The 71,882-nt window shown below is 40.0% G+C and overlaps 3 protein-coding genes across 8 annotated transcripts in view; 2 read left to right on the forward strand and 1 right to left on the reverse strand.

Moving 5' to 3' along the window:
• The first annotated feature begins 2,223 nt into the window (after positions 1–2,223).
• Positions 2,224–29,877, forward strand: ssb (small RNA binding exonuclease protection factor La). 4 transcript variants are annotated; one of them, XM_062069866.1, is made up of 12 exons: positions 2,224–2,317; positions 14,023–14,086; positions 15,482–15,585; positions 24,696–24,870; positions 26,254–26,361; positions 26,444–26,547; positions 28,479–28,550; positions 28,633–28,675; positions 28,739–28,879; positions 28,964–29,150; positions 29,215–29,337; positions 29,400–29,877. In XM_062069866.1, exons 2-12 carry the CDS (start codon positions 14,030–14,032, stop codon positions 29,489–29,491), a joined length of 1,206 nt encoding a protein of 401 aa, XP_061925850.1. In that variant the 5' UTR covers positions 2,224–2,317; positions 14,023–14,029; the 3' UTR covers positions 29,492–29,877. The 4 variants fall into 4 exon arrangements, with proteins under 4 accessions (XP_061925850.1, XP_061925849.1, XP_061925851.1 ...); XM_062069865.1 differs by having other exon boundaries at positions 2,230–2,320; XM_062069867.1 differs by having other exon boundaries at positions 2,230–2,320; positions 29,406–29,877.
• Positions 29,507–39,815, reverse strand: mettl5 (methyltransferase 5, N6-adenosine). 2 transcript variants are annotated; one of them, XM_062069870.1, is made up of 7 exons: positions 39,736–39,815; positions 37,314–37,428; positions 37,068–37,252; positions 31,854–31,936; positions 30,020–30,071; positions 29,908–29,957; positions 29,507–29,616 (listed from the first exon to the last, which is right to left on the reverse strand). In XM_062069870.1, exons 2-7 carry the CDS (start codon positions 37,421–37,423, stop codon positions 29,575–29,577), a joined length of 522 nt encoding a protein of 173 aa, XP_061925854.1. In that variant the 5' UTR covers positions 37,424–37,428; positions 39,736–39,815; the 3' UTR covers positions 29,507–29,574. The 2 variants fall into 2 exon arrangements, with proteins under 2 accessions (XP_061925854.1, XP_061925853.1); XM_062069869.1 differs by having other exon boundaries at positions 39,574–39,802.
• Positions 39,816–44,268: 4,453 nt separating this feature from the next.
• Positions 44,269–71,882, forward strand: part of ubr3 (ubiquitin protein ligase E3 component n-recognin 3) — a 94,558-nt gene continuing 66,944 nt past the window's right edge. The window contains exons 1-23 of one of the 2 annotated variants that reach the window (XM_062069871.1): positions 44,269–44,769; positions 47,940–48,079; positions 48,281–48,433; positions 48,529–48,678; positions 52,159–52,199; positions 53,298–53,364; positions 53,429–53,559; positions 53,642–53,870; positions 53,964–54,143; positions 56,743–56,876; positions 56,964–57,050; positions 57,124–57,189; positions 57,265–57,354; positions 57,438–57,566; positions 57,646–57,698; positions 57,777–57,910; positions 62,014–62,099; positions 62,179–62,320; positions 64,364–64,460; positions 65,430–65,571; positions 65,864–65,968; positions 71,392–71,562; positions 71,696–71,728. In XM_062069871.1, the coding sequence (XP_061925855.1) occupies positions 44,339–44,769; positions 47,940–48,079; positions 48,281–48,433; positions 48,529–48,678; positions 52,159–52,199; positions 53,298–53,364; positions 53,429–53,559; positions 53,642–53,870; positions 53,964–54,143; positions 56,743–56,876; positions 56,964–57,050; positions 57,124–57,189; positions 57,265–57,354; positions 57,438–57,566; positions 57,646–57,698; positions 57,777–57,910; positions 62,014–62,099; positions 62,179–62,320; positions 64,364–64,460; positions 65,430–65,571; positions 65,864–65,968; positions 71,392–71,562; positions 71,696–71,728 (2,991 nt within the window). In that variant the 5' untranslated portion in view covers positions 44,269–44,338. The remainder of the gene's footprint in view (positions 44,770–47,939; positions 48,080–48,280; positions 48,434–48,528; positions 48,679–52,158; positions 52,200–53,297; positions 53,365–53,428; positions 53,560–53,641; positions 53,871–53,963; positions 54,144–56,742; positions 56,877–56,963; positions 57,051–57,123; positions 57,190–57,264; positions 57,355–57,437; positions 57,567–57,645; positions 57,699–57,776; positions 57,911–62,013; positions 62,100–62,178; positions 62,321–64,363; positions 64,461–65,429; positions 65,572–65,863; positions 65,969–71,391; positions 71,563–71,695; positions 71,729–71,882) is intronic. The other variant, XM_062069872.1, reaches the window with a different exon arrangement.

Below are 71,882 nucleotides of genomic sequence, written 5' to 3' on the forward strand. Positions count from 1 at the left end.
TGTCCTTGAGCAAGACGCTTCACCCTTGCTCCTGATGGGTCCTGGTTAGCACCTTGCATGGCAGCCCCCGCCATCAATGTGTGTGTGTATGGGTGAATGTGGAAATATTGTCAAAGTGCTTTGAGTTCCTTAAAAAAAGGTAGAAAAGCGCTACACAAGTACAACCCATTTACCATTTTATTTTTTATTTTTTGGGGGGAATTTTATAAACCGTCATTTATAAACTGCAACATTTACAAACAATCGAAAAATAATAATCAAAATAAGTACAAAAACAGTACAAATCAGCCCCAAGGGGTTGTAAACTCAATAAAGTAACTACTAAAATAGAATGCTATATATATATATATATATATATATATATATATATATATATATATATATATATATATATATATATATATATATATATATATATATATATATATATAACAAAGCCATAGGCTCACACAAGTTCAGTAAATAATTTAAATTAAGCATCATCGTTTTCACAGCTTTTTAGTTGTTAGAGGTAGAGAGTGAAGTGAATTGAATTAAATTTATATAGCGCTTTTCTCTAGTGACTCAAAGTGCTTTACATAGTGAAACCCAATATCTAAGTTACATTTAAACCAGTGTGGGTGGCCCTGGGAGCAGGTGGGTAAAGTTTCTTGCCCAAGGACACAACGGCAGTGACTAGGATGGCAGAAGCGGGGATCGAACCTGGAACCCTCAAGTTGCTGGCACGGCCACTCTACCAACCGAGCTATGCCACCCCGAGTGTTTTAGCGTAGAGTTCTAATTCTTTTTTAAAGGCACAAAAAACAGGTTGGGTATTGAGAAACTTAAATGTATTCATTGTTGATTCATTCTTTTTTAAAAAAATTTTTTTTTTATAAACCTTTATTTATAAATTGCCACATTTACAAACAATTGAGAAATAAAAATAATCAAATCAAGTACAAAAACAGTACAAAACAGCGCCAGGGGGTTGTAAACTGGATAAAGTAACTAAAATATGAGGCAATATATATATATACTGTATATATATATATATATATATTTTTTTTTTTAATATATATATATATATATATATATACTACCGTTCAAAAGTTTGGGGTCACCCAAACAATTTTATGTAATAGCCTTCATTTCTAAGAACAACAATAGACTGTCGAGTTTCAGATGAAAGTTCTTTTTTTCGGGCCATTTTGAGCGTTTAATTGACCCCACAAATGTGATGCTCCAGAAACTCAATCTGCTCAAAGGAAGGTGTGTATATATATATATATATATATATATATATATATATATATATATATATATATATATATATATATATATATATATATATATATATATATATTAGGGGTGTGGGAAAAAATCTATTCGAATTTGAATCGCGACTCTCACGTTGTGCGATTCAGAATCGATTCTCATTTTAAAAAAATCAATTTTTATTTTTTTTATAATTTCAAATTTGTATTTTATTTTATTTTATTTTTAAAAATAAATCAATCCAACAAAACAATACACAGCAATACTATAACAATGCAATCCAATTCCAAAACCAAACCCGACCCAGCAACACTCAGAACTGCAATAAACAGAGCAATTGAGAGGAGACACAAACACGACACAGAACAAACCAAAAGTAGTGAAACAAAAATGAATATTATCAACAACAGTATCAATATTAGTTACAATTTCAACATAGCAGTGATTAAAAATCCCTCATTGAAATTATCATTAGACATTTATAAAAAATTTAAAAAAAGAACAATAGTGTCACAGTGGCTTACACTTGCATCGCATCTCATAAGCTTGACAACACACTGTGTCCAATATTTTCACAAAGATAAAATAAGTCATATTTTTGGTTCATTTAGTAGTTAAAACAAATTTACATTATTGCAATCAGTTGATAAAACATTGTCCTTTACAAATATAAAAGCTTTTTTACAAAAATCTACTACTCTGCTTGCATGTCAGCAGACTGGGGTAGATCCTGCTGAAATCCAATGTATTGAGAGTGTAGAGAGTGTTTTAACGTAGAATTCTAATCATTTTTTAAAGGCACAAAAAAACAGGTCGGGTAGTGAGTTGCTGATTCATTCTCTCAGCTACTTACTGTATGTGGTGTGTGATGACGCCGTACAACACGGCGGCAGCGACATCTAACGGCTTTTTGAAGTAACTACACGTGTTTAAAATTGCTGCGAAGTTATGTGTTTTGACCCTCGGGGTTTCCCGTAGCACGCCCTCCCACATGGTCAGTCTGGCGTCGAAGTGAAGTATTTCGGTTCGAACGCTTAAAGTTGCTGCCGGCGCGTCTTCGGTTGTGAGTACAATGTAACCCTTTGACTTCAAACAACATATCAATGTCATAGAATTATTCTCTCCTGGAGGTATTTATTGACGGATAAAACCATGCAACGTTGCCGTTGTGCCTATTTAGGGAGCATGCTGTCCTCGCTCTGTCACCGGCTTACGAATTAGTATTGTGACGAAAAGTAATAAATCTGCTTAAATACTTCACGTAATGTTGTTAATAAAGATATAATGAATCAAATTAAAGGCAGCTAATTGTGTTTGCGTGAGCACGCCCGGTGTGCAACTGCGACATGTTAGCATACTAGCTAACATGTTAACACTACAGTAAACGTCAGACTACCAGTCCGGTTAAACGACCTGCTTATAGATGGACTTAACATGTTATATTTGCTACCTGTGGTTTTTGAATGTTTACACGCATTTGTATCTTTTCATGCTTTTGTTTCGTAATAATACAACTATTTGATTCCTGTACAGGAGGGTTGCATGTGACGTCACTTCCGTTTCTTCTTCTTCGCGGCTTAATTCACACGGTGGTCAAGCAGCGAGAGCCTAGCATTAAAACCCGTGGTCCCCAAACTACGGCCCACGGGCCGGATCCGGACCCCAGCATCAAAAATCCGGCCCACAGGAAGTCCCAAGTTAAAAAAAAAAAAAAAAAGTTTTTTTTTTAATTTATTTTATTTTTTAATCTTTCCTTTCTAATCCATTTCTACAGCTTGTTACTCTTGGTGTCTCCTAGTCGCTCAGGCAAATCATATTGTCTAAAAATGAATTTTCCCATCGATAACGTGACAATGTTAAATGTTGATGAACATCAATGTTAATTGATGTTAAATGACAAAACGGATTATAAAGACAATGTATATATGTATATATATATATATATATATGTATATATATATATATGTATATACACACAGCCTGGCCTCCGGCCAAATTTTTTTAACCCAATGCGGCCCCCGAGTCAAAAAGTTTGGGGACCCCTGATTAAAACCATAGACCTGTTATAAGTGGACGCAGCATTGACTGCTGTGACGCGAGAAATTGGGCCGCCATCTTGAAGTGGTGATGAGGAGCCGGCGAGCAGCCTACACTGACAGTTGACAGGTAGAAAACAAAGATGGTGTTCAGCGTTTTCCTGTTGAAAATAGGAATTACCTGTGGTTGTCTCTTTAATTGACTGCATGGCTGCCAGCTACTCCGTGATTTGAAAGTCTGCAGTTATCCCACGTAAGAAGAAGAGCAGCTTGGCGGTGTCACGTACATCACAGCTCTCATCCAAAGTTAGCGAAAAACATATCAGCGCAACAGAGTCCAATAAGCACTCCTTAATAAACTCTGTCAGAAAACGCCTTACTTTTTCTGGCGCTTTTGTGAGAAATGACTAAACTTGTCCTGACGGCTGCATCTCTGGGGGTGTGAAATATGGCAAAAAGTCTTTTGTTGGGTTTGCAGTTTTACCATCAACGCATCAGCCTCCCTTGCGCGCGCTTCATCAGACACATTCCGGTATTTTCCCTCGTGTTTCTTCGTGTAGTGGCGATTAAAATGATATTCTTTAAACACAGCAAGCTGTGTACCAGAAATTAAGCACACAGCTTTACCATTAATTTATGTAAAGAAATACTTGGCAGTCCATGTCTTGTTTAAAACACGCCATTCGTCATCAACTTTTCTTTTTTTAGCGTCTCATCACTTGTCTCTATGCACCTTCACTCACAGGTTCCCCCCCGGACATACAGCATAAATAACACATTTCAAAATAAAAGCAGCACAGTTGTATTGTGCGCACGACATAGATGTTTTTTAAACTTTATTTTGTAATTTGTGATTGCGCCGTTCATTTCACTCACAATCGCACACGCGCATACGTCCACACGGAAGTAATACAAATAACGCTTTTCAAAAGAAAAGCAGCACCGTTGTATTGCACACTCGACATAGATACTTTTTGAAATTTATTTTGTAATTTATGATTGGCCTCACGCGTGCCGGACAGGGATGCGCAAAGGGCCGGATGCGGCCCGCGGGCCGTACAATGCCCAGGTCTGGTCTACATTAAAACATTCTTCTTCATACTGCATTAATATATGCTACTTTGAAACTTTCATGCAGAGAAGGAAATCACAACTAAAAAAATCACTATTTTTTTTATTGGTGTTGATCTGGAAATGTTTGCCTCTGCATTTTGATGGTGTGGGCTAAGGCTGAAACGACGCGTCGACGTAGTCGACGTCATCGGTTACGTAAATACGTCGACGCCGTTTTTGTGCGTCGACGCGTCGCATATTTACGTAACGCTACCGTCATGGCGAAGCGCAAAGCAGACGATCAAAGCAGACAATGCGAGCGAGGGGGAAAAATCACGCCAAAAGTGTGAAAGTATTTCAATAAACGGCCTAATAATGTTGTTGTATGCACACTGTGTCGAGCGTAAATAGCCTATAATAGCAGCACAACGGCTATGAACGAACATTTGAAAAGAAAACCATCAACTAGTCAATCGTCCGCGTGAGCATACGTTGTCATCATTACACAAAAACATGAATGTGTCATTTGTATCTGCTAGGGGTGTAACGGTACGTGTTTTGTATTGAACCGTTTCGGTACGGGGCTTTCGGTTCGGTACGGGGGTGTACCGAACGAGTTTCTAAGCTAAAGCTAACTTTAGCTGCTAAAGTCTTAACAAGCTGCTTTGCTCATTCTGCCTCTGTCTCAGCACGCAGCATTGTCCCACCCACACAACCATCTGATTGGTACACACAAAACATTATCAGCCAATCAGCAGTGCGTATTCAGAGCGTTACCAGCCAATCAGCAGTGCGCGTTCAGAGCGCAGGTAGTCAGCGCTTCAGCGTCGAGCAGATATGTGTTTAGCAGGTGAGCATCAGGCAGCGGACTCTCCCCAAATGATAATAAACACCTCCCAGTCAACTACTAGTAACATCACTATGAGCCCGTTGACCTTCTAGAAACTTCAACTGCAGCTCAGCTCGCTCGCAGTCCTGGCTTGAGGTGAAGGCTAATTACCTCTCAGTTTCAGCCACATCGACCCCTTCTGAGCGCCTATTTTCAGCTGCTGGGAATATTGTAAACATGAAAAGAAGCAGAGCATGTAGACATGCTAACCTTTCTTCATTACAACTGTTAGTCACTCACTGGAATGAGTAGAATTGGTTATTGTGTACTGTGTTGGACTGGATGTTTATTTTGCACATTTTAAAAGCAATACTTAATGTTTACAGTGCTCCAGAATATTTAGATTGGCACTTTTTTGTATTGGATGTTTATCTTTAATTTTGCACATTTTAGCAAATAAGCAATACTTTCACTTTTGTTGGAATGTTTACACTGTTGTTACAGAATATTTCGTTTTACACTTTTTTGTATTGGATGCTTATCTTTATTTTTGCACATTTTAAAGCAAAATAAGCAATACTTTTACTTTTGAAATGCTTATGCTATTGCAGAATATTCGGCGTGGCGAAGTTGGTAGAGTGGCTGTGCCAGCAATCGGAGTGTTGCTGGTTACTGGGGTTCAATTCCCACCTTCTACCTTCCTAGTCACGTCCGTTGTGTCCTTGGGCAAGACACTTCACCCTTTGCCTCTGATGGCTGCTGGTTAGCGCCTTGCATGGCAGCTCCCGCCATCAGTGTGTGAATGTGTGTGTGAATGGGTAAATGTGGAAATACTGTCAAAGCGCTTTGAGTACCTTGAAGGTAGAAAAGCGCTATACAAGTATAACCCATTTATCATTAATTTATCATTTATCATTTGCACTGGATGTTGACTTTTATATTTGCACATTAAAAAGCAAATAAGCTACTTTTAATTTTGTTAAAGGTTAAAAGTTTTAAATGTTTACATTGTTACAGAATATTTAGTCATGTTGTTGTCAATGTTGACTGAGTGGCCATACTTCTTTTTTTTTGTAAATAAAAGCCATGCCTTTTGAAAAAACTGGCCTACATTTATTATTTCATCTTCATTTTGAATAAAAAAAATAATCGGTAAAAGGAAAAAAAATCTATAGATTAATCGGGGGAAAAAAATCTATAGATTAACCGATTAATCGAAAAAAATAATCTATAGATTAATCGATAGAAAAATAATCGTTAGCTGCAGGTGTGGCATCGAACGGAGATGTTGAACCTGACATGCGGAGTAAGCACTGTTCATTCTCTAGCTAGTGTGTGTGTGACAATCATTGGTACTTTAACAGGTGACTTTTCAAATGATGCTACATATTAGCAGTAATGCTACTTTTTATAGCAACGCTTTCACCCCACACTTGACAAATTATGGTTGTCTGTTCGACATATTCCCACTTGAAGCCAAACCACCGCCAGACGATGGACCCCCTGCTGTTTTTGGGGGAATTAATTATTCCTTCATTTGTTACCAGATTCACAACTTCTTTCTCTCGTATTACCGCTAGCATCACAGCTAACGTTAGCCATGCTGCTACCTCTCTGCTCAAGGAGGGCGTATACGTATGTGACAGTACGTGACGTGTGTAGAAGCTGCGCTTGTCTGTCTGTGAGAAGGAGGGACAGGAAAGAGCGAGGAGAACCTGTAGTGTAATGTCCGCAGCTAAAAGCAACTGCGTGAGAACGCATACTCGAATATCACGATATAGTCATTTTCTATATTGCACAGAGACAAACCCGCGATATATCGCACATATCGATATATCGCCCAGCCCTAATTGGTTGTATTTTGTGAAAAGAATATTACCACAGAGTTGAGAAGGAGCAAAGATTTTCAATAGTACTGAAATCCTAGCTGCTAGCTAACAAGAGTATGACCATAATATAATTGCTTGTCAATTAAATTAATTGCATTTAAAGGCCTACTGAAATGACATTTTCTTATTTAAACGGGGATAGCAGATCCATTCTATGTGTCATACTTGATCATTTCGCGATATTGCCATATTTTTGCTGAAAGGATTTAGTAGAGAACATCAACGATAAAGTTCGCAACTTTTGGTCGCTGATAAAAAAGCCTTGCCTGTACCGGAAGTAGCGTGACGTCACAGATTTGTGGAGCTCCTCACATCTGCACATTGTTTACAATCATGGCCACAAGCAGCAAGAGCGATTCGGACCGAGAAAGCGACGATTACCCCATTAATTTGAGCGAGGATGAAAGATTTGTGGATGAGGAAAGTGAGAGTGAAGGACTAGAGGGCAGTGGAAGCGATTCCGATAGGGAAGATGCTGTGAGAGGCGGGTGGGACCTGATATTCAGCTGGGAATGACTAAAACTGTAAATAAACACAAGACATATATATACTCTATTAGCCACAACACAACCAGGCTTATATTTAATATGCCACAAATTAATCCGCATAACAAACCTCCACCCTCCCGTCCATATAACCCACCAATACAACTCAAACACCCGCACAACACACTCAATCCCACAGCCCAAAGTACCGTTCACCTCCGTAAAGTTCATACAGCACATATATTTCCCCAAAGTTACGTACGTTCGGGCAAGCGATCAAATGTTTGGAAGCCGCAGCTCATGCGTACTCACGGTAGCGCGTCTGCTATCCTACTCAAAGTCCTCCTGGAAAGAGTCTCTGTTGTCCCATCTCCACAAGCATGCGTATCCAACTCAAAGTCCTCCTGGTAACAGTCTATGTTGTCCCAGTTCCCCACAGGCCAATGGTAAAGCTTGACTGTCATCGTTCGAGAATGTAAACAATGAAACACCGGCTACAACGTAGCCGCTACGTGTTTGTGTTGCTGCAGCAGGCTACAATACACCGCTTCCCACCTACAGCTTTCTTCTTTGCTGTCTTCATTGTTCATTAAACAAATTGCAAAATATTCACCAACACAGATGTCCAGAATACTGTGGAATTTTGCGATGAAAACAGACGACTTAATAGCTGGCCACAATGGTGTCCCAATATGTCCGCACAATCCGTGGCGTCACGCGCAAACGTCATCATACCGAGACGTTTTCAGCAGAATATTTCGCGGGAAATTTAAAATTGCACTTTACTAATCTAACCCGGCCGTATTGGCATGTGCTGCAATGTTAAAATTTCATCATTGATATATAAACTATCAGACTGCGTGGTCGGTAGTAGTGGGTTTCAGTAGGCCTTTAAAAATGTCATACTTGAATAACAAAGTTTAAATAAATGATGAAGATAGAGATTGTAAAAGCCAGATTGGTGGTTTTAGCTGATAAAAAGACTTTCAGGTGTTTATATATGTTTAAGTATTTGTCAGACTCTTTTATCCAAAGCGACATACATAAAAAATACATATAAAACAATCACTGTAAAGATAGATAGATAGATAGATAGTACTTTATTGATTCCTTCAGGAGAGTTCCCTCTGGGAAATTAAAATTCCAGCAGCAGTGTACAGAATTGAGATTGAATTTAAAAAGTAAATAATGGGGGAATAAATGGAAACAAAATAGAAAAAATATTACAATAAGAATAAAAATAAAAATCAACAATGAGAATAAAAATATAACAGTAAAATAAGAATATAACAAGAGAAACTAGGCAGTAGTGACCATGTTATGAAAAAGTATTGCACTGTTATTGTTTTACATCCCCTGTCATCCTAGTACCCCCCTCCCCCCCCCCAGAGAGGAGTTGTACAGTCTAATGTCGTGTGGGACAAAGGAGTTTTTTAGTCTATTAGCCCCACACTTGGGAACAGGCTCCTCTGGCTACTGATAACGGTATGCAGAGGGTGATTGGCATCATCCATGATGCTCACTAGTTTTTCCACAGTCCTCTTCTCTGCCACCGTCACCAGTGAGTCCAGTTTTATTCCGATCGTAGAACCGGCCCGCCTGATCAGTTTCTCCAGTCTGGAGCTGTTCTTCTTAGATCATTTAAGGGAAGAATGTAATCAATACAAAGTGTCAAGACAGAATAAACTCTTTGCTGCTGCATCTGGGATGGCGTGGCGAAGTTGGTAGAGTGGCCGTGCCAGCAATCGGAGGGTTGCTGGTTACTGGGGTTCAATCCCCACCTTCTACCATCCTATTCATGTCCGTTGTGTCCTTGGGCAAGACACTTCACCCTTGCTCCTGATGGCTGCTGGTTAGCGCCTTGCATGGCAGCTCCCGCCATCAGTGTGTGAATGTGTGTATGAATGGGTGAATGTGGAAATACTGTCAAAGCGCTTTGAGTACCTTGAAGGTAGAAAAGCGCTATACAAGCATAACCCATTTATCATTTATTTATTATCTATCTATATATCTATAAGATATATAGATATCTAATGTATTCATACATTGTTTATGTAGGATATACGCATGTATATATAACATAATCATATTGTTTCTTCAATTTAAAAATAGCTGACCGTTTTTTTCCCCCTTCTCTGGGATTATATTCCCAGTTTTGATCTCGGACGTCTGGTCACTTTTACCATATAAGAATATTCTATTACTGTTAAGCAAACTATGAATAATAAAACATGTGTCCTTTATCATAGCTACACGTATGACAAAAAAGCGCGTGAAAATCAGTGGTATTCACTAGTAAGATGAATTAAATGCGGTGACAGTTCATTGCTCCTGCCAAATGAATTGCACTGAGTGAAGCGGATCACCACTCCAAGATGGCGGCCCCGCATCTCGTCAGCGCCAGTAGGCAGTAGCGCTCGATGCTGAGTACTCTTAGAAGATGTCTATGATTAAAACAAGTGAGTGTAAAGTTTGAGCGGAAAATGCTGTGTTGCTGTTCTGTTCTTGGGTGTTAGTCGTTTAAATAGTGAGATAGGAAATAGCTCTCATAGAGCCCCTAAAGAAGTGGCTCGTAAAAGTAATAAAGTCAGGAAAAATTAAAGTCCTTCAAAGGAAATGGCTCTTTAAAAATATCACTTTCATCCTCCTGTGGAATACAATCGGACCGCTTGTGTCTGCAGTGATCACTTTGTAAAATGTTTGAACATTTGATTTGTTTGAGAAACTTTCTGTGATGCAATCGACTTAAATTAGTAGTGTTTGATAGCAGAACTAAACACAAATAAACGACAATAGATCACATTAGTTTTTTGTAGTTGCTATATGCCTAAATATAACTACAAAGACCTAGTTGTGCAAATTAACTAACGTCATGTTATTGTAACCGGTGTTCTTTTCCACTGCGTTGTGTGTAGTGTTTAATAAACTACCGACACCAGGGGTTGCTGCTCAGCTGCAATTTACTCCTTGCAATGCACCTGACGATACAGGAAATACAAATGTAGTCAATATTTTTCTGCCAATTGTTGAGCCCTTCTCACGTTATCGTGGACAAAAGGGAAGTTACGTACGATAACACAGTTAAATAAAAACATACCTGACGATACAGGAAATACAAATATAGTCAATATTTTTCTGCCAATTGTCGAGCCCCTACACAAATACAATAATACAGAACAACAAATAGTGAACTTCAGTTCTTAATGAGACATTAAATACACTTTTCTGTCGTCGCGTGAACGCCTACCTCTCACGTTGATATCGTGGACAAAAGGGAAGTAGAAAGGCGTGTCCAACACATATAAAGAGGTATGTGTCACAACAATTATTGCAGTAGGAGGGACACAACGAGACAATGGTTCCACATATTGACAAAATATCAAACAACCTTAAGGTATTTTCATGTAACTTACACATTTTGTGTAATTATAACAATAATACAACATTATGAAATACATTATATTTATTTGACATTGTTGACCCTGTTACATTAAGTCATAGTTATAAATAGTGGGATTGTTCCAATCAACCGTATTTTTCGATTTTCATAGGAGAAACTAAAACATTCCTTGTTGTGCAGGAAAGCCAAGTGCTTTATTCAACACGGATGGCCACATTATAGCGTCTTTGGTGATATTTGTTAGCATCAAGAAAATATCCTTCATACTATTAATAAACTAGATGAATGAAACTCATATGCTCAACAGTTAATACTAGGGGTGTAACGGTACACAAAAATTTCGGTTCGGTACGTACCTCGGTTTAGAGGTCACGGTTCGGTTCATTTTCGGTACAGTAAGAAAACAACAAAATATAAATTTTTTGGTTATTTATTTACCAAATTTGTAAACAATGGCTTTATCCTTTTAACATTGGGAACACTATAATAATTCTGCCCACGTTAATCAACGTTAAACTGCCTCAAGTTGTTGCTCAGATTAAATAAAATGACAAAACTTTTCTCCTACATATAAAAAGTGCAACATTGAACAGTTTCAAGTCAACTCATCATGCTTAATTTATTACAGCATTTGGGAAGCCTGTAGTTGATTTTTATTATGTAAATGTTATATTCTTATCAACATGTGATAGCAGGGACCCTGCCATTCAAAACTAGGCTGCTTCATTACTAATGATTAATTTAACTATAGCTGAAAAAATAGTACAATAGCAATAGGAGAGACTATTCACCCTTGAACACCATGGAGTTCATGTAGTCTTAATGATGCAGTTACATTATTATATCAACTATCAGAGACAGAAACTCTTCATTTAACATAATATCCTTTTTTGCTGCTTCAACACAGCTCAATTAACACAGAAAAAGGTAAAGTGAAATAACAGACAGACAGGGCTTTGCTGTCCGTAACACACACACCGCAAAATGAGCTAACGTTACGCTAAAAGCGAATTAGCCTTTACTTCAAGCCAGGACTGCGAGCGAGCTGAGCTGCCTTTTATATTTCTAGAAGGTCAACGGGGTCATAGTGATGTTACTAGTAGATGACTGGGAGGTGTTTATTATAATTTGGGGAGAGTCCGCTGCCTGATGCTTACCTGTTAAACGCTAAGCACTGACTACATGCGCTCTGAATACGCACTGCTGATTGGCTGTTACCGCTCGGAATACACACTGCTGATTGGCTGTTCAGTTACCGCTCTGGTGCAACCAATCAGATGGTTGTGTGGGTGGGACAATGCTGGGTGCTGTGTAGAGTACTGACAGAGAAAAGACAGAAAGCGGAGCAGCTTGTTAAGACTTTAGCTTTGGCGGCTACTTCATATGTTTGTGTGGAAACTTGTTCGGTACACCTCCGAACCGAAACCCTCTTACCGAAAAGGTTCAATACAAATACACGTACCGTTACACCCCTAGTTAATACTGAATCTTGATATCGCTAGCAAACATCGCTGAACAACAGGGACGTTTATAGCTAAATCCTGAGACAAAATATGAACTTCACATCATAATCTCAGGGCGTTCAATCGATCGCACCTGGACTGTTTGGTTTGTCTTGGAAGACGTTTCGCCGCTCATCCGAGAAGGCTTCATCAGTCTGTGCTCATAGACTTAGATTGGTCACATCTAGTCCAGCGGTTGGTGCCAAAACCCAAACTATTTATACTCCAAAAAACTAGGAAGGTGTGCCTGGGCAAGGATGGTTTTGCCCTATCGTAGTGAGAAAAACAACTGTTGTAATGCAAACAACCAATCATAACTGGCTTTGACAGTTGGTTTTTCTGCAAATGACCAGTTACGATCGATTGAACGCACAGAGATGACAGTGACCTGGATGAATGAGAACCTTCATAGACATGCTTCACACCATTAAAATAACTGCAGACATTAGTTCAGTGGTTCTTAACATGTGTTCGATCGAACCCTAGGGGTTCGGTGAGTCGGCCTCAGGGGTTCGGCAGAGCCTCCGCTGCAGCCGTCAAGACTTAATTAAACAAGTTCAAAAAATTATTCGGGTGTTACCATTTAATGGTCAATTGTACGGAATGTGTACTGTACTGTGTAATCTACTAAGAAAAGTTTCAATCAATCAATCGTGTAAATAAAAACTTCTCCCTATCGGCGTATCTGTACTGTAAAGTTAAAATTTGAATGACAATAAAAAAATAAGTAAGTATTATGGATACCCCCAAACAATGTTCCCTCTAATTTTCCATCTGATTTGCAAGTGTGTAATTTGTGAGTTCATGCACTGTGTTGGTTTTGTTCTTTGAACAAGGTGATGTTCATGCACGGTTCATGTTGTGCACTAGTAAAAAAAAACAACATATAACTTTGTCTTGAATTTGAGAAAAAATAAACATTTTAGGTTAAGAACCACTGCATTAGTTGTAGATGAGACTATTTGTAGCAGAGAATCAACTGCAAACAAACTTATCCTTTTTCTCATTTGCGTCACAATCACAGCAGCACGGCACTCGTTATGTCAATCAAATACGTTACTTACCGATGCACGCATAAGTCCAACTTTGTCTTTCACGGATTAATGCTTAATTTGTAGACCCCCAGATGCAAAGACATGATGTGCTTCAAATGTTTTCTTTCCTAAATACTGTGAGTGTCAAATGAAGTGAGGTAGCAGTAACCGCTTGGTAATGATAAATTGTTTATATCATTTGTGAAAGTATTTTTCTTAAGAGTGTAAAAATCCAACCCATCCAATTTTAAATATTTTTTCAGGATCGCTTTTATATTTGCCTATAAACTTTTCAAAATAACCCTAAATCTGCACATATTCAGGTTAATATACAGTAGCCTAATGGGGCTTAGACTGAAACCCGGATGTGCCTCTAAGTCACGTGATTGCAACCCACCTATATAGTACATAGTTATCCAAATGTCTCAGCATACCGCCCTTTGGAAATGAATACACTTACTCATATGTTTTGTAAGCCTTGCCCTCCAATTATATATGACATTTACAGTATATTTACTATGTTTTTTTTGTCCACAGAACAGTCATGTCTGAAAGTCAAGAGATGTCCCCAGTTGAGATGAAAGTGGCACGTCAAGTGGAGGTTTGTATTCAACTGGCATCAATTTGTGTTCTTATTAAAGTGCCAGTAGAGTGAAAAAACGAGTTGCCTCTACATTGGAGCTATTATCATATATATCTAATTTGACACCAAAATACTTCCAAAGTTTGCGGCTAAATAGATATGATCAAAATAGTATAAATCTCACAAAGATTCTCAAGCCCTTTTGAGTGATAATGAGGAAGCCAGTTGCGTGATCACATGACATCGGGCTAGGAACCACAGATCCCTTCCCCATCAACATCAATGCTAATCAAGCAGACTTTGTGAGAGCCAACAAGAATTACTTTTGGAAAAATTATGATCCAGGACCTTTTATTTTTGGGCCCAAACACAAAGAGGATGAGCAATAAGTTGTGGATGCAGTTTCATCGTGACACTATAGCATCCGCAGCATTGCTAGTTGATAAACATACAAACTAACAATAAACAAAAATAAAACAAACACTTGGTGTAACATTTCCACTCTCGCTGGGATGCCGACCGACGCTCACATAATTCCATTTAGATGAAGAATCGATCACAATCCCCACGAAGGGTTAAAAAACCAGTTTCTGCAGGAAGCACCGTTTGAGGTCTATTTCGCCATCTCGGTGGAGAGAAAAGTCGACCAGCCTGTCAATCCATGGCCATATTTGTCTACTACCAAGTGAGAGATGCATGAATTATAATCTAGAATCGAATGCATCTGAGATAAGCTCCAGCAACCGCCGCCACCCCGAAAGGGACAAGCGGTAGAAAATGGATGGATGGATGGAATTGACTTTTAGTAAGTTTGAGACAAAGCAGAAGCAGCTGTCGGCGTAGTGTGTCAACAATAGCATTCACTCACTGCTATCAATTTGCTGCTAAAATAGTTTGTCTCTCTATATTACCAAAATCACTCATGTTTGCTTCATTCAAAGTGTAAGTATTGTTAGCGCTTTCTGGATGTTTTTAGAATAAACGCAACGGAGGGCCCTCCATCTGTTGACTCAGTTGTTAGCTATTTATTTACGATTGCGGATGCATAAAAAGCCAAGCATGTGTTCTTGTCTTATATAAAGATTGTGAATTATAAACAGCACATCTCTTTCCAATGTTTGCGTATTTCCAGTATGACGGCTCTGATAACATTTTCAGAGTGCAGAAGCGTCAATACTGGGATGTCAATATCCTAAAATAGCCTAAGGTATTTGAGTGTAATATTCAAAATGGCTAACTGAATATGTGGCATTTTTGGGATGTTTAGATGGTATTTTCACATAATTTGTGGATGGTAAATACAATTGGATTTTATTTAATTGATACAATGAAACACAAATAAGCAAGTCAACTTGTTTTTCCACTCTACATAGTCTGTCATCAATAACAACTTTCTTCTTTACTTTTCTCTAGTACTACTTTGGGGACCACAATCTTCTACGAGATCGCTTCCTCAAAGAACAATTGCAGCTTGATGATGGTTGGGTCACTTTAGAGACCATGCTCAAATTCAACAGGTTTGTTGCTCTTCAGAACAAAAAGCCAACTTAAGACCATTTTGAGGCAAATAATATAAAGAACAAACTAGAAGTTCTGATTCATGACAAAAACAATATCCAATAATAATTTTAGTTAAACAAAGGCTCATTTTATTGCAGCGCTGACCTTCTGATATTACAAAACTCTCTAACAGAGGCGGTCAAGAGTATTGATAGTCCTGTCTGAAGATTTGCATGTTCTTAGGGTCTTACGTTTTGATGCTACTGGCGTAAAGGGGAACTGCACTTTTTTTTGGAATTTTGCCTATCGTTCACAATCATTATGGAAGACATGAGGATGGATTGTATTTTTTTTAATGTATTATAAATATTTAATATATGCGATCAAAAGTCAGCTTCCAATGGAGCCGTTCAATTCTGCCTATAAAGCCCTTAAAAAAACATACAAACACCTCCATTAGGGTTTTATATACGTACTTACATCATGCATATATGTAAAGTAGTAACAGACACATTTATAATAACATTTAATATTCATGTATTTTGATCAATTTAAGCATACGCGACGCGTTAATTTAAAAAAAGCATCACACGTTTTCTTTTTTCCCTTCATCACTGATTATTACTCACTGCAGACTTTATGAGAGCAAACAAACATAATAAAACATCACTTACTGTACAAGGTCTGCTGTCATTACAATGGAGACTGCTAGGATGTTAATATATTGCCATTTAGATGAAGAATGTCTCATAATCATCGCGGAGAAATGGGGTGGTGGGGTGTTTGAACCAAGCATCTTTTCATGTCATTCTCGCCAGTTCCAGATCTTAAATGCCTGTCAATGTGTACCAACTTGTCAGATTATATCCCCAGCTGTCTACTTTCCAGGTGAGAGGCATGATTTATGAGCTACAATAAACTTCCAAGGAGCAGGGAAGCGAGGAAACAGCAGACCACTGGATGATGTAGACGTAGGGACACACGGTAGTGATCACGGTGCCGCTATAAATAGTTTGCGTGCGTTAGCGCTTATAATAACAATATTACTAATACTTGGTTTTAATATTCAAGTCACAACATGTAAATGGAGTATTGTTGGTGCTTTTTGAATGGTTTTTGGATTTTATGGGCTTAATAGAGGACCTCTCATTGGCTCCGCTGTAAGCAGATATTTGTTTACGTTTATTTAATATTTACAATGCATTTAAAAAAATCCATCTGTCATGTCTCTAATAATGATTGTGAACAATAGGCAAAATTCCCCAAAAAGTGCAGTTCCCCTTTAAAGGGAGTTGGACTAAATAGGCACTTCTGCAGTCGTGTGTACCGTAATTTCTGGGCTATAGAGCGCATCTAATATAGGCCGCACCAACCTCAATCTTATAGTATAGCCCCTCTGATTCGATCCAAAATGCTCAAACTATCACTTAAATCAGGGGTGGGCAATTAATTTTTACCGGGGGCCGCATGAGCAACCCGAGCCCTGCTGGAGGGCCACATCGACAATATTTCAATTAAATTTTGCTCAATATTATTTTTGATATATACTGTAAGATAAATAATAATAATAATAATAATACTTTCATTTAACTTTATACCAAAAGCACTGCTTTGGAAATCATTTGTACCCCTTTCAGAGATCCCATTTAGTTCCCCTTAAACATCCACATGTTGCACAATGAAATGTAAGCATAGGATGAAGTGTGCATTCCTGTAACTTTCTCTGGTAACAGCATTCCATGATTAATATCAATAAATTAACATTAATAATAAATGACAGTAAAATAAGCACACGTATGACTGAGGAGTCATAGTGTAACTTTGTTTGGTGTTTGAGTTGTCCGACTTTTTGTGTGGCCATAAACGCACCAGTGGTTTAGTGGTATGCGTGTTGGTGACAGATGACAAGTTGGTTTTGGCCTGGTTTGTACGGCAGAAAATGACTAGTTTTTCGAGATAGAAGTGTTTTACTCATGTTTTTGGTGTGGTTATGGCAGAATATAAACAGTTTTGCTCAATAAAGTGATCAATTTAATTCCTGGCCTCGAAGCATCTCGATAGACGTTACAATAATTGAACGGTGTTCAATTGAACGGTGTTGACGAACACCGTTAGGGCCACTTGTTGTCACTGTCACTCAAAGTTGCATTGCAAAATTACACAGAATAAATGTGTTTATTTTGTTTAAAATTCAGATGGGATTTGATTTGGTGCACGGCATATATTTGCTGTGCGCAGAGGACGCTTGAGCAGTGCGCAATTGCGCAGGCGCGCACCTTAGCGGGAACGTTGTTTGGCAGTCCATGTCTTGTTGAAAACACGCCATTCACTTTTCAAAATAAAAGCAGCACAGTTGTATTGCGCGCACGACATAGATGTTTTTTCAACTTTATTTTGTAATTTGTGATTGCAGCTGTTCACATTCACTCACAATCACGCACGAGCATACGTCCACATGGAAGTAATACAAATAACGCTTTTCAAAACAAAAGCAGCACCGTTGTATTGCACACTCGACATAGATACTTTTTCAAATGTATTTTGTAATTTATGATTGGCCTCACGCGGGCCGGACAGGGACGTACAAAGGGCCGGATGTGGCCCGCGGGCCGCAGAATGCCCAGGTCTGACTTAAATGCTCAATTTAAGGTTGCAGGACATAGAGTAAACAGATGGAGCGGATGCAACACATTGTCGCAGAGTAGCAAGCTAACACATTTGCTAGGGCAGTGTTAAAAATATCTGTGTCTCAGCTGTGGACCATGTGGGTCGCAGCGGTACTCAGTCGTAATACACTTTTTCACACCCTGTGGCAGTAATCACAATATCAAACAACAAACAGAAGTCTGGGGCTAAAGTTATAAAGAATCAAAAGCACAAAATGATGATTAAAGTGGTGAAGCTGTATTTATTTTTTAATTTTAGCACCGCATAATTGTAATTTAGTTTTCATCAGTCCCTTCTTGTAGTTTGATGGTTTCATACCATTTGGCCGGGTGTATCCTGTTAAACATAACTTGTGATTATGATAAGTGTTCATAGTTAATATTTGAGTTGGCACCAGGCCCCTCCGTAGTTGGGCCTTTGTGTTAGGGCGTACGTAAATGTAAAAACAGCTTACTACAATTTGTGGGGCGGGGCAGCCACATAGGATATTTCAACGTCACATATTTGATAAAACATTTACAAAAGCATCAAGTAAGTACGCGCTCCTACTCCGACAGTTTTTACTAGGGATGGGAAGGTTAACCGGGTTACTTTGAACGGCGGGCACGCAAGATACGAATGCATCGGTAGAGCAGCTTTAAATCGCTGCAGTTTAGGGAGAAAATTCCAGGTGTAAATTTGATTTTGATGTCTTTTAAAAAAAACAACAAAAAACCCCAAAGCAAATAATCACTCAAATTGTGAAGTGAAGTGAATTATATTTATATAGTGCTTTTCTCTAGTGACTCAAAGCGCTTTTTACATAGTGAAACCCAATATCTAAGTTCCATTTAAACCAGTGTGGGTGGCACTGGGAGCAGGTGGGGTTAAGTGTCTTGCCCAAGGACACAACAGCAGTGACTAGGATGGCGGAAGCGGGGATCGAACCTGGAACCCTCAAGTTGCCGCCACGGCCTCTCTACCAACCAAGCTATACCGGTATATAAATTGTGTTCTTCTTCCCTATAGTCAACAAGATGAGCATTGTGGGTCGGCCCGCATGTGGAACAACAAAGCAAGCATGATTTAGCCAATACATATTCACCTCCACACTTAAAATCTAAGGTTCAGCAACACTTTGCATTTTGTTAAAACAGCCATACTGCTTTCAAATACACTGGAAGCACAACTATTCTTACAACTAATTTGAAACGTCAACTTTGAATCAGCGTCTACTAGACATTTGTATCGTGATCAGGATGTCAATTATATCTATTCTCCAACCCTTTATCTATTGAATAAAAACTACTGAAATTCCACGACATTGATTTTGGCTACAATTATAGTTATTTTTCACACGACTTCATCTTACTCTTGTTAGCTAGCTAGCAAGGCAACTGTACTTACTGTCCGCGTCCTCCCTCCAAATGTGCGACATCATGTCTCCGCTTTAAATGCTGGCGTATCACAGATGTACTGCCATAAAAACAAGGTCTGCTTTGCAAAATGAGCAAAAATATTCCTGTTTTGGACAAGAATAAGAGGAAATATCCTCACACTTCACATGTTATCACTGGCAATGTTTGCGAGTGACCCACTCCCGGGCAGAAAAACACGAGTGATGACATCACGACCGTTGTCCATCCATCTACCCATTTTCTACCGCTTATCCCTTTCGGGTCGCGGGGGATGCTGGAGCCTATCTCAGCTGCATTCGGGCGGAAGGCGGGGTACACCCTGGACAAGTCACCATCTCATCGCAGGGCCAACACAGACAGACAACATTGTCGACAAATTTTATTGTCAACAATGTCGACTAATTGTTGCAGCCCTTTCTTTGATGCATCGGATCGTTGCTTGTGAATCGAGAGGTATACAGTGCTCAAATTTAACGGCGGCATTTGCCGCGACCGCCCTCGTCATTTGCTGTAATGCCCGAAAAATTGACCAACATTCGCGGCAAGAACATGCCGTGACCGCTCTTGACTTTTTACTAGTTAATGAACGAGGGATGTAACAGTATAATGATAATTTGCGATAATTCCCGACGGTTAGTAATACTGTTAAATGTTTTAATTACCGAAAAACCGTCATTTATTAATAGGTGTAAGACTCGTACTGTATTTATCATTTTATATCGTTTTACCTTATTTTATTTTTTTATCTTTGAAGGGTTAAGGGTCTGTTGACTAAAACATTGCAATTAAAGGCTGTACTTTTTTAGATTTACCGGTAAATAAAAAGCAACCGCAGTATTGCATACCTTGAGTCATGTTGTAATTTAATTCCTTTCTTCAGTGTAGAAGAATAGTTGTAGCACAGTTTAAACATGCCGCTTTTTTAGGGGTGAAGTACATGCATACAAATGTAATACTACAACAAGAAAGGTGAAACGGTTCATTAGATTGGGGGCGGTGTAGGTCAGTTGGTAGAGCGGCCATGCCAGCAACTTGAGGGTTCCAGGTTCAATCCCCGCTTATAATAATGATAAATGGGTTATACTTGTATAGCGCTTTTCTACCTTCAAGGTACTCAAAGCGCTTTGACAGTATTTCCACATTCACCCATTCATACACACATTCACACACTGATGGCGGGAGCTGCCATGCAAGGCGCTAACCAGCAGCCATCAGGAGCAAGGGTGAAGTGTCTTGCCCAAGGACACAACAGACGTGACTAAGATGGTAGAAGGTGGGGATTGAACCCCAGTAACCAGCAACCCTCCGATTGCTGGCACGGCCACTCTACCAACTTCGCCACGTCGTCCCCATTATGCCATCCTAGTCACTGCTGTTGTGCCCTTGATCAAGACATTTTACCCACCTGCTCCCAGTTTAAATGTTGCTTGAAGATGTAGATAATGGGTTTCACTATCTAAAGCAGTGGTTCTTAACCTGGGTTCGATCGAACCCTATGGGTTCGGTGAGTCGGCCTCAGTGGTTCGGCGGAAGTCAAAACACACATGACTCATCGTGTAAATACAAACTTCTCCTTATCGGCATATTACGGATACGGCAACAGCTGACTGATTTGCAGGTGTGTAATTTGTTGTGAGTTTATGCACTGTGTTGGTTTTGTTGTTTGAACAAGGTGATGTTCATGCACGGTTCATTTTATGCACCAGTAAAAAAAACATGGTAACACTTTAGTATGGGGAACATATTCACCATTAATTAGTTGCTTATTAACATGCAAATTAGCAGAGGTGGGACCAAGTCATTGCTTTGCAAGTCACAAGTAAGTCTCAAGTCTTTGCCCTCAAGTCTCGAGTCAAGTCCCGAGTCAAGACAGGCAAGTCCAGAGTCAAGTCCAAAGTCAAGACTGGAAAGTCTCAAGTCAAGTCCCAAGTCCTGCATTTTGAATTTCAAGTCCTTTTAACCACAGACTAATATATTTACACAGATTGTGTATGCTTTTAAAACGCTGTATTTATTTATTAAAACAAGTGCATTTGAAATTGCAGGGAAAAAAATAGTGCTGACATTGCACTTCATAATAGCACTATTATCCAGTCATTTTAAACATTTAACTCATTCCTTTACAGAATAAACACATTTGAAAAAACAAGTGCAACTGTACTTATTTGCACAAAAGTGTTAACATTGTATTTCCATGGCATATTGCATTGTAACTAGTTCCACAGCAGTTTCTATCCTGTTGTTACCTGATCTCATTGATCTCATCTCATACTGTATGTGTGTTTATGTGTGCGTACATATGAAAAACATAACAAAAACATGAACAAAACAATGAACAGAGTTGAACTTTTTAGATGTCAGGGCCCTATGCAATATGTATGTACACATATTCTTAATATAGTATACATTTTAACTGACCTTTATTTGACTATGTTTGTGTTTTTGTAGGTGGTTAAAATACGCGGTGCTGCTGATCGCCGTCTAACGTTACGTTACTGAGTGTGATACATTGACTAACGTAACGTTATGTGTAGGTACCTCATGCAGCCCTGCTTAAAAAAAATCACTTGACAAAAAGTATGAATAAGGTTAGCGAACTGCAGTGGACGCAACAGATTGCCGTGTTTGCAATGACGTTATAACCATAGACATCTTATAAGTAGACGCAGCATTGGCTGCTGTGACACGAGCAATTTGGCCGCCATCTTGAAGTGGTGATGAGGAGCCGGCGAGCAGCCTAAACTGACAGTTGACAGGTAGAAAACAAAGATGCCGGGTTGGTGTTCAGCGTTTTCCTGCTCAAATGAGCGGACTGTTGAAAATAGGAATCGGGTGATTACTTTTCACAAGTAAGATTTAACATTAATGTACTATTGGTTGTATTTTATGAAAATAATATTACCACAGAGTTGAGAAGGAGCAAAGATCTTTAATATTTGTATGTAAAAATCACAAATAAATCTTCTGGGGGAGGATGACCCCCCTACAGAGGTTTGGTTTACAAACTTTCAGCCCCACCTAAAACAAAATTCACCAGCCGCCACTGATTATGATGCATTCTCATTTTAGGCAAAATATAAGACAATACTTTCTTAACAGTATAATTGTAACCAGGAATAAGTCTTCAAGTAACAATATTCAAATACTAACATTGTTGGGTAAGACAGAATTTGGTTTTATTCTGAATCCAGTGAAACAGATTGGTGGTTTTAGCTGATATAAAGACTTACAGGTGTTTATATATGTTTATGTTGAAGAATTTGGCAGACGCTTTTATCCAAAGCGACATACATAAAAAATACATATAAAACAATGACTGTAAACATGATCATTTAAGGGAAGAATGTAATACAAAATATCAATACAAAGTGTCAAGACAGAATAAACTCTCTGCTGCTGCAGCAACAGAGATACAGTCTATAAGATATATAGATATCTGATGTATTCATACATTGTTTATGTAGGATATACGCATGTATATATAACCTAATCATATTGTTTCTTCAATTTAAAAATAGCTGACCGTTTTTTTCCCCTTTCTCTGGGATTATATTCCCAGTTTTGATCTCGGACGTCTGGTCACTTATAGCGTATAAGAATATTATATTACTGTTAAGCAAACTATGAATAATAAAACACGCCAAAACATGTGTCCTTTATCATAGCTACACGTATGACAAAAAAGCGCGTGAAAATCAGTGGTATTCAGTGAGGTAAGATGAATTAAATGCGCTGACAGTTCATTGCTCCTGCCAAATGAATTGCACTAGTGGAGCGGATCACCACTCCAAGATGGCGGCCCCGCGTCTCGTCTGCGCCTGTAGGCAGTAGCGCTCCATGCTGCGTACCCTTATAAGATGTCTATGGTTATAACGTTAGCAGTGAGTTTACAGCCTCACTGATTTAACTACACAGCAAATAAAAGTCATGTTACTTAGCCAATAAACGTTAGCTTACATTCAAAACTTACCCTTCTTTGTGCATCTTCAAATGTCGAACGAAGTTGGAAGTTGTTACGTCTCCCTCTATAATATTTGAACTGCATGATTTGCATAGGGCTATTCGTTTTTTGTTGAACGAGTCGTAGTTTTAATACCCGAACGAAATTAACTTTGGCATAATTGTTTCTCACTGCCGCATTGTTTGACAATTCTTCTTCATTGGTTGTCCTGCAATTTGATTGGATGAGAGCTGTGGGATGAAAATAGCGTAGATCTAATTTGATTGGCTGTTGTACTGAGAGCACACCAGCTGACAGAAACAACACGCTGATAGACACAGACAAAGAAAAGGAAAAAATACGGAGCGGCGCGCTCCCAAATAACTTTTTAATCTTTGGGTTTTGGGGAAAGTAGCAAGTCATGTCAAGTCAAAAGGCTCAAGTCCAAGTGAAGTCACAAGTCATTGATGTTAAAGTCTAAGTCGAGTTGCAAGTCTCTTTACATTTTGTCAAGTCGAGTCCAAAGTCATCAAATTCATGACTCGAGTCTGACTCGAGTCCAAGTCATGTGACTCGAGTCCACACCTCTGCAAATTAGTAACATATAGGCTCTTAACTAGTCATTATTAAGTACTTATTAATGCCTTATTCAGCATGGCCTTATTGTAACCCTAACCCTCTAACCCTAACCAAATAACTCTAAATTAAGTCTTTATTACTTTGAATATGTTCCCCTAGTGTCCTAATAACTCTAAATTAAGTCTTTGTTACTTAGAATATGTTCCCCATACTAAAGTGTTACCAAAAACATATAACTTTGTCTTGAATTTGAAAAAAAAAACTAACTTTATTTTTCACTAAAGAAGGGTTCGGTGAATGCGCATATGAAACTGGTGGGTTTCGGTACCTCCAACAAGGTTAAGAACCACTGATCTAAAGCGCTTTGAGTCTAGAGAAAAGCGCTATATATACACATATAATTCACTTCACTTCAGATTGGCATATGCAACGTGGCTAAATCGGACATTAAAAAGTAGTAATGGGCCATCTGTAATTGATAATAGTTTTATATGAATGTTAAAACCCAAATGGACTCATCAAATTCTTCATAATCCCTCCCCAGGCTTAAATCTATTACCTCGGATGCCGATGTCATCATTTCCGCTCTCAAGAAATCTACCACTGGCCTCTTGGAAATCAGCGAGGACAAGACCAAAATAAGGAGGACCCAAGAAAAACCTTTACCTGAGCTGACCGACGAGTACAAAGATACTGTCAAACACAAATCAGTGTACATTGTAAGTTCATGAATTGTTAAATTGTCTGTTTTTTGTGAAAGTAATATGAAAGTCATTTCCCTCCAACTTATGCTGGAAATAGGTACTTTGTTTTTGTTGCTCCCACATTCCCATAACATGAATTGTCAACAGGTGTAAATGTTTGCTTTATATACTCAGAGTTTCTCCTTAATGTAAATGAATGTGGCGTGCCGCCACAGCATTTTTATTACCGCCACACCTTGTAAATAAGTAAAAAAAAAAAAAACGAATTAAGGTGATATATATTGTAGCACCCAGAAAAAAATCACACAAAAATCTGACGCTATTTTTAACTTTAATTACCAACCTTATGGACAACAATTCCAACAGGTTTGATCTCCCATTAAAACAATTTTGTCTTCTTGAGTCTTAGCTTCCCCCGACACACAACACTTCCTCATTCTCTGCCAATCACCTTTAAGGCATTGGGAAAAACTGACATCAAATACAAACCACACATACATTAACATTAGCTGGTCGTTACAGTATGACTTGATATACATATATATATATATATATATATATATATATATATAGCCTATTTGCGCACTGTTGACAAGTGATGTACTGAAAACTTGTCCACCGAAAAAAGACTGATCACCAAAAATCGCGCTACTGAAACTGGATGTAATCAAAACGCACGCCATTGTCTGGAGCGTTGTCAGCATGTCTGTGATGTGGACGTGGTTTTTATTTAGATTGGAGATGTACCCGTGCGTACAGTCATCTTCAAAATGTACAAATATTAAAAGGACAGTGGCGGCTTTTAAAAAGAGAAAAGTCCAACTCGAGCAATCGTGCTAAGCAAGTGGGACGTCATGCTCGCTTCAGCTTCTTTGGACAGGGACATGGAGAGAGTAGTCTCTAAACACGAGTACATTCTACAACACCACCAGAAGAAGATGCTAGATTTGTTGCTAGTTTTTAATTTGAAAATAAGTCATTAAGTCTGTAAATACTTGGAAAAATCCCAACAAAGTACCTTGTACAAAAAGCAGCAACAATTAAAAATATGGCTAAACGATAAAAAAAAAAAAGTTTTTAATACTAATAAAAAGAGGTTTGTTTTAAATGTATGCGTACATTTTTTTATAGCCTTTTTAAAGAAAATCCTATCATCGTAGAAAATTATGCAAATTATTTGTTGACCTCATTGTGAATTAGATACATTATTAATTATATGCATTGTGACCACGCCCCCTCTGCCACAGGTATCTTGGCAGTTTAGGGGAAACCCTGCTACTGTATGTCTTGTGATTGACAAGCGAGCAGTCTAGGGTGTACCTTTCTCCCAATGTCGGCTGGGATGGGTTCCAACTCACCCAGCATTTCACTGGACAATCATTTATTTTTCTTCTTCAGAAAGGTTTTCCCTTGGCAACGACCCTCGATGAGATCCAGGAGTGGTTGAATGGAAAAGGCAACATAGAAAACGTCCAAATGAGGAGAGACATGGAGAGGCAGTTCAAGGTAGTAAAGCATTTACTAATACATGTAGGATCTGCTCACATCATTCTGAGCTTGATATAATTTCAAAATCTTATTTTGGCAGGGATCAGTGTTCATCTGTTTTGATTCCGAAGAGTCATCCAAGAAGTTCCTTGAACGCACGGATATAAAATCCTTCAAAGATAATGAGATGCTGGTGTTATCAAGGTAGGTATTACTGGCATGTTCCATCATATGGACTGTTTTGTTGATGGTGGTGTCTAAACACCATCACTCCACTCAAAGTGACTCTTGTTAATAGCTGACCTCTGACTGCATGCGGTCATTGCGTGTATCAAACAAAAGGTTCCAAAATCTTTTTTTCCCATAATGTATTTTCAAGTGATCAGTTTCCGACACCAAAATAATACGAAACTAATTTTTTTTAAATGTTTTAGTTTTCCATAGAGAAAACTGTTTAAATGACCATTTAAATTCCCTTTACTGAAGACTCTTGTTGGCAAAGATGGCAATGCAAAACTGAAAATAATACAGCTCTCCAAAAAGTGCACTTCTGCTGCTATTTGACATAACTGTTATGATGCTTTGACATTTTTGCACTATTTGTTTATTGAAAGAAAATTCTATTAAGAGAAAAGTTGTTTGCAAATGTGGTTACAATGCTAAAAAATGAAAAGTTAAAGCTAAAAAAAGAAATACACTTTATTGAGTTATCATTATTTCTTTATAGGGGGAAAGATGTTATGAGCTAGGGAATATAACAACTACACTACCCAGCATGCAACGGGAGTGGCGAGCATGTGCGGTAGCGCCGAAAAGTGTTGTTGCATGTCGTCACCCGGCAGCTAAGAATGAGGTTGTGAGCACGCTGTGAAAGTAAACGTCAAGAACTCAGCCAACACGCCTCGTCTGCATTATTTATAATTAGACAGACAACACATATACAGTGTGATTTTGTTTTGTTTACAAGGAAAGAAAAACAAAAGTTAAAAAAGGGAGATGTCATATATGTTGTATATATATGTATGTGCTGCGGTTGCTTTAAGAACGTTGCGACAGCTGCCGTAAAGGAGGTGCGTTGCTAGCCTGGTTGCTATGTTTCCGGTTGGTCGTAAAAGTGTTCGTACCCTGCTCAAATCTCTCAGTAAAGTTATTCATTGGATTATACCTTTTGTTTTGAACTTTATTACACCTTGGAGCACTTTTTCCCGTCCATTTTGTTCCTGCTTTCGCTATCTGCGCCTAATGACTGAGCTACGTGACGTCATTTCTTGTGATGTCTCACGGGGCATTTCTGGTCGGGACGGGATTCGTTCCCAGGGATTCGAATAAAGAACCAACTCTTTTTCTTTACTATAGTGGTCTCGATAACGGGTACCGGTTCTCAAAAAGGGATTCGAGTCCGAGGACTCGGTTCTTTTCTTATCGAACAACCGGGAAAACCGGTTTCGAGTATCATCCCTAGTAGCATTAAACATATTTTAAAATACTTAATTGTGTCACTATCTGCAATGGAGAAATTAGGATTTTTGGATGTGTATTTTATAGTCACCCACTTGAAAAACAAAACAATGACATCCACGTACACATGCAGTCGTGTTTTTGCATGTTTTGTTACCCTATTAAAAGGTTTTGAAACCGTAGGTATGGGTAGAGCCAGGGTCTAGGAAGAACATACAGTACAGGCCAAAAGCTTGGACACACCTTCTCCTCTTTCAATGCGTTTTCTTTATTTTCATGACTATTTACATTGTAGATTGTCACATCAAAACTATTTCACCTGTGAAGTGAAAACCCTTTCAGGTGACTCCCTCTTGAAGCTCAGCAAGAGAATGCCAAGAGTGTGCAAAGCAGTAATCCGAGCAAAGGGTGGCTATTTTGAAGAAACTACAATATAAAACATGTTTTCAGTTATTTCACCTTTTTTTGTTAAGTACATAACTCCACATGTGTTCATTCATAGTTTTGATGTGACAATCTACAATGTAAATAGTCATGAAAATAAAGAAATGAGGTGTCCAAACTTTTGGCCTGTACTGTATTTGTACAAGCTCCCCCCCGCTATGTTACCTAACTGGATGTAGATGCGTTTGATAAGAGTAATTATGGCACACATAAAGAAACATCTTTGTTTTCAGAGGAGACTACCATGCAAAGAAAGCAGAGGAAAGAAAACAACACAAAGCTGAAACAAAAGCAAAAGTAAAACAGTGAGTACAAATGCAAAATAACATCTACAGAACATCTTCCAATTCTAAACCACACTACAAACCATCTTATGATCTCCTTTAGGGATAAAGAGCAGCATCAGAAAAATGTGGAGGAGAAGGATATGGTATGATGCCGACTAAGCATTATTAATAGGATAACTACTTCATGCTAAGGATTTATTTTACAGAGTGTGCTCTTGGAAGAACATTCGGGTTCCTTATTAAAATTTTCTGGAGAGCTACAAGATGTTTCCAGAGAGGACTTCCATGAACTGTTCTCAGGGCACGGACGAATTAAGTGGGTTGATTTTACAAGAGGGGCCAAAGAGGTAAATAACTACAGTGCTTCTTTTTCTTAAGCTTCATACTTGAAGAAGAACTTTGTTCACAGACTTGTTTTGGCTTCTACCAAGGGCACCCTTCTATTTGACAAAAATGCAAAGGAGGCATTTGAGAAAGCCAAAGAGGCGAATGATGGCACGCTGAAAGTTAAGAACAACATAGTTACATGGCAGCTGCTTGAAGGAGAGGAGGAGAAGGAGGTCCTGAAGAAGATTGTTGAAGCACAACAAGATTCTTTCAACCGAAGCAGAGGAAAAGGTAAACACCTTTTCTCAAAAAAGCTTGATCAGTACTTTGAAGTTAATCTTTTCTCCCTCAAAAGGAGGCAGAGGAAAATTTGGCGGCCGAGGAAGAGGATTTCGAAAGGGAAAAGGTGGCAGAGATCAAGGCAGAAGTCAAGGTTACCAGGGCAAGAAGACCAAGTTTGACAGCGACGATGAAGATGGTAAACATAACTCATGTTTTGATATTACATACAACAATGCTAAGTTGCTGCTTTCCTCCCAGCCCCAGCCCCAGCCCCAGCGCCCCCCAAGAGAGAACTTGAAGATGCTGATGGTCCTGCAGCAAAAGTGGCCAAAACTGAAAATGGATCTTAGTAACAGACAAGAAATCAGTCAATATTTCTTTTGAACAAACATTTATTCTATACAAAGGCAAACAAAAGTCCCGATAAGACACTTCAGGCTTTGGAGAACCGTAGGAAGTCCACCTGGATGTCAACCTAGAGAAGAGTTTGGTGTCACTTTTGTCTACTTCTTAAGTCCTTTCAAACTCTGCCATAAGCACCTATGTTTCTCTTAAGACCATCTTTCTGCTTTTTGATGGTAATTTAATTTCAATCAAACATTTTAGTTGTGTGACAAACCAGATTCAGTTTGTCTATATTTTCCTGTAGACTCTCTACATTAAAGAATTGCTATTTTTTACGTTTTAAGTGTGAATTGCAAATAAATCATGCCCAACAAATGAACAGTTTGAATGTGTCTGTTGGAGCAGCTGGCCATAAACTCACCGATTTCTTTTTGTGGAATTTATAAGATGCTGGCAGGTCGTATCTCAGTTCTGTTTAGACAAAAAAGGGAAGTCACTCAACAGGTTGTCTTCTGTTAGCATTTTTTTTATACCTGCAATCACTTCCATCTTCATTCCCCAGTCATTTGCCTTCTTTTGTATGTGCTGGAATTGGATTCACAATAGAAATAAGTAAATAGATCGGTCAGATTTTTGCTGCTCTCCAATAAATTTCCTGCAAAGCAACTAGAATAAGTCAACATTCATAATACCAAAAACAAGGAAAAGATGTTAAAATGGCCATGGGGGCAGCACAAATGGCCGCCTCATTATGCTTTATTGTCTAGAATTATGGTTGATTTTCCATTCTCAGTATAAACGGGTCATTCTTTGCACTTCCATTTATATTGATGGTGACACTCCATTACGGGAATAAATGTTTTGAAATGTGGACAAATGAAGCAGAATCCTTAACCTTCTGAGTTGCATTCAGACAACTGTGGTGATAATTAGGGATGTGCCAATCGATTGGACAAATTTTGTGAAAAAGTATATGATTGCTGTTGCTGAGTACATGTTATTGCTGATCATAAATGCTGAATGAACCTAATTATGTTTCAATAGTGTAGAGCCACTCTAAGTCAGTGCTTGTCAAACTTTTTTCACCTTGTACAACCTCAGAAAACACTTGGGTCTCCAAGTACCACCATAATGATCAACAATAAAAAACAGCGTAGTAATCCTAAGTATTCATTAAACACAAGGCCGAAGTTTAAATTGAGCATATTTAAATCTGTTGGGTCAAAGAACAAACAATGATACTCTTTGTACAGAACATATTTACAGACTTCTTTGGCGTACCACAGTTTGAGGATCACTGCTCTAAGTTGCATATCTTAGTAACTTAAGTATCATTGGAGTAGAAGGCTGAACATTTTACACTAAGACACTGGTGTCAAACTCAAGGCCCAGGGGCCAGAACTGGTCTGCCACATCATTTTATGTGGCCCGTGAAGATCTGAAAATGTTTTCTGTCAGTAAAGTACCTTTATATTTTCCTATTAAATGTTTTTATTTTTTCAAATAAATGTAATGCATTAAATTGCAGACCTTTTCAACTGTATTATTATCCAACATTGCAACAATTATCATACTTTCCAAAAAAATTTTTTTCAAAATACAAATAAATACTTGTGACTTGTGATTCCAAAGGAAGTTATCCATTAAATTGTACTATATTATATATACCGTATATATATGAAAATTTACGGTGGCTTTAATAGCATATAACTGTAAAACTTTTTTTTTTTTACAGTAAATTTCTGTCAACTGAGCTGCCAGTTTTTTATTGTACAATCTGTCTTACTGTAAATGGAATTAAAGTAAAAAAGTGGCAGATCAGTTGCCAAAATAAAAAAATACTGTGGTATTTTTTCTATTTACACTATGGTGAAAAAAAAAAAAAAAACTATAATTTACAGTAAAAAAAACAGCTTTACTGTTTTCCATTTACTGTATTACTTTGTTTAAAAAAAAACAAACAGTATATTTTAAATTAAAATTCTGGTGACTCAGTTTTTTACTGTAAAATCCACAGTATTTTTTTTATACAGCGGATGAAAAAAATATTTAATATTCAAATGCATGGGGAAAAAAATCTTAGTTGTTACAAGCGGTCCTCTGATTGGCTGCCTTATATATTTGTGACGTGGCCCTCGATGAAAACCAGTTTGACATCCCTGCACTAAGAGGAAAGGAATAAGGATACTCATTTAAATATTGTGTTAATATTAAACTCAAAAGCATTCACCATAAATAAATAAAAACATTTATGGTTAATAAGTGTGATTAGTATCGGCCAATCTCATGGATGATCGTATCAGCAGAAAAAAACCCTGCTAGAACATCCCTAAAAACCTTACACGCTCACATTTTCTGTGTTCTTACCTGACGTGTGGATGTTTTATGTAGTGAATACACAGCTGTCTTTGCCATTGTTACAGCCGCTTTTAAGAACTTCATGTCCATACCTGAATAAGACAACACAATGCCACGTGACCACATGTTAGATTTGGCTGACCCTGACAGAGATGTGTGAAAAAGGAAAAAGATGAAGATAACAATATACTTTTTGTTTTAATGTATTTTCTGTAGGAGAGAAAACATGACACAAACCTTCCTAATTGTTAGAAATCCCACTGTTTATATTAAACATGCTTCACTGATAAGAGTATTTGGCAAGCACTGTTTTGTCCTACTAATTTCAGCGATCCTTGAACTCATCGTAGTTTGTTTACATGTACAACTTTCTCCGATACTACCACAGAAAGACGTGTTTTATGACACTCCTTCCTTGTCTCATTTTGTCCACCAAATGTTTTATGCTGTGTGTGAATGCACAAAGGTGAGCTTTGTTGATGGATATTTGATCAATCCATGACTGCAAGCTAATCGATGCTAACATGCTATTTAGGCTAGCTGTGTGCAGTGTTGGGACTAACTTTGTAACGCGTTACTGTAACGCCGTTAGTTTCGGCGGTAACTAGTAATCTAACGCGTTTTTTATATTCAGTAACTCAGTTACTGTTACTACATGATGCGTTACTGCGTTACTTTACGTTATTTTTTATGTAGTATCAGAAACAGAAGCGCTGCGGTGTCATTCTTCTGAATCTTCCTCTGTCACAGGCGCGTTTTGTGTCGGTGTGGGAAGGAGGGGGGGCGTGTCTTCGGTTCGGCACACACGTGAGCCGCGGTTTGATATATGAAACAAAGAAAAAAGGTGTTTGCATGTTCAGTCCACACACAGCGTGGTCATGGAGAGCGGAGTAACGGAGGAGCTTCAACGCACCGCGCCATTTAATCGGTGTGTTCATAGGTGCAGACTCCGTTGTGCAAAACGAGGGTTTTAAACACATGCTGAACGTGTTTTAAACACATGCTGAACGTGCTTGAGCCACGTTACGACATCCCGTCGCGCACCCACTTCAGCGATAAGATTGTGCCAGATCTTTATGAGCAGGAGAAAAAAAAAGTTGTGGATGAACTATCCCGAGCATCATCTGTTGCGCTCATGACAGAAGGGTGGACGTCCAGGGGAACTATAAGCACTCACTTCATCACAGCAGAATTCTGTGATGAATGATGTATGTAGAAGACACGCCCCCTTGCGCAGGTACTGACACAAGCAGTGGAGGAATGGAAGATAAAGATATCCCAGTCACACGTGATAATGCCAAAAATCAAATAAATGCAGTGAATGAGGCAGGACTGGGACCACAGATAGTGCATGTAGTGAATTTGGCATCACATCTCAGTCAATAGAATGGAGCGCCTCCTTGGGAGGATCAGGAAGGAGGTTTCCTACTTCCACCGAAGCTCAACAGCTGCTCGTGTGCTTAAGACAAAGCAAGAAATGCTAAAGCTGCCTACTCATAAAGCTCATACATGATGTCCCAACGAGGTGGAACTCCACTTATATGTTGGAGCAGCAGGCAGCTACATACTCTCTGCATTGACCCACGAGACCCTGAAGAAAAATGTCAAAGACATCATCACCCTGTCTGATGATGATGTGAGAGTGGCAGAGGAGGTCCTCCAGGTACTTAAACCCCTCAAAAGTGTTACATCTGAAACTTCACCATCTGTGTCAATGATCCTGCCACTGAAAACAAGGATTCTACAATCCATGGCTCCAAGTGTGGAAGACAGCAGCATCACTCCAGATGTCAGGCTTTATTTCACTACTTATGTTTCAAGGAAGATGATGTGCCTTCTTATGTTGCACTTTAACTTGTTTTTTTATTAATGGTCATTGGTCCAAGTTTAAAGAAAGGAGAAATGCCTTTTTATGTTGCACTGTTTTTCATTAATTATGTTAAAAGGAAGATACAAATGCATGTCAAGTTGATCAACACATTGTATTATTCTCCAGTGCAATAACAGTACTGAAATGAAGGCTAAAAGGGCATTAATGGGAGCTTAAAAAAAAAAAAAAAGTAACTAAATAGTTACTTTTCACAGTAACGCATTACTTTTTGGTGTAAGTAACTGAGTTAGTAACTGAGTTACTTTTGAAATAAAGTAACTAGTAACTGTAACTAGTTACTGGTTTTCAGTAACTCTGAGTAACTCTGAGCCGAGGATGTTGTTGTGGCTTGTGCAGCCCTTTGAGACACTTGTGATTTAGGGCTATATAAGTAAACGTTGATTGATTGATTGATTGAACTAACCCAACACTGGCTGTGTGTACATATTGCATCATTATGCCTCATTTGTAGCTATATTTGAGATCATTTAATTTCCTTTACTTATGTCCTCTGTGTATTTGATTTAGTTTTGCATGTCTCAAGACACATCATGTGTATAATACCTCGGATTTATATAGCGCTTTTCTAAGTACCCAAAGTCCCTTTACATGTTAAAAACCCATCATTCATTTAAACCTGGTGGTGGTAAGCTACTTTTGTAGCCACAGCTGCCCTAGGGTAGACTGACGGAATATGAGGCTGAAACGTCGCGTCGACGTCATCGGTTACGTAAATACGTCAACGCCGTTTTTGTGCGTCGACGCGCCGCATATTTACGTCACACTACCGTCATGGCGGAGCGCAAAGCAGACTGTGCGAGCGAGGGGAAAAAAGCACGCCAAAAGTCGTCAAAAGTGTGGGAGTATTTCAATACACAGCCTAATAATGTTGTTGTATGCACACTGTGTCGAACGGAAATGGCCTATCATAGCAGCACAACGGCTATGAACGAACATTTGAAAAGAAAACCATCAACCATCAACCATCAACTAGTCAATCGTCCGCGTTAGCATACGTTGTCATCATTACACAAAAACATGAATGTGTCATTTGTATCTGCTAGGGGTGTAACGGTATGTGTTTTGTATTGAACCGTTTCGGTACGAGGCTTTCGGTTCGGTACGGGGGTGTACCGAACGAGTTTCTAAGCTAAAGCTAACTTTAGCGGCTAAAGTCTTAACAAGTTGCTTTGCTCCTCTGCCTCTGTCTCAGCACGCAGCATTGTCCCACCCATACAACCATCTGATTGGTACACACGCAGCATTGTCCCACCCACACAACCATCTGATTGGTACACACGAAGCATTATCAGCCAATCAGCAGTGCGTATTCATAGCGCATGTAGTCAGCGCTTCAGCGTCGAGCAGATAGGTGTTTAGCAGGTGAGCATCAGGCAGCGGACTCTCCCCAAATGATAATAAACACCTCCCAGTCAACTACTAGTAACATCACTATGAGCCCGTTGACCTACTAGAAACTTAAACTGCAGCTCAGCTCGCTCGCAGTCCTGGTTTGAGGTGAAGGCTAATTACCTCTCAGTTCCAGCCACATCGACCCCTTCTGAGCGCCTATTTTCAGCTGCTGGGAATATTATAAACAAGAAAAGAAGCAAAGCAAGTAGACATGCTAACCTTTCTTCATTACAACTGTTAGACACTCACTGGAATGAGTAGAATTGGTTATTGTGTACTGTGTTGGACTGGATGTTTATTTTGCACATTTTAAAAGCAATACTTAATGTTTACAGTGCTCCAGAATATTTAGATTGGCACTTTTTTGTATTGGATGTTTATCTTTATTTTTGCACATTTTAGCAAATAAGCAATACTTTCACTTTTGTTGAAATGTTTACACTGTTGTTACAGAATATTTCGTTTTGCACTTTTTTGTATTGGATGTTTATCTTTATTTTTGCACATTTTAAAGCAAAATAAGCAATACTTTTACTTTTGAAATGCTTATACTATAGCAGAATATTAAGATTTGCACTGGATGTTTACTTTTATATTTGCACATTAAAAAGCAAATAAGCTACTTTTAATTTTGTTAAATGTTAAAAGTTTTAAATGTTTACATTGTTACAGAATATTTTGTCATGTTGTTGTCAATGTTGACTGAGTGGCCATACTTTTTTTTTTTGTAAATAAAAGTCATGCCTTTTGAAAAAACTGGCCTACTTTTATTTTTTCATCTTCATTTTAAATAAAATAAAATAAAAAATAATCGGTAAAAGGAAAAATAATCTATAGATGAATCGAAAAAATAATCTATAGATTAACCGATTAATCGAAAAAAATAATCTATAGATTAATCGATAGAAAAATAATCGTTAGCTGCAGCCTTAGACGGAAGTGTGGCTGCCAATTTGCGCTTACGGCCCCTCCGACCACCACCTATCATTCATTCACCGGTGTGAGCGGCACCGGGGGCAAGGGTGAAGTGTCCTGCCCAAGGACACAACGGCATGGTAAGAGGCAGGGAGCGAACCTGCAACCCTCAGGTTTCTGACACGGGCGCTCTACCCACTACGCCATGCCGCCCCACATGTAATATTGGCTGCATTTCTGATAGTTGTTTGTGTGCCATGTTGTTCCAGACCACAGCAAACTTTACCCAACTTGCAAAGATTGTAATAAATCCATTAGAAGAAGACAGCCGGCCGTTTCCTTTAACTTGGACACACACATTTATACCTTTGGCCATTCTATGCCAGGAGTTATCTCACCCTCTGAGAAGCCTCCGTTTTCCTAATATTTCCAATGTTGTAAAAATGTGTAGAATACTGTCGACATTTCTGTCAACGAAGATTTGCGTCAGCCTGTGACACACAGTCATTTTGATAGTAGGCTAATATAGACACTTGCATCATGTGTTGCCTTCATTATAAAACTTATATAAGGCTTTTGTTTGTTGGAGGCTCCAGACAGATTCTTTTTTGGTATTTTTGGTCCAATATGGGTCTTTCACCGGCTCAGTGGCCTAGTGGTTAGAGTGTCCGCCCTGAGATGGGTAGGTCGTGAGTTCAAACCCCGGCCGAGTCATACCGAAGACTATAAAAATGGGAGCCATTACCTCCCTGCTTGGCACTCAGCATCAAGGGTTGGAATTGGGGGTTAAATCACCAAAAATGATTCCCGGGCGCGGCCACTGCTGCTGCCCACTGCTCCCCTCACCTCCCAGGGGTGATCAAGGGTGATGGGTCAAATGCAGAGGATAATTTTGCCACACCTAGTGTGTACTTTAACTTTCAACATTTTGGGTGTTTGACCCCTGGGTTAGTCTGTCTACTATTTAATGGGAAATGCAAACTACATTAAAATCTCATAAGCATAAAGAATGCGTTACTACTCACCCTGGTTGTGCTTAGTTCCAAAAGGTGGGTTCATGATGACAGTGTCAAACGTGTTGTTGTAGTCCTCTGCCCTCACCGCACACAGGTCACACTGGACCAGATCAACATTAGAAACCTCAAATTCCTCCGCGTTTCTTCTGAACGTGTCCAGCGCGTCGTCGTCAACGTCGAAGCCAACGCAGAGTCTTTAGAGGACACGTGGGGTTGGAATGATGGCGAAAAAGAGAAGAACGTGGGGAGTCTCACCCTGCTTCAAGCATCGCCGCTCCTATGCTGAGAACTCCGCAGCCACAGCCCAGATCTGCTACGAGTTTACCTTGGATGTCATCAAATGTGTTGTGTATCGTGTACAGCATGCATGCTGTGGGAACAAAGTGTTGTGTAAAGCAGACAAACAAAGTGTTGTGTAAAGCAGACCTGGGCAAATTAAGGCCCGTTGAACTTTTCAAGTAATTTTTTTAGATGTTTAAGATGTAAAGTGTAGCTGCCATTATGATGTGCAGTGATGTTCTCTAATGACCGTAAGTCTTCAACTATACTAAGTCTTTCAATGCTTGTAATCTGCATCATATACTAATTACCATGGTTTGATTGATTGAAACTTTTATTAGTAGATTGCACAGTTCAGTACATATTCCGTACAATTGACCACTAAATGGTAACACCCGAATACGTTTTTCAACTTGTCGGGGTCCACGTTAATCAATCCATGGTAACATGGTCATCTAATTAGTTACTATGGTCATCTAATTCAGTGGTCCCCAACCACCGGGCTGTGGCCCGGTACCGGTCCGTGGATCGATTAGTACCGGGCCGCACAAGAAATAAAAAATAAATTTTTTAAAAATGTGTATTTTTTTTATTAAATCAACATAAAAAACACAAGATACACTTACAATTAGTGCACCAACCCAAAAAAAACTCCCTCCCCCATTCACACAAAAGGGTTGTTTCTTTCTGTTATTAATATTTCTGGTTCCTACAATATATATCAATATAGATCAATACAGTCTGCAGGGATACAGTCCGTAAGCACACATTATTGTATGTTTTTATGACAAAAAAAAATATACATACCCCCCCCGGTCCGTGGGACAAATGTTCAAGCGTTGACCGGTCCGCGGTTACAAAAAGGTTGGGGACCACTGATCTAATTAGTTACTATGGTCATCTAATTATTTACTATGGTTATCTAATTAGTTACTATGGTAATGTAAGTCACAGTAGCTCAGACGAGGCACCAAGCAGTGTGGGTGGGGAGCGTTTCCACAGAGTGTTTCCAGAGCCTGAAATGTGGGTGTCAGGGACAGACGTGGAAGGAGATTTTTACAACAAAGTTCTAAAGCTTGGAGCAGTGGTTCTTAACCTTGTTGGAGGTACCAAACCCCACCAATTTCATATGCACATTCATTTAGAGTTATTTGGTTAGGGTTAGAGGGTTAGGGCCAGGGTTAGAGGGTTAGGGTTATAATAAGGCCATGCCGAATAAGGCATTTAATGACTAGTTAAGAGCCAATATGTTACTAATTTGCATGTTAATAAACAACTAATTAATAGTGAATATGTTCCCCATACTAAAGTGTTACCATGTTTTTTTACTGGTGCACAAAATGAACCGTGCATGAACATCACCTTGTTTAAAGAACAAAACCAACACAGTGCATAAACTCACAACAAATTACACACCTGCAAACCAGTCAGCTGTTGCCGTATCTGTAATACGCCGATAGGGAGAAATTTTTATTTACACGATAAGTCGGGTGTGTTTTGACCTCCGCAGAACCCCTGAGCCCGACTCACCGAACCCTTAGGGTTCGATCGAACCCAGGTTAAGAACCACTGGCTTAGTGATATATCAAATATATCAGATTGTAGGTGGGTTTATTTCTACTCTTCGCGTTCATATTTCGCTGTTTGTTGCATTTTTGTTGTGTTTCGCTTGATTGTAAAATGTGTGGATGGAGAGGGGGTGTGACGTTCATATGTTGTCAATATTCAGTGTTTTATCCTTCATAGTTAATATTGTAAATCCCACATTCTTTATTTTCATGTACATTCTGGGTGTCTCATTCAGTAAAAAAAAATAAAATGTTATTCTGTTTTTTAAGGCGGTCTGTCATAATGATTTTAGCGTTCAATAAGACATTATTGTGAAGTTTTGTTTCTGAAAATAGATATACCGGCCCCCAGACACATTTTTTTTCTCTAAATTTGGCCCCCCGAGTAAAAATAATTGCCCAGGCCTGGTGTAAAGCATACAAACAAAGTATTGTGTATAGCATACTAACAAAGTATTGTGTAAAGCAATGATTCCCGGGCGCGGCCACCACAGCTGCTCACTGCTCCCCTCACCTCCCAGGGGGTAAACAAGGGGATGGGTCAAATGCAGAGGACACATTTCACCACACCTAGTGTGTGTGTGTGACAATCATTGCTACTTTAACTTAACTTAACAAAATCCATCTCATCAACACGCAATGCAGGCAAACTGACGTCGTGTACTCACCAGCAATATGCGCGCTAGTTGGGTATTGTTCTAGAAGGATTTTGGGCTCTTTAAATGTATCCACTTGCTGAAGGCAACTTTCTAACTCTTTAAGTTTCATTGTGTATCGCTAAGAAACTCCTAACTTGTCCATAAAATGCCCAAAGAGGGGACTTGCGTTACCTTTTCTGTAGTGGTGGGCGACCTCCGTAATGGTGCATCAATCAAAACAGTCCGCATGGGAACTAACTCCTCCAAACCATGGTTCTGCTCAAGCACATTTTTTTAGCTAAATACATTTTTTTAAATAGTTTTATGTGATAATATAAACTATTAATAATATATCATGGTGTTGAAAAGTTAATAAAAACATGTAGACAATAAAAATGACAACTGTAAAAAAAATTTTTTATTATTAAGCGGTGTGAAGTTGCAATGTTTGTGGGGTTTATTTTGAGTAATACCAAATCGTTTAAGGGTTTTAAAGATTTTTATTTTATTTTAGGGTTTCTAATATTTAATTTTAAATTGTTCAGTAATCTGTTTTTTAGACGAAGCATTTATACAGGGCGATTAAAAAAGAAAACGCCAAAATCATTACGTATTTATTCAGTTCTAAAGCATTGTAATAGACTGATAGACATATCCTTAAATACCTAACTGTGTGTGACTTTTCTGTGTTTCTATGTTAAAGACAAAGTTGATGTTCCACCGTTGCCAGCAAATAATTCAATGTATATGTAATGGACCAGAGTGGTGGAAATTTAAGGTGCCGTTTGATTGGGCACTTTGGTTGTCAGGGGCAACAAGCTAAAAGGGGCAACGTCTTAAAATGCCAGTAAAGTCCACAAGGAGTAAAAACATGCAATTAAAAATACAATCTAAGTCCACAAAGTGTAAAAACATGCAACTAAAAATACAATCAAAGTCAGCAACGTGTAAAAACATGCAATTAAAAGTACAATCAAATTCCACAGCAATAAAACATGCAATTAAAATCCACAACAATAAAAACACTCTAAGACAGTGGTTCTTAACCTTGTTGGAGGTACCGAACCCCACCAGTTTCATATGCGCATTCACCGAACCCTTCTTTTGTGAAAACAATTTTTTTTATTTTTTTTCAAATTCAAGACAAAGTTATATGTTTTTGGTAACACTTTATTATGGGGAACATATTCTAAGTAACAAAGACTTAATTTACAGTTATTTGGTTAGGGTTAGGGCCAGGGTTAGAAGGTTAGGGTTATAATAAGGCCATGCCGAATAAGGCATTAATAAGTACTTAATAATGACTAGTTAAGAGCCAATTTGTTACTAATTTGCATGTTAATAAGCAACAAATGAATGGTGAATATGTTCCCCATACTAAAGTGTTACCATGTTTTATTTTTGCACAAAATGAACCGTGCATGAACATCACCTTGTTTAAAGAACAAAACCAACACAGTGCATAAACTCACAACAAATTACACACCTGCAAATCAGTGTCACTTCTGCTGTTGCCGTATCCGTAATACGCCGATAGGGAGAAGTTTGTATTTACACGATGAGTCGGGTGTGTCTTGACCTCCGCCGAACCCCTGAGCCTGACTCACCAAACCCCTAGGGTTCGATCGAACCCAGGTTAAGAACCACTGCCCTAAGACATGCATGGCAATGAAACATAAAAAATAAATTTAAGTGGACCCCGACTTAAACAAGTTGAAAAACTTATTCGGGTGTTACCATTTAGTGGTCAATTGTACGGAATATGTACTGTACTGTGCAATCTACTAATACAAGTTTCAATCAATCAATCGATTACATGAAATATCGAATAACCTTAGCAACCAACATATGTGTTCAAGCTAGGTTCTCTATTGTTTTTCATTTTTGAAATCTCGAGTGATAATTTTAGCGTATTCTTTTTTAATCGACCCATATTTACACAGTATACAACATAGACCAGACCTGGGCAAATTAAGGCCCGGGGGCCACATGCGGCCCGTTAAGCTTTTCAATCTGGCCCGCTGGACATTACCAAATAACTTTTTTAGATCTTTAAGATGGAAACTGTAGCTGCCATTAGGATGTTCAAGGATGTTTTCAAATGACCGTAAGTCTTGAACCATACAAAGTATTTCAATGGTTGGAATCTGCGCTTTTGCATGATATACTAGTTACTATGGTACTTTAGTTACTATGGTAATCTAAGTCACAGCAGCTCAGACGAAGCACCAAGCAGTGTGGTGGGGAGCGTTTCCACAGAGTGTTTTCAGAGCAGCCAGCCTGAAATGTGGGTGTCAGGGACAGACGCGGAAGGAGATTTTTACAACAAAGTTCTAAAGCTTAGTGATATATTAAATATATCAGATTGTAGGTGGGGTTCTTTTTACCCTTCGCATTCATATTTCGCTGTTTGTTGCATTTCTGTTGCGTTCCGTTCGATTGTAAAATATGTCGATAGAGAGTGGGTGTGACGTTCATATATTGTCAATATTCAGTGTTTTATCGTTCATAGAAAAGTGTAAAATTCCGTTTAATTTTTTACGGCTGTCATAACGTTTTTAGCATTCAATCAGACATTATTGTGAGGTTTTGTGTTAGTGTTCCTAAAAATAGATATACCGGCCCCCAGACACATTTTTTTTCTCTAAATTTGGCCCCTGACTCAAAATAATTGCCTGACATAGACTATTGTTTTATGTATGAAATATTGCCCCTGTTTTATAAATAATGTATTTTAGAAGTCTGGTGTTTATAGGATGGCCCCAATAAAGGCTGTCTGTTGCCTAGAAGCAGGAAAACAAACACAACACGTACATATAGGCGACCAGAATTACACTTGTTGAGCTGGATGCAATCCTACTTGGAGCGGAGGAAACAGGTGGTAGAGGTGAACGGCACCGTGCCCCCCCCCTCTCAGTAAGCTGTGGAGTCCCCCAAGGCAGTATCTTAGGGCCTTTACTGTTCCTAATATACATAAACGACATGTCATCAGCATGCGACTGTGAATTGTTTTTGTTTGCAGATGACTCGGCCCTGCTGGTATCCGACAAGGACAAGTCACAGGTGGAGAAAATCCTCAGTGCTGAACTCTGTAGAACTCGCACCTGGCTCGCTGACAACAAGCTACCCATACACTTGGGTAAAACGGAATCCATCCTATTTGGGTCCCACATCAACCTTAAGAAAGTCAATGACTTCACTATAAAAGTGGGTGACATTGTTATCACCAGGAAAGATGAGGCCTACCTAGGTTCCATTCTAGAGGCTAATCTTTCCTGTGATAAAATGGCAACCAAGGTAATCCAAAAGGTCAACCAACGAACGAGATTTCTCTACAGAATCTCCTCTCTGGTCAACAAAAGCACCATGAAGATTCTAGCGGGAACTCTCGTTCAACCCTTTTTCGATTACGCATGTACCTCCTGGTACCCTAGCACCTCTAAAACCCTCAAATCTAGACTCCAAACATCCCAGAACAAGCTAGTCAGGTTACTTCTAGACCTCCACCCCAGATCACACCTCACTCCTACCCACTTCTCCAAAGTGGGCTGGCTCAGGGTGGAGGACAAAGTAAAACAACTTGCACTGAGCCTAGTCTATAAAATCTGCTACACCTCCCTGATGCCGAAGTACATGTCAAACTACTTCCTTAACCGCCATAACCACAACACCAGGGGGAGCCCCACTAACCACGTTAAACCAAGATTCCGATCTAACAAAGGTCTTAACTCATTCTCTTTCTATGCCACATCAATGTGGAATGCGCTTCCAACAGGTGTAAAAGAAAGGGCATCTCTATCCTCCTTCAAAACCGCACTAAAACAACACCGCCAGGTAACTTCAACGTAACACCCTCCCTTCCACATCATACCTCTTCGGATTGTAAATAATCAAATGTAAACACTTTTTCTTATACTTTCTGATCTCTCTCTCTGTGTCCACTACCTGCTGTACATATCCTACCAAGTCAGTCCTACACTGATCCAATGTCCATTTCTCTGATGATGCAATTGTTGATGACTGAAGTGCTAGATACTAACCAACCCTAACCCAACCCCCCCTCCATATCCCACACCCCGGATTGTGATGCCCTTCCCAACTACTTTGGCACGTGTTGCAGCCATGAAATTCCAAGTTAATTATTATTTGCAAAAAAAAAAAAAAGTTTATGCGTTTGAACATCAAATATCTTGCATTCAATTGAATATGTGTTGAAAAGGATTTGCAAATCATTGTATTCCGTTTATATTTACATCTAACACAATTTCCCAACTCATATGGAAACGGGGTTTGTAGTATACATCTGTATCATGAATCAATTTAAGTGGACCCCGACTTAAACAAGCTGAAAAACTTATTCGGGTGTTACCATTTAGTGGTCAATTGTACGGAATATGCGTACAATTGACCACTAAATTGAAACTTGTATTAGTAGATTGCACAGTGAAGTACATGTACTTCACTGTGCAATCTACTAATACAAGTTTCAATCAATCAATCAATCAATATAGGATGGCCCCAAAAAAGGCTGTCTGTTGCCTAGAAGCAGGAAAACAAACACAACTCGTACGTATAGGCGACCAGAATTACACTTGATCAAGTGAAGTCCTTAATGGTATAATAATATAAGCAATATTCATTTGACGTATGACTATGTTGTTATTTGAAGTTGGGCGCTAACACTTTGTACGACGCTTGCATTTCATTGATCGCTAACAACGGAAGGTATCGCGAGAAAGTGCGAGAACATGGGCACAAGACAACAAAAATACATCTGTGAACAAACCAGCGAACGATGGCGGCGTCGCTGCTACGCCGGGACAAGAAAGCGGTGGCCGCCCAGCTCAAGGCAGATTTAAACCGGACTGACAACAGCTCTGGGCTGCGCCAGCTTCAGGAACTGCTGGACGGCGAGCTAAATCCAGAAAAGCCGGCGACGGACACCGAGGCGCTTGACTGGTGTAAATGTCTAATCACCGGGGGAGAATGTTTCGAGGAGTTCTGCAAGACGGTCCGCTCTTACGACAACGCCACCCTCTGCGGCTTGGTGTGGACGGCCAACTTTGTGGCGTATCGATGCCGGACCTGTGGCATCTCCCCCTGCATGTCACTGTGCGCAGAGTGCTTCAATAACGGAGACCACACGGGCCACGACTTCAACATGTTCCGGAGCCAGGCTGGCGGGGCCTGCGACTGTGGAGACAGTAATGTCATGCGAGAGACCGGGTAAGTTAGCAGCTAGCCATGCTAACTTTGCTATCCCGTGACATGTCCAGTTTGGAAGGGCTAGCTATACAAACCTCGTAACCAACGGGGTATTTTTTTTGTCCATATGTCCAAAATATGATCCGAACATATTTATCTGCACAATTTAGGATTGCCTCTCTTGTCATTTATGATGAGATGGTTAGCACTGACTTAGCAGCTCCGCTCAATATTAGCCATTAGGTAACAACATCAATAATCGGACGTTCACCTTAAACTGTTAAATGCTACTGTTAATTATTCCAATGTGGTGGTTGCTTACTCGCCCCTTCTACCACATTGTGTAAACGTCGGATGCGCTCACAATAGTCATAGTATATTCATGCATGTTCTCTCGTAAAAAACTGATGCAATGCACCTGCTCTGTTTTCTCTCATTAAGCTCCATCGAGCACAATAACAACTAATAGTAATAATCCAAATTGGTTTGAGTGCTTGGCATGTCCAACATAACTGAAGGCAGAGTAAATACCACGTTAAATCAAAGCACACGACTGCTATGTAATCTTCCAAAAATGAATTTTATGGCTCCTCTGCGGTGTTTATTGTCTGAACAGCAGTGTTGGGTTAGTTACTGAAAACCAGTAACTAGTTAGTTATTAGTTACTTTATTTCAAAAGTAACTCAGGAACTTACACCAAAAAGTAAGTAACTATTTAGTAGGGGTGTGGGAATAATTCGATTCGAATTCGAATCGCGATTCTCACGTTGTGCGATTCAGAATCGATTCTCATTTTTTTAAAAATAGATTTTTTATTTAAAATTGATTCATTACATTTTTTTTATTTTTAATTAATCAATCCAACAAAACAATACACAGCAATACCATAACAATGCAATCCAATTCCAAAACCCAACCCGACCCAGCAACACTCAGAACTGCAATAAACAGAGCAATTGAGAGGAGACACACACACGACACAGAACAAACCAAAAGTAGTGAAACAAAAATGAATATCATCAACAACAGTATCAATATTAGTTAAAATTTCAACATAGCAGTGATTAAAAATCCCTCATTGACATTATCATTAGACATTTATATAAAAAACCAATACAATACAATAGTGTCACAGTGGCTTACACTTGCATCGCATCTCATAAGCTTGACAACACACTGTGTCCAATATTTTCACAAAGATAAAATAAGTCATATTTTTGGTTCATTTAATAGTTAAAACAAATTTACATTATTGCAATCTGTTGATAAAACATTGTCCTTTACAATTATAAAAGCTTTTTACAAAAATCTACTACTCTGCATGCATGTCAGTAGACTGGGGTAGATCCTGCTGAAATCCTATGTATTGAATGAATACAGAATCCTTTTGAATCCGGAAAAATCGTTTTTGAATCGAGAATCGTGTTGAATTGAAAAAAAAAAAGGATTTTGAATCGAATCGTGACCCCAAGAATTGATATTGAATCGAATCGTGGGACACCCAAAGATTCACAGCCCTACTTTTTTTTCCCTTCTTTTTTTAAAAAAAGCTTCCAATAATGCCCTTTCAGCCTTCATTTCAGTACTGTTATCACACTGGAGAATAATACAATCTGTTGATCAACTTGACATGCATTTGCATCACTGAACTCTGCCAAGCAATGTGGTCTACATACAACACACAAAGACAAAGATATGTTTCAAAGGGCCAATTTATTTCAGGCCAGAACAAATTGACAAAACTATTTTAAATAGCTGCAACATAACATACTGTATTTTTCGGAGCATAAGTCGCACCGGAGTATAAGTCGCGCCTGCCGAAAATGCATAATAAAGATGGAAAAAAACATATATAAGTCGCACTGGAGTAAAAGTCGCATTTTTGGGGAAACTTTATTTGATAAAACCCAACACCAAGAATAGACATTTGAAAGGCAATTTAAAATAAATAAATAATAGTGAACAACAGGCTGAATAAGTGTACGTTATATGAGGCATACATAACCAACTGAGAATGTGCCTGGTATGTTAACGTAACATATTATGGTAAGAGTCATTCAAATAACTATAACATATAGAACATGCTATACGTTTACCAAACAATCTGTCACTCCTAATCGCTAAATCCCATGAAATCTTATACGTCTAGTCTCTTACGTGAATGAGCTAAATAATATTATTTGATATTTTACGGTAATGTGTTAATAATTTCACACATAAGTCGCTCCTGAGTATAAATTGCACCCCCGGCCAAACTATGAAAAAAACTGCGACTTATAGTCCGAAAAATACGGTACATAAGTAACAAACAGCATAATAACAACATGGCTGTAAACCTGGCTTCACCTAAGGAAGGCGCACGTGACATACACAAAGCCTAACCAGGCAGATTTTAATTGTTGTTTTGGGCAGTAGACAAATCTTTGATCCAAGACACAACTTACATTTAACTAAAATGTTCTTTTCTTTGTGCTCGACAAGAGAAAAGAAGTGAGAATATCTCATACTTGCCAACCCTCCTGAATTTCAGTGCCTCTCCCAGGGACAACCATTCTCCCGAATTTCTCCCGATTTCCAGCCGGACTTAAGGCACGCCCCCTCCAGGTCCGTGCGGACCTGAGTGAGGACAGCCTGTCGTCACGTCCGCTTGGCCAACCAAAAAGTAACCACAGAACACCATACCGTATAGTGTTCTGTGGTTACTTTATGGTTGGCCAACGGTTTACATTGTATTGCGCACCCCCTTTCCCCTCCCCACACATACACCCACACCCAGACACACACAGAGCGCGCCTCCGGCTTGTGACACAAGAGATTCAGAAGGACGACACTGCAGTGCTGCAATAAAACACACTCAGATCTTCTGTTTCTAGCCGATACTACATAAAAAATAACGTCAAATAACGCAGTAACGCATCATGTAGTAACGGTAACTGAGTTACTGAATATAAAAAATAACGCGTTAGATTACTAGTTACCGCCGAAACTAACAACGTTACAGTAACGCGTTACAGTACTTTGTAACGTGTTAGTCCCAACACTGCTGAACAGTAATAAAGAAGGTGTTTGTAATATTTCCCCCTGTGCAGTTTTAAGCCACTGCAAACTGCAGCCACTAAAAAAACTCAATGCTTCAGGCTGCAGTGTTCTATGTTGTGGTCTATATTCTTCAAACTCCATCTTATGAACAGGTTTTGCAGACGACATCGGTTGAGAACAGGAGAGAACATTCCGTCAATACCCCAAGATCTTCTCTTGATGTCGGAGTTGGTTCTTCCTCGCTTTATTCTCAGTGTCATACAGTATCTGAGGGATGGATACACAGAACCAGGTGAAAATAAGTTTTGTCATTCCACCTACTTGACATAAAGGAAGTTAACCAATGACCTAAGCTAAGCAACATCATATCTTATTACATGTTAAATGTAGAAATAGATGTGTTGCACAAGCTGCATACCGGCTGTTATTGCTCTGTTTACGTCAGGTGTTGTGCTAAGAATCATGACATGAATTTGTTATCTCGCTGCACCAGACAGCTCAGCTGAGCGAGATCTACAAAAAGTACTACAGCAGCTGGAGCCTCAAATCTCCTTCCTGGAGGAGCTCACTAAAATGGGCGGAGCAATGCGGACTGTATTGACAAAGATCTTGACCAATCAGCAAGCGTTCAAGGAGCTGAGCATGGGTAACGTTGTTCATTTGAGTCTTTACAATGTAATAATCAATAATCGTTCAAAACAGTGGTTGTAACTTTGGTTCTGATTTATTACATTGCTGCAGGCCAAGAGGAGAATTTGTTTGCTAAAAACAACTATGACAAATATTTGTCAGCATTGAAGAATTCTGGTCTGGTGTCTATGGAGGAAAAAGCCCAAAGTGCTGCCAGCGACACTCCTGTCGGTGCAGAAGGAGGCGCAGAAGTTTTACTGGGTGAGATCGTCTTCCTACTTACAGTACAGAACAAAAGTTTGGACACACCTTCTCCTCATTCAATGTGTTTTCTTTATTTTCATGGCTATTTACATTTTAGAGTGTCACATCAAAACTATGAATGAACACTTAACAAAAAAAGGTGAAATAACTGAAAAAATATTCTAGTTTCTTCAAAATAGCCACCCTGATTACTGCTTTGCACACTCTTGGCATTCTCTCGATGAGCTTCAAGCTGTGAAGTGAAAACCATTTCAGGTGACTACCTCTTGAAGCTCATCAAGAGAATGAGTGTGCGAAAAAGTAATCTGAGCAAAGGGTGGCTATTTTGAAGAAACTAGAATATAAAACATGTTTTCAGTTATTAACTCCACATGTGTTCATTCATAGTTTTGATGTGACAATCTACAATGTAAATAGTCATGAAAATAAAGAAAACACATTAAATGAGAAGGTGTGTCCAAACTTTTGGCCTGTACTGTACATTACTGTAGTGTAGGGGATACCCTTCGTATTATTCTCTAGATTCTACTGGGGCGGTATAGCTCAGTTGGTAGAGTGGCTGTGCCAGCAACTTGAGGGTTCCAGATTCGATCCCCGCTTCCGCCATCCTAGTCACTGCCGTTGTGTCCTTGGGCAAGACACTTTACCCACCTGCTCCCAGGGCCACCCACACTGGTTTAAAATGTAACTTAGATATTGGGTTTCACTATGTAAAAGCGCTTTGAGTCACTAGAGAAAAGTGCTATATAAATATAATTCACTTCACTTCACTACTGCTGTGAATGTTAAAAGTTGATATTGAAAATGTTAGATTTTTATTTTTTTAAATATGTGTTAACTCTGGTTGAATATGTAAATATAAACACATTTGCATGTCTAGTGGGGGTGAAGGACTGCACTGACTACCGTATTTTCGGACTATAAGTCGCTCCAGGGTACAAGGTGCACTGGCCGAAAATGCATAATAAAGAAGGAAAAAAACATATATAAGTCGCACTGGAGTATAAGTCGCATTTTTTGGGGAAATTTATTTGGTAAAACCCAACACCAAGAATAGACATTTGAAAGGCAATTTAAAATAAATAAAGAATAGTGAACAACAGGCTGAATAAGTGTACGTTATATGACGCATAAATAACCAACTGAGAACGTGCCTGGTATGTTAACGTAACATATTATGGTAAGAGTCATTCAAATAACAATAACATATAGAACATGCTATACGTTTACCAAACAATCTGTCACTCCTAATCGCTAAATCCGATGAAATCTTATACGTGTAGTCTCTAAAGTGAATGAGCTAAATAATATTTGATATTTTACGGTAATGTGTTAATAATTTCACACATAAGTCGCTCCTGAGTATAAGTCGCACCCCCTGCCAAACTATGAAAAAAACCTGCGACTTATAGTCCGAAAAATACGGTATATTTTTGGTACACAAATAATCTTCATGAACTCGCTGTCGCCCTTTTACTTTCACTTTTGGTCAATAATTTACTTTAACTTTCGGCTTCAGAATTGCTCACATTATTTTGGTGAGAACAAAATGACAGTAAAACACTGTCGCACCAAATAATCTTTCCACTCACGGTCTTAAGGAAAACCTTTGATTAATGACCTTTTTTTATTTAAAATTTTTTTTTTTTACAATGATGGATACTCATGTTAAACAATGCCAAGATCAAATTATAAGGTTCATGCATTTTGGCGAGTGCTTGCACACAGTTTTGGATGCCTTAGTTTGTGGGGTTAGGTAGGGTAGAGCAGTGTTTTTCAACCACTGTGCCGCGGCACACTGGTGTACCGTGAGATATTGTCTGGTGTGCCGTGGGAGATTATGTAATTTGGGTTAAAAATATTTTTTGCAACCCAGAAATTATAATCCGCAAATGTGCCGTTGTCGATCAGAATCAGAATAGTTTTTATTGCCATTGTTTGAGAACGGGTTCACAAACTAGGAATTTTTCTTGGTGCAATAAAACACATATAACGTATAATGGTCTGTACTGTCTAGAGCTCGGCATATCAGTAGGTGGCAGCAGGTAGCTAATTGCTTTGTAGATGTCAGGAACATGGTTTGTCGTAATCACAATATGCGGGAGGCAGCGTGCCGGTAAAAAGGTATCTAATGCTTAAACCAAAAATAAACAAAGGGCAAGTGTCGCTAAGATAAGGCGTTGACGCTTAGGGATGGCTATGCTAAACGAAGCTAAAACTGAACTTGCTGCAAAGTAAACAAAGACATAATGCTGGACGACAGCAAAGACTTACAGCGGGTGGAGCAGACGGCGTCCACAAAGTACATCCGTACATGACAATCAACAACAAAATAGGAGTGCAAGACAAGAACTAAAACACGACACACAGGAAAACACTGAAAAACTCCAAATAAGTCAGGGCGTTACGTGACAGGTCGTGACAGTACACCTACTTTGAGACAAGAGCTATAGTGATGCATGGTTGGTTATGGTTTGAATTTGTGTCCAACAATTGCGAGAACGACTTTTTACGTCAATATCGGCTGCTGAGTTTAATTTTTTTATGTTTTCTGCTGGTGGTGTGCCTCCGCATTTTTTCAATGAAAAAAATGTGCCTTGGCTCAGAAAAGGTTGGGATAAAGTATTAAAAGCAGCATTTTTTATGCAAAGTCTGAATCAATCGGTGTGCAGGTGTACCTAATGTTGTGACAGGGTAAAGGTACAGTAAAGGCCAAAAGTATGGACACACCTTCTCATTTCAATGCGTTTTCTTTATTTTTACGACTATTGTAGATTGTCACATCAAAACTATGACACCTGTGAAGTGAAAACCCTTTCAGGTGACTACCTCTTGAAGCTCATGGAGAGAATGCCAAGAGTGCACGAAGCAGTAATCAGAGCAAAGGGTGGCTATTTTGAAGAAACTAGAATATAAAACATGTTTTCAGTTATTTCACCTTTTTTTGTTAAGTACATAACTCCACATGTGTTCATTCATAGTTTTGATGTGACAATCTACAATGTAAATAGTCATGAAAATAAAGAAAACACATTCAATGAGGAGAAGGTGTGTCCAAACTTTTGGCTTGTACTGTATATTATTGTTTATGACGATTATTTTCAACTGTGTCTGGAAGAAAAATAGTGGTGACGACTTCAAGATATGTTCAAACTGTGTATATTTTCAAAACAAAAATGTTGAGTGGGGCGTGGTTTCATTTGCAATATGGAAGAGCCACGAGAATCGAACATATTGCAGACAGACTAAAACAAACGATTATAAATCTGCCCGTGGAGCAGAATTTACGCAACATGTACACCATGTACTATCAAGTACATATTATCTAGACCACAAGGAAGTGTATTAAATGTAAATTAAAATCTTTGCAGATCCCCTTTAAAAACTTAAACTTTTTTTACCCAACTATGTTAGTGAACGGTCCTACTGTTTACCCTCCTAATGATGGCGTATGCATCTGTCGGTCTGTTTCCACAGGATCCGCAGCACCAGGAAGCCCAAATGAGACGATAAAGGAGGTTTGTAACAAACCTGGAACCAATTATAGCCATTTACAAATCTTATTTTTAATATCCTGGACAGAATCCTCTGCAGTGGACATTTGTGTTTTTCCACAAAATAGACGTTTTCAGGAGGATATCACAGCGCAACCCCTAATGTCCGAACACAATCGAGTCCAGGATGCTGGTTGGAAATGAAAATAATTGATTCTCGGAACAACACGTTGCTAGCATAAAAAATAAAACCTGTTTTCTTTTTACAGGCAGAGTTTTAAGTACACTTCGTAATTGTCATATACAAGTGTAAAATAAGTAAACCACTTATTAATACCTGTAAACAATATTGATAATGTTAATAATATTGAAACAAATGATTAAGTGTGAAAACCTTAAGTTTGACAACAATCGACAACACGCATGATAAAGCTGGACCATCATTTACCTCAAGTAACTTTTAATGTACTGTATACTCTTCTTACGTTCTTCTCCTGACATTTTGTGTTGAGGTCTGTCTTTGGGAAATGTTGCAAAATGTCTAAGCAAAAACAAAACACACTAAATCCCTCAATGCTCGCTGATCTCAGGGTTTATAAGATTTGTGATAGTCTCGTATCGTGAGCTGACATCTTGTGAGATGTGTATGATGATTATTTTTGTCTTGTGTAAATTTAGAGGTATTGTTTTCTCCAACAAGTGTGGATGAATTGCAAATTATCATCAATATTGGCTTCCTGACCGTTACCTGATGCTGTCCAGCACTTAATTTCTGATCCCGATATTAACCGGTAACGATATTTACAAACTTGGAAAGAATTGCTGCCTTTAGGAGCGCGGCGCAGTTAAATGAGGTCATCACTCGTGTAACCGTAAAGGTCACATGTACGCACATACAGAGTATTATCCATTAATTTGGCAAAACCCAGGCAATAAATAATTTTTCGGATATGAGCTGATCTTATTTTTTACGCCGATATCATGGGACAGCCCTACAAATAATGCATTCGTGGTTTCCTTTTTGATTTTTTTTTAAGGTAAATATCTGTCTTTACCATGTAAGCTGATATGCTTTTAGTGACTTTTGCAGATGAAGTTTGATGTGTTTTGTCATATTCCTAGGAGGACCAAGATGCTGGACAGTCTGTTGGACAGAGAAAGAGGGTTAAGCTGAGCAGCAGTACAAAAGGTAATGAAGGAAAAGCGTTGTTTCCTGAACTTCTTTTTAATTGAGTTTTTTTCCCTCCCGTTAGACCTATGTATTATAGAGTCATTGAAGCATAAATGTTTTTTGGAGGAGTTCCTGTTTTGGACAATAAAATATGAGTTTCCTCAGAAGATGGTCACCTTCTTACTAAACATGTTGCCAGATCAAGATTATAAGGTATTATTTCCTAGCAAATATCAGTGCACCTTTTTTCATTCTGATAGTTATTTAACTTAGTTTTTTTCTGCTTTTTTTCCAGATCACATTTACAAAAACATTTGTTCAGCATTATGCGTTTATCATGAAAACCCTGATGAAAAGTCACGAGTCGGATACCATGTCTAACCGCATTGTACATATCAGCGTGCAGTTGTTCAGCAACGAGGAGCTGGCTCGTCACGTCACCGAGGAGTGTCAGCTGCTGGACATCATGGTCACTGTCCTCCTCTACATGATGGAGAGTTGCCTTATTAAAAGTGAACTTCAGGGTAAGTGTGTATTCCAGTTCCGATTACAAACAATGCATATTTTTTGGGGCTCTTTGGGCGACTTGACTGGTTTATCCATTTACCCTTTTTTAGATGAAGAAAACAGTCGCCATGTCGTGGTGAACTGCAGCGAGGCTCTGTTGAAGAATAACACTTATTGGCCATTAGTTAGCGATTTTATCAACATCTTGTCGCACCAAAGTGTCGCAAAAAAGTTCTTGGAAGACCATTCGTTGTTGATGCTATGGATGAGCTTTGTGTCTTTTTTCCAAGGTAAGTCATTATTGACATAGGAACACTTTATAGCCTTTGTTGGAAGATAGCTCTTCTTCATCATGCCTGTCGCCTTGCCCTTGTCATAAAGCTTGCCAGTAGACAAGCATATTGTTCTCCAAACCCATCGCTCGCTTGTTGGGACCTTTTTACCATAAAGAATAACTTCAATGTGGTAGTGCAACCAAAGACAGATGGATTTTCTATGTAGTATACTAATTATTCTTAACCACACTCATTAGTCATGCTGTAATAGAACAAGTTGGAAGCACACAATTGTTGAGGTGGCTCATGGCTTCTGTAATTATTGACCTCTCTTGCTCTATATACAAAACCCAAAAGCAGTGAAGTTGGCACGTTGTGTAATTCGTAAATAAAAACAGAATACAATGATTTGCAAATTCTTTTCAACTTATATTCAATTGAATAGACTACAAAGACAATATATTTAATGTTCACACTGAGAAACTTCATTTTTTGGGGCAAACAATTTAATGGCAGCAACACATGGCAAAAAAGTGGTCACGGGGGCATTTTTACCACTGTGTTACATGGCCTTTCCATTTAACAACACTCAGTAAACGTTTAGGAACTGAGGAGACCAACTTTTGAAGCTTTTCAGGTGGAATTCTTTCCCATTCTTGCTTGATGCATTTGTTGACAAAGTGGTGAACCTCGCCCCATCCTTGTTTGTGAATGAGTGAGCATTTCATGGAAGCTGTTTTTATACCCAATCATGGCACCCACCTGTTCCCAATTAGCCTGTTCACCTGTGGGATGTTCCAAATAAGTCTTTGATAAGCATTCCTCAACTTTATCAGTCTTTTTTGCCACTTGTGCCAGCTTTTTTGAAACATGTTGCAGGCATCAAATTCCAAATGAGCTAATATTTGCAAAAAACCCACAAAGTTTTCCAGTTGGAACATTAAATATCTTGTCTTTGCAGTCTATTCAATTGAATATAAGTTGAAAAGGATTTGCAAATCATTGTATTCTGTTTTTATTTACCATTTACACAACGTGACAACTTCACTGCTTGTGGGGTTTGTCGTATGTATTAGTGTATATTACAGCTACCTCTGTTATTTACGTGCCTTTTTGTATTAATTTGCACACACACAAAAATACTATTGATATACAATGTAAAGCAAATCCCATGTGTTGAAAAGGTTAAGAAGATCCTAAAGTCTTGTTAATCCACCTCCCCCAAGATGTCACAATTATCACAACAGCAATGCAATCCATATAATTTACAATAAACATACTCATCATAGCTCACTCGAGACCAACATAGCCTTAAATTGTTTTTGAAAATAATTAAGTGACGTTGTGGATTGAGGAGCTGGTCGTAGTTTATTCCAAAGAGGGAACATACATTTATTGGTAGACATAAAAGTCACAATAGGGTCTTGTTGAGTAAGTATATCAAAATATGTAAAAAAGAAAAAGGAAAAAAATAAGGAAAATTTTCAAATCCGTAGATAAATGTACATAAAAATAGATTTACAATATGTGTTCACACTAAATATTGTCAAAATGGTGTCCTTTTTTTTTCAAGAAAAAAAGAGGAGCAGATGAAGACAGTGTGTTGGAAAAAATCAGTATTTTCAACAATTCCTTTTGAATTAATAATATTTTGTAAATGTGTAATTGACAAGTAGCACCCCAAATACTATTGCAATACATTATACGTGGATACATTAAACATTAATACAATGTCAACACACAAGAATGATTAAAAAATAGCAAGCCTTTCTCAAAATACATATTATCATATCATCTTGCCACTGACAGGTTCAATCAATATGTTGTCCCAAGGAAAATTTCCATCAACAATATCTCCTTAACAATTGGTTTGTGGCACCAGGCTAATTTTGATGTCCTCATTTAATAATTTCACATCTTCTTTATCATAGTTTTTGTTTTTGCTACTAAAAATGATTGTTAGTTTTTTTAATAGTAAGTGACAATTTATTAATTCAGAAATATTAGACAGTTCTTAATCTCTTCATCTTCACAGAACAATTTCCCTTGTGGATCATTAAAGTTTGTCTAAGTCTAATTGCTTCTTGTCAAGCAATCAAGATAAGAATGTGATACTAAAAGACAGGTATCATCAGCAAACATACAAGGCAGTACATTCTCACAATTCTTTTTAAATATTGATCTGAAATCAGAGGTCCCTAAATGGAACCCAGAGGAACCCCAGAAACTAATTTAGCTCTGTTAGAATTGTGATTATTAATTGAAACATTGTTCTCTTTCATGAAGATAGCTGTTTTCAAATATAATTTTTGGAATTAGGCACTCCTGTAGTTCATTTAGTCTAAACTGTTAGTAGTCAGGTGTGGTACTGATTGTGGGTGAACTGCGAGCAATGCAGCCTTTGTCACTGAATTAGAATAGTGGATTTATGCTGCTTACTTGCCATGTGCGGTCATTACACTATAAATAACACTCAGTGGGTTTGAGTATCCTCTTTCTGAGGTGCACAGTGTTGCTCCACATGCACATACTGCTCTTAGAATGAAATGCCCCCTTTTTGAATCAAATGCATTTGTGACATGTTTGTATAAACTTTGATTTCCTGTTGTGATAGGAATGAACCTGAATAAGCGGGAGTTGAATGAACATGTGGAATTTGAATCTCAGACATACTATGCAGCTTTTGCAGCTGAGCTCGAGGCCTGCGCACAACCAATGTGGGGTCTTTTAACTCATTGCAAAGTCAAAGTAAGTCATGCTTGTTAACCTGTACCTACTTTGTAGACATACTGTACAGTATTTGGGCTTTGAACATGGTGAAATGTCCCTGCACAGGAGACTCAGGAGTATACTAAAACTGTGGTACGCTACTGTTTGGAGACTCTTCAGATCTGGTTTGATGCCATCAGCTTCAATGATGAGGTAAAGTAAGAACATACTGTACACACAAACAAGCGTATCCTGGTGTTTCTCATGGCTTTTATTTGTCTCCCAGCCTTCGCCAAATCAAGTGACATTTCACTTGCCGCTACACCGCTACTATGCCATGTTCCTCAGTAAGGTCAGTCTCGCTGTTGAAATGTAATTGCACCATACAACACTACATTAAAAGATGGTTGATTTGAACCATTCCTAGGCTGTGAAGTGCCAAGGTTTGGACCTGGACAGTCTCCTGCCTGACCAAGAGATGCTGATGAAGATCATGGTGCATCCACTGCAAATTCAGGTACGGAGGCTTCATCAAGAAGCTGATTGTAAACATTTTTTTTTTTAACTTTCATTTGAATTATGACGCACGTTTGCTTGTAGGCATGTCTGTCTGAAATTCACAGCAACATGTGGGTCAGAAACGGGCTGCAGATAAAAGGACAAGCTATGACCTATGTGCAGTCACACTTTTGCAACTCCATGATTGACCCTGACATCTATCTACTCCAGGTCAGGACTGCTCACTGTCTGTAAATCTGGTTCTTGTTATAAAAGTATCCGCCACCCCTTTTTTTTTTTTTTTTTACAGGTTTGCGCATCAAGACTTGATCCCGACTACTTCATCTCAAGTGTTTTTGAGAGGTGCGGACCAATTAATGCACTTGCAATAGCTGTGTTAAGTAAGGCTTTAAAAAATATATAATCTATTTGTTTACACAGGTTTAAAGTTGTTGATCTTTTGACCATGGCGTCTCAGCATCAGAATGCCGTGTTAGACGCTGAACAGGAAAGACCGATGCTAGAAGGCGCTCTGACCTTCTTAGTCATACTGACAAGCCTTCGCATTCATTTAGGTAAGTGGTACAGCACAGAGTATGTCATAGTGCTGACACTGCCACTCTCAGGGTGAATAATGACCTTGTAACGGCTGCTGATTAAAGGAAATGCTATGCTTTTTTGTTCATCAGAACATTGGCGTTTTATTTGAGGCAGGTATTAGGCAGGGTTATCAGGCACTGTTAAAGTGACTCAAAAGAAGCTAATGTGCGTCCATTTATCCCATATCTAATCTTGTCCTTGTTCCTTGAGGGTCCGTTTGGGGACATTTTTCCCTTTTTGAGGCTACCTCCTTGACCTATAGCTACATATTTTGTTAGGCTGATGACACATTAAGATACTTACTTGGTTGTAAACTGCACTGTTCAAAACTGGAAGCTACAAAATATTTATACAAACAAAGCACAGATAATCCTAACATCTGGGTCGCCCTTCTCTATACGCAGATAATGTGCTGTGTGGAGCCCCACGATTTGTGGGGGGACCCAATTTTTTCTGAAGGGGCATATATAAAATGGCAATGAATGAATTGACACGGCGCGTCATATGAAATTTGATCGGAAATGTATTCCTAGCTAGAACCTGTTCCTTGATATTGATATACAGTCGTTCTTTGCCACATTGCGCTCAAATATTGCTGCTTTACTTGACTTTTTTTGGGATATTTCAAAGGATATTAAAAAATTAAGCATTTACAAGCATAGACATCCTCAAATAAATTAAAAATATCAATACTACAGTAGTATTGGTCACTATTGGCCACCGATTGGCTCAGCCTCAGGCAGCATTACTATTTCGGATTCAAGTAGTGTAAATATGACTAAAGGGTGCTATTTCATGTCTAGAGGGCTCTTATAATATTAATGAATGTATTTATGAGATCATTAACTAGTTTTTTATGCTCTAGCTAAGAACATTTATGATTTATAATCAGGTCTGAGCAATATAGACCAAAACTGATATAGGTAGGTAGATAAATAGATAGTACTATGTATCCCGGTGTATATGTGTTTAATGGCTGGATAACCAGTGTTGAAAATACTCAGATTATTTTTTGTTGTAAGTAGTAAAGTAATGTGTTGCTTATTCTTATAAAATAATTAGTTAGCCGTTACTATGTCAAAGCAGTTTTTGTTAATTTTGCCGAGGCCAAGACTCAAAGCGCTTTACATAGTGAAACCCATTATCTACATCTTTAAGTTGCATTTAACCAGTGTGGGTGGCACTGGTTAAATCACGTGTATGGTGAGGATGGTGTTCTGCTGACCTCGACTACGGATGTTGTGGATCGGTGGAGGGAATACTTCGAAGACCTCCTCGATCCCACCAACATGTCTTCCTATGAGGAAGTAGTGCCTGGGGAATCTGTGGTGGGCTCTCCTATTTCTGGGGCTGAGGTTGCTGAGGTACCATACCATACCATACCAACTTTATTTATAAAGCCCTTTAAAAACAACCACAGTTGAAAAACAAAGGGCTGTACACCACAAAGAAATAAAGGCAAAGGTAGTTAAAAAGCTCCTCGGTGGCAAGGCCCCGGGGGTGGATGAGATCCGCCCAGAGTTCCTTAAGGCTCTGGATGCTGTGGGGCTGTCTTGGTTGACAAGACTGCAGCATCGCGTGGACATCGGGGGCGGTACCTCTGGATTGGCAGACCGGGGTGGTGGTTCCTCTCTTTAAGAAGGGGAACCGGAGGGTGTGTTCTAACTATCGTGGGATCACACTCCTCAGCCTTCCCGGTAAGGTCTATTCAGGTGTGCTGGAGAGGAGGCTACGCCGGATAGTCGAACCTCGGATTCAGGAGGAACAGTGTGGTTTTCGTCCTGGTCGTGGAACTGTGGACCAGCTCTATACTCTCGGCAGGGTCCTTGAGGGTGCATGGGAGTTTGCCCAACCAGTCTACATGTGTTTTGTGGACTTGGAGAAGGCATTCGACCGTGTCCCTCGGGAAGTCCTGTGGGGAGTGCTCAGAGAGTATGGGGTATCGGACTGTCTGATTGTGGCGGTCCGCTCCCTGTATGATCAGTGCCAGAGTTTGGTCCGCATTGCCGGCAGTAAGTCGGACACGTTTCCGGTGAGAGTTGGACTCCGCCAAGGCTGCCCTTTGTCACCGATTCTGTTCATAACTTTTATGGACAGAATTTCTAGGCGCAGTCAAGGCGTTGAGGGGATCTGGTTTGGTGGCTGCAGGATTAGGTCTCTGCTTTTTGCAGATGATGTGGTCCTGATGGCTTCATCTGGCCAGGATCTTCAGCTCTCGCTGGATCGGTTCGCAGCTGAGTGTGAATCGACTGGGATGAGAATCAGCACCTCCATGTCCGAATCCATGGTTCTCGCCCGGAAAAGGGTGGAGTGCCATCTCCGGGTTGCGGAGGAGACCCTGCCCCAAGTGGAGGAGTTCAAGTACCTCGGAGTCTTGTTCACGAGTGAGGGAAGAGTGGATCGTGAGATCGACAGGCGGATCGGTGCGGCGTCTTCAGTAATGCGGACGCTGTATCGATCCGTTGTGGTGAAGAAGGAGCTGAGCCGGAAGGCAAAGCTCTCAATTTACCGGTCGATCTACGTTCCCATCCTCACCTATGGTCATGAGCTTTGGGTTATGACCGAAAGGACAAGATCACGGGTACAGGCGGCCAAAATGAGTTTCCTCCGCCGGGTGGCTGGGCTCTCCCTTAGAGATAGGGTGAGAAGCTCTGCCATCCGGGGGGAGCTCAAAGTAAAGCCGCTGCTCCTCCACATCGAGAGGAGCCAGATGAGGTGGTTCGGGCATCTGGTCAGGATGCCACCCGAACGCCTCCCTAGGGAGGTGTTTAGGGCACGTCCGACCGGTAGGAGGCCACGAGGAAGACCCAGGACACGTTGGGAAGACTATGTCTCCCGCCTGGGAACGCCTCGGGATCCCCCGGGAGGAGCTGGACGAAGTGGCTGGGGAGAGGGAAGTCTGGGCTTCCCTGCTTAAGCTGCTGCCCCCGCGACCCGACCTCGGATAAGCGGAAGAAGATGGATGGATGGGTGGCACTGGGAGAAGGTGGATAAAGTGTCTTGCCCAAGGACGCAACGGCAGTGACTAAGAAGGCCGGCCGAAGCGTCAATCGAATCTGGAACCCTCAAGGTTGCTGGCACAAGCGCTCTACCACGGAGCGGCGTGGCTCGGGTGATAGAGCAGCCCAGCCAGCAACTTGAACAACATAAACAGATAAGTGATAAAGTCGCTACAAGGAGAGAAAACTGTAATCCCTCACCCATAGCCAAATGCAGTCGGTGACCAAAGCATTGCATCACTCGGGAGTCGAGAAGTCTGCATTGCAGCAGCTATATTCTTATAAAAAGTTTGTTGTTGCGTCGTCGTGCGTCAAAGAAGCCTACGTAAACACGCAAGGGGCGGAGTTGAGCCTAAGAGAATGCCCTCTGCTGCGCCCGTCAACCGTAGAGAGAAGCAAACGGATGTGACAAAGTCACATCAAAATATATCGGTATGGCGGTATTGTCTGAAATATATATCCCTCTCTAAAATATACCGGTATTAACTATAATACCTGTATACTGGCTCGCCCTATTTAAAATTATTTTTTTCTACTTTACGGAAATGCATTTATCGCGGCCATATCTGGAACCAACTAACCGCGAAAAACGAGGGATGACTGGAATGACACATTTTACTTGTCATTGACACAGATCCTTGTGGCAAGCTGCAATAGTGCTGGTCTTGTAAGTGTTTGTACTGGGTTCAATTCCTGGTTGGAATTGTGCCCTGGAGGTTTTTTTGATTGTGTTTTAATTATGTCAAATGTGTTATTTTGCAATAAAAATTAATTATTGAACAATTTTGTCTTAGTATAAAACATACATCAAATTAAATTAATCTTTGAGTCTAAAAGTACTCTATTAAAGTCGTTTTACATAAATAAAGTGTGGAAAAATGTAACGGAGGGGCTGCCTCCAAATAGAATTCTGCTTAGGGTCCCAATTTAGCTAAGGGCGTCTCTGAATGACGTAGTCAAATAGAACACATTTTGTCAATTATGCTATATATACCGGTATTTAGTTTCTTTTTTATGAATCTGACACAAAACCATTTAACAAAAACTGCTCACATTCTGCTCCTCACTCCTGCCATCAGGCATGACAGATGATGAGATCCTTCGGGCTGAGATGGTCTCGCAGTTGTGTATGAATGATCGCACTCACAGCTCGCTGTTAGACCTTGTATCCTTTCAATAAATCCAAGCGCCTATATATACTTTTCCATCCATCACAGACATGTTCCTTAAGCATGTTTCCACAGATTCCTGAGAATCCCAACCCAAAGAGTGGTATTGTACCAGGGAGCTGCAGTTTTGAGGAGATGCTCTCTGCGGTTGCTGATTTCAAAGCTCCTGTGTTTGAGCCAGGAGGCTCCATGCAGCAGGGCATGTACACTCCCAAAGGTAGGACTCACTGCCCTTTTGATCATACAGTTGATTTTCTGACCTGCATTTAGGACATTCACCTTTAATTCTCCTTGCTGCCCTCCACTGGCCACCCAGAGTCATTTCAAATATGGGTACAACACCAATGTGAAGACAAAGTCCTAACTATTCTTCAACATCATTTTCCTAACAACCAGTACTCCATTCTAAGGCATTACCAGTTGTATGATAGTACAAACCCCGTTTCCATATGAGTTGGGAAATTGTGTTAGATGTAAATATAAACGGAATACAATGATTTGCAAATCATTTTCAACCCATATTCAGTTGAATATGCTACAAAGACAACATATTTGATGTTCAAACTGATAAACTTTTTTTTTTTTGCAAATAATCATTAACTTTAGAATTTCATGCCAGCAACACGTGACAAAGAAGTTGGGAAAGGTGGCAATAAATACTGATAAAGTTGAGGAATGCTCATCACACACTTATTTGGAACATCCCACAGGTGTGCAAGCTAATTGGGAACAGGTGGGTGCCATTATTGGGTATAAAAACAGCTCCCCAAAAAATGCTCAGTTTCACAAGAAAGGATGGGGTGAGGTACACCCCTTTTTCCACAACTGCGTGAGCAAATAGTCAAACCGTTTAAGAACAACGTTTCTCGAAGTGCAATTGCAAGAAATTTAGGGTTTCAACATCTACGGTCCATAATATCATCAAAAGGTTCAGAGAATCTGGAGAAATCACTCCACGTAAGCGGCATGGCCGGAAACCAACATTGAATGACCGTGACCTTTGATCCCTCAGACGGCACTGTATCAAAAACCGACATCAATCTCTAAAGGATATCACCACATGGGCTCAGGAACACTTCAGAAAACCACTGTCACTAAATACAGTTGGTCGCTACATCTGTAAGTGCAAGTTAAAGCTCTACTATGCAAAGCGAAAGCCATTTATCAACAACATCCAGAAACGCCGCCGGCTTCTCTGGGCCCGAGATCATCTAAGATGGACTCATGCAAAGTGGAAAAGTGTTCTGTGGTCTGACGAGTCCACATTTCAAATTATTTTTGGAAACATTCGACATTGTGTCATCCGGACCAAAGGGGAAGCGAACTATCCAGACTGTTATCGACGCAAAGTTCAAAAGCCAGCAGCTGTGATGGTATGGGGGTGCATTAGTGCCCAAGGCATGGGTAACTTACACATCTGTGAAGGCACCATTAATGCTGAAAAGTACATACAGGTTTTGGAACAACAATGCTGCCATCTAAGCGCCGTCTTTTTCATGGACGCCCCTGCTTATTTCAGCAAGACGATGCCAAGCCACATTCAGCACGTGTTACAACAGCGTGGCTTCGTAAAAAAAGAGTGCGGGTACTTTCCTGGCCCGCCTGCAGTCCAGACCTGTCTCCCATCGAAAATGTGTGGCGCATTACGAAGCGTAAAATACGACAACGGAGACCCAGGACTGTTGAACGACTGAAGCTCTACATAAAACAAGAATGGGAAAGAATTCCACTTTCAAAGCTTCAACAATTAGTTTCCTCAGTTCCCAATCGTTTATTGAGTGTTGTTAAAAGAAAAGGTGATGTAACACAATGGTGAACATGCCCTTTCCCAACTACTTTGGCATGTGTTGCAGCCATGAAATTCTAAGTTAATTATTTGCAAAAAAAAAAAAAAGTTTATGAGTTTGAACATCAAATATCTTGTCTTGTCTTACCTTGTCTATTTAATTGAATATGTGTTGAAAAGGATTTGCAAATCATTGTATTCCGTTTATATTTACATCTAACACAATTTCCAACTCATATGGAAATGGGGTTTGTATACTAATGGTCTTACTATGATAGTATATACAATAATTTAAATGATGCAAGTAATCTTTACAGCCTTGTGTTTTCTACTTTGTAAACTAAAATATTTATTAACCCTCATCTGGCCACATGGGGGCAGCCTTACACCACCACAAACAGATTAAGTAGGCTAAAATTCAATGTCACTTGAACCAGCTCTTACAAAGCAAATGTCCTTCCTTGTCTCAACTAGCCGAGGTGTGGGAGAAGGAGTTTGATCCCATCATGGTTGTTCTCAGGACGGTCTATCGACGTGATGTGCAGTCAGCAATGGACAGATATTCAGCATTGTAAGTTGTACATGTCCCCCAAGCAAATGGTATATTTTGTATTTGTCAATGCATGTTTATCCCTAAAATCAGCAGTCTTTATTGGGCGCATTCACACGAAGTATTCTCCAAAACAAACCTGTGTCACACTATTAAGTGTTGTCAGGTCACCTCTCTCCTGCTCATGAAGGCACCTGATAAGAAAGGTCAGGTCTATTGGTGCTGGAGTTGCTTCCAATTAAATAACTGTCGAGAAAAATCAATATTTCAGTCTAAATTTTAATAGAATTGAGGAAATCTCCCTTGTTTGCTTCTGGGCTCCTGAGACGGATGTGTGAGTTGGCGGTGAAAGCGAATCATTGGGGTTCACCTTCTTCATGATTATTGGAATGAATGACAATACCATTACTGTGGAAAGGTAACTCAAGTAGTGCCTGGCGTTTGAAATGATGTGGCGGAAGATAACCTTTGTATAATGATACCATTTTGGGTGTAGATGTAGCTGAACGTACAGATGGATCATCGGTAGTTGCATGTTCTTTCAAGGATTTCACACACTAGTCACTAGTCGCTATTCGGAGACCTCATCTTTTCTGAAACAAAAAACTCCCATCACTAGAGTTTACAATTTGTGCGTTAATCTTTTAGAAATCGTACAGACAACTACTGAACCTGTTCCAACAACAGCAATAGAATTAAAATGTATAGATATTCTTATATATAACTACTTGAAAAGATGTTACATTTTTGGAGTCACACTGCAGGTACATTTAGAACGTAGCAAGATGTTACAGGTTATCTATACGTGTGATATGTAATTATATTTACATACAACTGGCTAAAATCCACAATATGTCAATGCCTGTATGCATGTCTCACACATATATAATCAATCTTATGTTGCATAGAAGATTACGTGACATTCTGGCTGCGTCAGTAACTGTGTCCATTGTGCTGTATTCTTTCCTTTTTGGGATTTATATCACCTAGTTTAAAGCAGTCTGGCATTCACACCGGTAACCCATGGCCTCCTTACAAAGCGAGGACGGCCCTGCATCCATGCTACAAAGGTCTAATCAAACTGTTGCACTGCAAGACCCTGCACATTGTGATTTTCACTCTCCTCTACAAGGTGAGCCCTTTAACAGTGAGCCTTTTTTTTTTGCCCCAATTTGTGCTTTGGAGCAATGTGTAGCTGTTATTTGGTGTTAATCTTTTGCAAGGTATATTGTCATGATGAACATGGTTTCAAATGATGTTACACAGGATTTAAAAGCAAATAGCATAGCTGATGTGTATTAATTTAACGGAGACAGCCACAGCCATTATCGGGTTATCAACATTGATGGGTTATTTAGTGTTGATAAGAATTTTGTGTGACTAGCTTAACATCTAAATGTTTTTTTATTTAATTTGCTTTGTAGATATGGATGGATCATCAGAATATGTCTGAACATGTGCTGTGCATGGTGCTGTACCTAATCGAGCTGGGCTTGGACAACCAGGTTCAAGACAGCAAAGAAGACGAGGTAAGATATGAGTATTATTGTTAATTGATCAGCAATGTAAAATAAATAACTGGGCTTAAATATAGGACTTTTACTTTTTGAATTGAACTACTAAAATTAATTAAGAGATATTCTTATTTCTAATCTATTTAGATGTACCTTTTATATATTGTTGCTTTATTCTCAATTACCCCGAGATAGGATGTAAAGCAGGGATATTCAGCTAAATTGTTTTGGAGGCCGCATTTCCAGGAAGCTTGAGACCAGACTTCTCCCTTCCCTTCACTATTGGTCTTCATTTTTTATATTCCGGGGAACCAGCATCCTCAACAGTAGACATTTGATTTTGGTCTATTTATTTTGTCAGAGTTACTGGACCGCTCTGCTGTTTTTAACGCCCTTCTGTAAAAAGCTAGTCAAAGATCATTTCTATAACAGCACTCTAGTGTTCTTAAGAATCTGCTGCAAAACGTGAGTCTTTAACAAGTTTTTTTGCACTGAACTTGCGGGGTAACAGCCTAAATGATAAAAAAAGAGGACCTAAACTAGAACCTTGAGGAACACTACTAGTATTACTAAAGAAGTTGAATGACTACTGAACTGCATCTGAAGTGAACAAGCGACAGCAACATCTTAGTTACATAGATCACAATACGAAAAATATGTGTAACTGAAACATTAGATGACTTGTAAGGTTGCTTTGAGGAAAACTTCAGTTATGTAAATCCCAGGTTTGGACCCCAGTGTTCTATGTTTGCTAGTAAGTTTAAAATGTCAATGCAAGGCTCTGCCAATGTGTTTAAAGTGGTCCACGTTCTTTTATACCAAAGGAGCACTCTAGTGAGTTCTGGAAATTGCAGCAAAAAGTTTGTAAATGCTAAAAAGGAGAGTACCGTATTTTTCGGACTATAAGTCGCAGTTTTTTTCATAGTTTGGCAGGGGGTGCGACTTATACTCAGGAGCGACTTATGTGTGAAATTATTAACACATTACCGTAAAATATCAAATAATATTATTTAGCTCATTCACGTAAGAGACTAGACGTATAAGATTTCATCGGATCTAGCGATTAGGAGTGACAGATTGTTTGGTAAACGTATAGCATGTTCTATTTGTTATAGTTATTTGAATGACTCTTACCATAATATGTTACGTTAACATACAAGGCACGTTCTCAGTTGGTTATTTATGCGTCATATAACGTACACTTATTCAGCCTGTTGTTCACTATTCTTTGCTTATTTTAAATTGCCTTTCAAATGTCTTCTTCTTCTTTCGTGTATCGTCTTCATATGTCCATCTTTGTGTCGTGTAGCCACTCCCTCGTCTCAGGTCCCACTTGGAAGAGGCCCTCCTCTGAAGGTGGTCTATGCCGGGGACAGGTGGTGATGATGTGGTCGGCAGTCTGCTCAGGCTCCCCGCACTCACACGCTGCACTGTCTGTTAGGCCCCACTTCTTCATGGACGCTTTGAAGCAACCAACCCCTGTGCGAAGGCGATTCAGGAGGGTCCATTGCTGGCGAGGTAGATCTTCTCCCTCCACGCCACCTCCAGGATCCTGGATGTAATGATGTAGGCGTGTCTGTCCTGCTGACTCCCACTCCTGCTTCCATTCCGCTGCCAGCCAGGCTTTGGTTGTCAGATCCTCCGGGATGGAAATAAGCATCTCTTGTGCGGCCTGATTGTATGGGTGGCGGGACTTGAGTCTGCTTGGAGGTGTTGCCATGGTGGTGGTTTCATGGAGGAAGTGCCAGCTGTGTTCCTGGGCTTTCCTTGCCAGGGCGAGGGTAGCGGCCTCTCGCCGTAGGCCGGCTGGCGCTATCCCTGCTAGGACTGGCAGGTAGAACACGGGGGTGGGTTTCAGGCAGCCACTTATGATCCGGAGGGCATTGTTGATGGCCGTATCGACCTTCTTGGCATGTGGGCTTCTACACCAGGTTGGGGCACAGTACTCAGCTGCAGAGAATACGAGGGATTGTGTGGAGATACGTAGTACCTTGGCCAAGGCCCCCCAGGTTGTACCAGCTAGGTGCCGGATGAGTGAGACCCTTGCTGTTACTTTAGCTCTCACTTCATCCAAATGTTGTTTGTAGGACAGTGTCCTGTCCAAGCGTACGCCCAGGTACTTTGGGGCCTGCTGGAACTCCAGGGGTTTGTTGTCCACTAAGATCTCCAGCTCCCTTCTTGCTTCCCTGTTGCAGAGGTGGAATGCTGCTGATACAGTCTTTCCCTTACTGAGCTGCAGTCGCCAGCTTCGAAGGTAGGCAGCCAGGACGTCCATGTCCTGATTGAGACCCTCTTCAACCGCCTTCCATGTGGGCCGGTGTAGCATGATGGCTAGGTCATCCGCGTATCCATACCTTCTAGATGTCGTCACCGGTAGGTCAAAGATGTAGATGTTGAAGAGCATCGGTGAGAGGACAGACCCTTGTGGGACCCCGTTTCTCAGCCTCCTGAGCCTGCTGCGCTGGCCATCACTGGTCTGGAGAATGAAGCTGCGGTTTGACAGCATCTCCATGATGAAGTTGACTATATGACGGTCCGGGATTGTTCTCAGCAGCTTCAGGTGGAGTCCGCGGTGCCAGACGGTATTGTAAGCAGCAGTCAGGTCCAGTAGTACCACCCCAGCTTTGGTTTTGGCCTGGAAGCTGTCCTCGAGATCTTGTGTGAGAAGGGTTACCTGGTCCACTGTAGACCTGCCCCGACGGAAGCCAGCCTGTTCCCTCGGAAGTTGTGAGTCTACTACTGGCTCAATTCGGCTGTGTATCATCCTCTCCAGGATTTTAAAAGGGACGCACAGCAGCGAGATTGGTCTGTAGGACTTGGGGTCATCCGCAGGTTTGTTGGGTTTCAAGAGGGCTATGACAGCGGCCCGTCGCCATGCCCTTGGGAGCTTGGACCTCCGGAGGCACGCAGAGAAGAATGCACGCAGCCAGGCAGATGTTATTTCGCTCTGGTGGATCACAAACTCTGGGTGGATGTTGTCGGAGCCTGGTGCCTTGCCTTGTTTGAGTTTGGCCATAGCGTCCTTGAGCTCAGCTGGTGTGAAATCTCCTGACAGGTTGGCATTAACACTGGCCGCCCTAGAGAGACTGGATACCTCGTGGGATGTTGAGCGGGTAAATTCTTTGTCTGCGTCTGGGAAGCGGCCATTTTTCAGGAGTTGGGCTGCGATGGAGTTTGCTGTCACAGGGCACTTGGGAGGCGGTGTACTTCTTCCTGAGAGCTGGTTTATGGTCTGCCACGCTTTACGGCTGGAGTGGGTAAAGTCAATCGACTCGACGACCTCTGTCCATCTAGCCCTGCGAGTGGCGTCCAGCTTCTCAAGCAGCGCCGTTGCTGTCGCATCCACTTCAGCTCTTGAGCTAGCCTGCTGGTGGGCTCGCAGGAGGTGGTTGCACTCCTCGTTCCAACCCGGGATGTAGTTTGCATTGTAGCCTCGTGGTATGGTTTTCTTCGCTGCCCCTGTCAGCACTTCACAGTAGGCTGCATATGCAGCATCCACATTCGGAGTGTCTGGGTCCGGGAGGGTGACAGATCTTCTCTCTGTGTCAACAGAAAAAGCATGCCAGTTGGCCTTCCGGAAATTCCATCTTTTGACAGGCTTCCCTGCGACCGGTATTCTGATGACAGATGGTCGGTGGTGTGATCGGGGGAACCTGTCAATGACCCTTCTCTCTGGCATCGGGTCATTACTGTGGAACACAGCAAAGGCGAGGTCTGGGTTGGTGAAGGTGTTCCATCTGGAGGAGTAGAAGCTTGGTGGCTCTTTGGGGCCAAACAGGAGATGGGCGTTGGCATTGGAGGCCCACTCGCTCAGCGTCTCCCCATCCGGTGTTGTGTGGGAGTATCCCCAGTCGGTGTGCTGGCAGTTAAAATCCCCGGCGTAGATGGCGGGTGCCGGGGTAGTTGGGAGGGCCGATGTGGACAGTACAGATGGTGGGGACTTGTACACGTTCACAACCGTTGTTGTCTGTATCCTCGTGGACATCCACTCGAGACTAGCGCCTGGAGGGGATTGGCCTGTGGCTGTCCAGCTGAGGTCAGACCTGACAAAGGTGGCCATCCCGTGCTGCCTGCTGAGGATGGAGCCGGCGAGGTGGAACCCGGGCAACCTGAGAAAGTCTGCTTTTCCACAGTGCGTCTCCTGAAGGAGGACGGCCGCGACTTCATGGGAGTCGGCGAGGTGGCGTATGATGTCCAGTTTGGCGGTGGTGAGGCCCTCGACATTTAGCTGGAGCACTGTCAGGCCCTGGTGCTCGATGGTCGGGATGGCTGCCCGCCCTGACGTGGGCTTGCGTCCCCCCGGCCTCTTGCGCCCTGATCTGACAGCGTGACGATTGGGTGGCGACATTCGTTTCATGAGCTGGTCTTGCACCATATCTCATTACTTGCAGGGGAGGCCGCGTGGAGGCTGTCAAATGTCTATTCTTGGTGTTGGGTTTTATCAAATAAATTTCCCCAAAAAATGCAACTTACTCCAGTGCGACTTATATATGTTTTTTTCCTTCTATATTATGCATTTTCGGCCAGTGCGTCTTATACTACGAAGCGACTTATAGTCGGAAAAATACGGTGCTTGGAATGGGCCTTGAGGAATTCCTCAGTTATGTAAATCAAAAGTTTGGACCCAGTATGTGTATAGTGGTCCAAGCTATATACAACAGGAGCATTCAAATGTTTTTTTTTGAGGAATTTGCTGCAAAAATGTTTGTCTCCCAAGTTTTGATCTGAACTGGTGTCATTCCCAGGCCAGATGTGCACCCCGGGTCGGATTTAACCTACGAGCCGACAGATAATTAGCCGTGGTGTAAAGTTTAAGGGGCCAGGATAGGCTGCGACCCTGTTCAGGATAACAAATCCATGAATGGTTAAAAAGTTCTTAATCAGTATTTACTTTTATATGTAACTTTTGGCTACAACCCACAAGTAGTACGATAAAAATGTGGTCTAGGTCCAAAGAAGAAGAACATGACATCCTCTTTGGGTAGTTAATTCACAGCCATGCAGATTCTACCATTGGCAATTATTCTGCTTAACAAACGTTCAGAAGCTCAAAACGTTCAGAGTCAGTAACTAGTGGTTAATTTATCATAGACATTTAATTAAATACCAACTGAAATGCACAGACCAACTGTGTCAAATTAAAGTCAGTTTTTGTCTGTTTTTGTCAACTTTTAACATTTAATTATTTTTATTTTGAATTGGCCTCAACCACAAACTTTTACCCCTTTCAGGCAGCAACTAATTAGGCTTGAATTAATGCTGCCACTTACTTGGTTTCTACCAATCTATTAGACCTAAATTGGATTAAAACATTGCCACATGGTCAACAAATTTTGTTAACAATCAACTATCAATTTTAGTTATCCTAATCCTGCCTGTTGTACCTTGAAACCACGTCATACTTTGTATACCCACACTCTGTAATCCCATGCTTTTAGGAGCCCTGCATCGAGGAGCACTGTCATGACAGTTGGTTTCCTGGTACAAACCTTCTCTCCAATCTGCACCATGTCATCAACTTTGTGAGAGTGAGAGTTCCTGAGACAGCGCCCGAAGTGAAGCGAGAGGCACCGCCCAGCACCAGCTCGGAAGCTTCGTCCTATGGCCAGGTAAGAGGTTGACGTCACCTTGGCCTTGCTACATGTTGCTTTCTGAAACCGCAGTGTCACTGCCATCAGCCCCAAGGCAGGTTGACCTCTCTATATCACCATCATTGCTCATCGTGTGACCCTCACTTCACAGAACTCCAGGCGACTTTCAGCCAATTGGAGAGAGGTAGCTGTTTGTACCCCTTTGCACGTTTAAAGGAGGTTTGCCTTCTGTGCCGTGGTTTGTGTATGACGCAACGCTTCAGCAGTTCCCCTCCCTCTCAACTGCTGAAACTAATTATGTGTGTAATGCCGGTTTGGGTAAACGCTTTTTAACTGCA

Source organism: Entelurus aequoreus, linkage group LG14, assembly GCF_033978785.1.
Source record: "Entelurus aequoreus isolate RoL-2023_Sb linkage group LG14, RoL_Eaeq_v1.1, whole genome shotgun sequence".
Taxonomy (NCBI): domain Eukaryota; kingdom Metazoa; phylum Chordata; class Actinopteri; order Syngnathiformes; family Syngnathidae; genus Entelurus; species Entelurus aequoreus.

Bases quoted from the DNA above. Each gene is read 5' to 3' on its own strand.
- mettl5 (XM_062069869.1), bottom strand. From the start codon at position 39,673: ATGAAACTTAAAGAGTTAGAAAGTTGCCTTCAGCAAGTGGATACATTT. The intron at 37,429-39,573 runs GTGAGTACACGA...TTGTTCCCACAG, and splicing joins AACTAGCGCGCATATTGCTG to CATGCATGCTGTACACGATA. The intron at 29,617-29,907 runs GTGAGTTTATGG...ACTCTTCTCTAG, and splicing joins AATTCCACAAAAAGAAATCG to GTTGACATCCAGGTGGACTT.
- ssb (XM_062069866.1), top strand. From the start codon at position 14,030: ATGTCTGAAAGTCAAGAGATGTCCCCAGTTGAGATGAAAGTGGCACGT. The intron at 14,087-15,481 runs GTTTGTATTCAA...ACTTTTCTCTAG, and splicing joins AAGTGGCACGTCAAGTGGAG to TACTACTTTGGGGACCACAA. The intron at 29,338-29,399 runs GTAAACATAACT...CTTTCCTCCCAG, and splicing joins TGACAGCGACGATGAAGATG to CCCCAGCCCCAGCCCCAGCG.